The sequence below is a fragment of the Lutra lutra genome, chromosome 16, assembly GCF_902655055.1.
Source record: "Lutra lutra chromosome 16, mLutLut1.2, whole genome shotgun sequence".
Lineage (NCBI taxonomy): Eukaryota > Metazoa > Chordata > Mammalia > Carnivora > Mustelidae > Lutra > Lutra lutra.
In genome coordinates, this window is record NC_062293.1 from 32722264 (window position 1) to 32781571 (window position 59308).

At 51.9% G+C, this 59308-nt stretch overlaps 3 protein-coding genes across 14 annotated transcripts in view; 1 reads left to right on the forward strand and 2 right to left on the reverse strand.

The window, feature by feature from the left end:
* Nucleotides 1-1406: 1406 nt before the first annotated feature.
* Nucleotides 1407-26340, forward strand: LPO (lactoperoxidase). The gene is made up of 14 exons (XM_047709130.1): nt 1407-1453; nt 2087-2425; nt 6201-6278; nt 7428-7515; nt 12103-12263; nt 14430-14547; nt 14933-15062; nt 15844-16050; nt 17294-17618; nt 20062-20222; nt 22368-22620; nt 23709-23882; nt 24791-25028; nt 25221-26340. Exons 3-14 carry the CDS (start codon nt 6203-6205, stop codon nt 25426-25428), a joined length of 2139 nt encoding a protein of 712 aa, XP_047565086.1. The 5' UTR covers nt 1407-1453; nt 2087-2425; nt 6201-6202; the 3' UTR covers nt 25429-26340.
* A 1127-nt stretch (nt 26341-27467) lies between these two features.
* Nucleotides 27468-37523, reverse strand: MPO (myeloperoxidase). Of its 2 annotated transcripts, XM_047708992.1 has the most exons (14): nt 37443-37523; nt 37234-37311; nt 37017-37110; nt 36510-36685; nt 36174-36297; nt 35959-36088; nt 35652-35858; nt 34452-34770; nt 31916-32076; nt 30491-30746; nt 29964-30134; nt 29104-29341; nt 28210-28424; nt 27468-27556 (listed from the first exon to the last, which is right to left on the reverse strand). In XM_047708992.1, exons 2-13 carry the CDS (start codon nt 37307-37309, stop codon nt 28217-28219), a joined length of 2160 nt encoding a protein of 719 aa, XP_047564948.1. In that variant the 5' UTR covers nt 37310-37311; nt 37443-37523; the 3' UTR covers nt 27468-27556; nt 28210-28216. The 2 variants fall into 2 exon arrangements, with proteins under 2 accessions (XP_047564948.1, XP_047564949.1); XM_047708993.1 differs by lacking the exon at nt 37443-37523 and having other exon boundaries at nt 27468-28424; nt 37234-37327.
* A 12413-nt stretch (nt 37524-49936) lies between these two features.
* Nucleotides 49937-59308, reverse strand: part of TSPOAP1 (TSPO associated protein 1) — a 25495-nt gene continuing 16123 nt past the window's right edge. For 6 of the 11 annotated variants that reach the window (XM_047707868.1, XM_047707872.1, XM_047707866.1 and 3 more), the window contains 13 exons: nt 59146-59308; nt 58842-59060; nt 58330-58509; nt 56887-57750; nt 56166-56265; nt 55920-56074; nt 55150-55318; nt 54721-54792; nt 54281-54313; nt 53982-54085; nt 53826-53897; nt 53472-53582; nt 49937-51063 (listed from right to left, as the gene is read on the reverse strand). The exon at nt 59146-59308 is cut by the window's right edge and continues 209 nt beyond it. In XM_047707868.1, the coding sequence (XP_047563824.1) occupies nt 50884-51063; nt 53472-53582; nt 53826-53897; nt 53982-54085; nt 54281-54313; nt 54721-54792; nt 55150-55318; nt 55920-56074; nt 56166-56265; nt 56887-57750; nt 58330-58509; nt 58842-59060; nt 59146-59308 (2422 nt within the window). In that variant the 3' untranslated portion in view covers nt 49937-50883. Of the gene's footprint in view, nt 51064-52746; nt 52807-53471; nt 53583-53825; nt 53898-53981; nt 54086-54280; nt 54314-54720; nt 54793-55149; nt 55319-55919; nt 56075-56165; nt 56266-56886; nt 57751-58329; nt 58510-58841; nt 59061-59145 lie in introns of all 11 variants that reach the window. The other 5 variants (XM_047707871.1, XM_047707870.1, XM_047707874.1 and 2 more) reach the window with 5 other exon arrangements.

The window sequence follows — 59308 nt, forward strand, 5'->3', positions numbered from 1 at the left end:
GGAGCCATGCTGGGGACAAGAAGTCTATTTGTTTGGTGTTCTGGGAAACAAGAAAAGGAAATGCATTTTAGCCAGGAAAGAAAAAAATAACCCGTCCAGCTCTGACTGATAGCCAAGCCACTAGGAGATGGGTGCAAACAGACAGCTGAGGAAGGGACTAGCTAAGCTTCCAAGGAAGATGGCACCTGAAATGGTGGGGCTATGGTGGGGGGGCATGATCCTTGGGGAGTTTGAGAGCCACAATCACCTCATAGAAAGAGAGGGGCCACTATATCACTAACCATGAGTGTCGCTTTGATAAGCCAAAGGTTTTGTATGCAGCATTCAGAATTCTAATTCTGGAAGGTGGTAAAGGAGACCCAACCATGTTTGAGGTCAGTTCGACTCTATCTTCATTGGTACTCCCAGCCGCTGCTGCTCTATTACTAAAATATCTTGGAATCTCTGTGCTTATAAATGAGAATGTGTTGGCCTTTTTTAGCTTTCTACTGGACTTTCTTTTTTTTTCAGGATTTTATTTATTTATTTGACAGAGAGAGACACAGCAAGAGAGAGAGTGCAAGTAGGGGGAGTGGGAGAGGGAGAAGCAGGCTCCCTGCCCAGCAGGGAGCCCAACATGGGGCTCGATCCCAGGACCTGGGATCATGACCTGAGCTGAAGGCAGACGCTTAACGACTGAACACCCAGGTGCCCCTCTACTCGACATTCTGTCCTCCTGTCTCCATTTCTCAGGCCACTTTGCCATTCCCTAGTAGGGCGACATCTAGCTGTGCTGAACAGATTTAACTAGATTGAGATAAGTCCGTGAAAACATGTCATCACATGACAGCAAAGTTCTGAAGACACAAATTAACCACAGGACAGTTACACGTCCCTGTGACTGGCTCCAGGTATGCTTCATACGGAGAACAAAGGAAGGATCATAGAGGTCTGGAGTTGACACTGCCCCATTCTTGCCCATTACAAAAAGGGTCAGGTCTAGAAAATATCACATCTTGTTATAAGATGACCAAGAGCCAGGGACAGTCAGACCTGCCTTTTGCTGTTACCTTGACTCCAGCAGTTCACTATATTATCGCACCTAGGAAAGTGGTGTTATCCCATAGGTCTTCTAGAACAAAGTTCCATCTCGAAATCAGTCAAAACCAATGAGGTCAAGATTCATATAAAGACACATCTTTGTTAACCCATAAAGCATGAAACTCGGAAGCGAGAGCCTTAAGAAATAAGCCCCAAAGTTCAGGGAATGGTCAGACAGAGAAAAACAATGCTTGGCTGAGGAACAGAAATGTCTTTCAAAGAAAACAAGAAGAGCCTGACGTCCCTCACTCATGCTTCCTGGACAGCTGCCTTTTTCCGAGATGCCCAGCTCATTTGCCTGGGCAAATCACAAGAGAAGCAGGTTTTAACTACATCCCATCAGCCGGAGAAAAGGGATATCACTTTTTGGAAGGTAAACCCAGGGGTTTCACGTTTGGTTGTTGAATTTCTGACAGTCTCCCAGAGTATTTTCGACCCAAGATATAATTTTATAAAGAACTTATGTTTTAAACCGTCTGTCTATAAAATACATCTGGATGAAATTTCATTTTTTCTGAACCTTTCTTTTTCCTTCCTGTGTGGATCTAATGAACTTGAAGTTTCAAACTTGTAGAAGTAGGGATGGTATGTAATATTATACTTAGGCTTTAAATCAATACGTTTCCAGATTCTGGTGTTTTTTAATGGGCCACCTTAATAATTATCTGAACCAGCTATCAATTTTGTAACTAGAGAATGTGACATACCAGAGGGTAAAACGACTGATCCGGAGCCATATAATGACAGAAGCAAGGACTTAATCTACCACGCTGAGAACAAGTCCAGAGTTCTCAACCCCTCTGGTGGCCAAAACAGGGGCAGTATTTTGAAATTTAAACCAGGAAAAAAAAAAAAAAGTCAGCATTTTTTAATTGTTTTAAATCCAAAAGACAAATCTACCTGCTTCTACAAAGAATAGGGAAAAGTAAGGAAGGGATCAAAGGACAGTGAATAAGTGAATGGGAAAGAGAGCAATTCAGTTGTTCTTGAATTCTGTTCTCTTAAGAGCTGTTCGGATCCCACGGAGAGCTCAGAGTTTGGAGTTTTACCTTCCATGACTGCAGGAGGATGATGTATTTAACCTCAAAAATGGGAAGAAGAGGTTCTGCTTTACTGGGCCAGTGATACTGCATCGACCAATCACCACAGTTTCCTTGTGCATCCGCCTGGAGCCGCAGGGTGTTTCCTGCTGAACCTGAGTGTCTCCTCCTAGTCACATCAGCCCCTCAAAACCTTTCCTTCTGGGCCTTTCCCAGTAAGAAGTTCTTGGTGGAAGCTATAAAACATCAGCTTCTCCAAGCAGAACAACTCCGTGGCTGCCACCAGAGGCCAAGGCGTTTGGCAGGTAAGACTCATTAACTTTAATCTTTCCTGATTTCTACAAAGTTGATGATGAAATTTCCTAAAGCCTTCTCAGAAAGCTTGGTACTGCACTGGGACTTGTCATCCTTGGGTGTTATCTGGCACCAGATTTGGCTGCCGCCATGGCGGTTCATCCCTATTTGGTATAAGGGAGAATGTGACTAAATCCATGGTAGAGCAAGGCAGCTTTTCTGAGTCCAAAAACAGTCACAGAATCGTAAACTTTTAGGTCTGGAAGATACCAGAGACCTCTCATCCATCCTCTTTAGAAACTGAAGCCTAAGAGATAATACAGAGAGTTGGGGATGAAGAGTAATAGAATGGTGCTCTGTATGGTGTTCTTGAGACTAATGTGATATCCTGTGACATTCTAGAGGGAAAATTTTGCAGTGTTTTAAGGGTTCCCTAAGTCGGGGCTCTCAGATCTTTATCTTGTTTCCAGCATCACAGGCCTGCTATTTCTAGCATATCTGAACACCTAGTTATCCCTGAATGTCTAGTCCCAGGTGTCTTCAATGCCCTTGTATACACCTGAATCTCAATCAGACATATGAGTTGCAGTCATATTAAATGGGGTTCACTTTGGGAGAATGGAGTGGTTGGATTTTACTGTGTTTTATGTCATCGGACATCCCAAACCCTGTGGCTGAGGTGTGGGATTGTTTCTTCTAAAGAGATCTTGAGAATAACTTTCTCCTCACTGTTTCCCTCTTGATCCTGGAGCTGCTCAAGGAGTGATGGTGTGTTTGTTGGTTTTCCTATTGGCTCAACCCATCACCCTCAACAGAGCTCTTGTCACTCATGGAAAAGAATCCTGCTAATTCCTTCCCTTCTCATGCTTTCCTATAGCCCCTCTCAGTGACTTCTCAGCAAATCCGAAAGCCTGTCTCTGGAAGGCTTTGGTACTCAGTGTGTGGTCTGCAGACCGGCAACATCAGCATCACCTGGGATCCTATTGGAAGTACAGGCTCTCAGGCCCCTTCTGTGACCTTCTGAGTTAGAATTTGCATTTAACAAGGTCCCCAGGTGATTAGTAGGCACATTAAGGTGTAGGCTAAGGGAGCATCACCACCCTCACCCTCTGCACCCTCCAGGTGCTGAACTCCTTCTCTGTCCTAGGAGTTTCATTCATTCAGCATATGTACCTACACCTATTATGTACCAACAGTATGCTTGGGTGTGGAAAAAAATAAAAGTAAATAAGACATAGCCCTTGAGGAGCTCATGGTCTGATGGGGAAACAGATATGAAAACAGAGATACATGATATGAGTAGAGTACAGGAGGACAGGAAGGTGAATGACCTAACTTTGCCTGGAGAAGTCTGCTCACTTCACAGAGAAAGTGGCATTTGGCCTGACTGCTGAAGAATGAATAGTTCATTGGCCAGCCTGCCATTAGAGAGGCAGAGGCTATGACTCTGTCTCCAGATAATGCTTCATGTCATAGGGAAGGCTCCAGGCTTCCAAAGAACTAGGAAATAAGCATGCTTCTTCACTGAGCATGATGATAAGGATGTGGACAAATATCCAAACATCACAGAAGCCTCTGGTTGACCTCTTACACTCTGAAGCCCCAAGTCCTCCTGCCTCTGCCCTGCTTGGCTCTGGCTATAGACAGTGTCCCTCCAGGTGTTCAAATATCCTTCAGGATCTTCTAGCACAGCTTTTTTCCCATGCAGTGGCATGAACTTGCGTTTGCCTGGGTCTGCTTTCTGCCCTATGTCCTTCCTTCACATGTACCAGGGAAGTTGGCCAAGACATGGAAAATAATTTGACTTTGGCCTCAAGGTCCCTTCCTTGCTTCCCAGTGAGGGGAGCATAAAGGGGTTCCCAAGGAAAGGAAAAGAGAAACGAGCCCTGAGGTTGTTTTTCCCTGTTCAGATTTCTCAACTGTCATGTCTTCAGCTATGATATTTTTCTTCCTCAGTCTATCTCAGATGATGCCCTTTTTCATAGACGGACCTTCTCCTTTTTGTTTTTAATTTATTACGAGTCACTGAAAGAGTAGTGTAATGAATACTTGTGTGGCCATCAGCCGTTTTAAAAAATCAATGATATGGCTGTTGCCAGGGGCAAGGGGAAGAGGGAAAAGCAGTTGGTTTCTAGTAGGTATAGAGTTTCAGTTTTGCAAGATGACATAGTTCCAGAGATTGTTGTACAACAGCGTGAATATACTAGTCACCACTGTACTGGATGGTTGAAAATGGTTAAGATACTAAATTTTATACTATGTGTTTTTACCAGAATTTAAAAATATATATAGTACTGTTTTATTTTTTTGGTTTTTTTGTTTTTTTTTTTACTCCCAAACCATCATCTTTGTGTGCCTTAAAGGACAGATTTCTGCTGGCTCAGTGGTCCCCTCGAGTCACAAAGAGAAGGACTGTGGTTCTACTTGGGGTGGTAGAAGTGTAAGACAGGATCCCAAGCCATTTGGGAACTCCTTTTGGAAAAAAATAAAAGTGCCAAGGAGAATCTTGGCCAGAAAGGTGTTTACTCATATCTTTTTTTTTTCTAGAGTTAGCTTACAAAAAATATACTCAACAAGATAAAAGTTGTAGGGGAATCATAGAAGGACAGAGGGAAATATTGGGGGAGTGTTAGACCAAAATTACCTTGTCTAAATACACAGTTCTCTTCTGGGCTGGTCTAATTCAAGGGGGGTGTATCAGTGGGTGTCCAGGAGACCAGCAGGGTGGCCCCTCAGGCAAGTTTCCCTTAGGGAAGCCACAGTTTCCCTTAGGGAGCTTCAAGCAACTATGGAGGGGATAGCCAATCTGAGATGCTCTCCCTGGTATGTTTCTGGAGTCCAATCAGGGAATGCACACGGAGGGGAGAAACCATGCCCACCTGTGAAACCGAAGAGGCCTGCCAGTATGGTCTAAACACGGCATCATTCCATTTGCATGCCGTGGGCTCTTCCCTGGGCTGGAGCTAGAATCTCCTCGAAAGATATTTTGGTTCTATTCCACCAAACCTCATGAACACTCTGCGTAAGCCCCAGAGCCCCTCATCAGCAAACGAGGCTGCGTGAATTTTAGTCTGATGACTCAGGTTCAGGGTTAAAGCTTATAATGGAGGGGTTAATCTAAGAGCTGGAGTCTCTCCAGGCAGCCTGGGACAAGCTATGAGCTTGGGTAAGCCCTGAGCTTTGTCACGACTTCCATTCCTGTCCTCCCAATTTAATAATTGGCTCTTCAAGGAAAGGGGCAGCCCCTGTTGATTTCAGAAGGGAGGAGCTGAGTGCCTGCTTCTCAGTCACACTTCCCTGATGCAATACATCCTCGAGGGAGGGAGGGAGGGGAACTCCAAAGCCCTGCTCCAGGTTTGGTAACAGCAGGTCTCACACCTGTGACGGACAGGCGCAGGATCTCGAGTCACAGGCTGTTAGGGCAGAATCAGACATCCTGGGTCACTTGGTCTCGCTCCCTCACTTGGCAGGCCAAGGGCCCAGAGTTGTTAGGTAGCCTGCCCGATGTCACAGAGCTAGTCATAGCAAATGCAGAAGTACAACTCAGGATGTCCTGACCCCGAAGCCCGAGTTCTTTCCCTTCCAGTACTGTCTCTTCCCACGTGTGCCAGTACCTGGCATGGATCTCACAGATGGTAGATGTTGAGTTAGTCTCCCCTTCTCTGCTCCAGTGTGAGGGCATCTGCTGGTCCCTGGGCCTTCTCTGCTTTACCATCCCCTTTCTGTGACTCAGTCCCTCCTGTGAGAGCACAGCAAGCTCACATATGATCCTGGGTCTCGTTTCAGCAATGCGGGTCCTTCTCTATCTCCCAGCCCTTCTAGCCTCCCTGACCTTGCTCCAGACTGCAGAGCTGGCTGCAAATGGTAAGTGTCTCCCTGTATGGGTTTCTTGGGGCTGCTGAAACGAAGGACCACAAACTGGATGGCATAAGACAACAGAAATTTAGGGGCACCTGGGTGGCTCAGTTGGTTAAGTGGCTGACTCTTGATTTTGGCTCAGGTCACGATCTCAGGGTACTGGGATTGAGCCCTCCATCAGGATCCACGCTCAATGGGGAGTCTGCTTCAGGATTTTCTCTCCCTCTCTCTTTGCCCGTCCCCCCACCTCTGGAATAAATAAATCAATCTTAAAAAAAAAAAAAAGAAAAGACAACAGAAATTTATTTTCTTACAGTCCAGGAGGTTAGAAATCCAAAAATCAAGGTGCCAGCAGAGTCCCGTTCCTCTGAAGGATCTAGAGGAGAATCCTTCCTTCCTTCTTCTTAGTTTCTGGTGGCTCCAACAAGTCTTGGTACTCCTTGGCCTAGAGCTGCAGCAGTCCAGTCTCTGTCCCTGTCTTCCCACACCTATGTGAATCCTGTGTGCACTCTCCTCTTACCGTAATACCACCAGTCATTGGATTTAGAGCCTATCCTAATCCTGTACCTTTATGACTTCAACCGAATTCATTACATCTGCAAAGACCTTATTTCCAAATAGGGTCATATTCTGAGGTTCTGGCTGAACATGTATTTTGGGGGGACACCATTTAACTCACCAGACTTCCCTGTTCAGAGAATGCATCCTGCCTCCCGTGCACTAGATGGCAATACAAGTGAAAACAAGAAGAAATCCTTCCTCTACCCTGTGCCATCCCCTTCTGTACCTCAGGGCCCTGATCAGCCAAGCCCTTTGATGGACTCGCTTAAGCATCTATCTAACCAAGAACCAGAAAAATCCCCACAACCCAGTAGCCCGAGCCAACCTGAATGGTCACCCACCTTAGTCCCATCTCTGGGTATTCTAGTGGACTCCTGAAGAGCGACTTTGACATCTTAGCGGGGCCCAAAGAATATTCATCCCATTCTGTGTTTTTTCTCTTTAAGGATTCTTGTGAATGTTTCCTAATCTCGGTCTTCTGCATGCTCAGATTTGAGGGGTGGGGGTAATGGCTGAGAAAGAGGGAGACAGAAGCAGAGGGTATCTCAAAGGAATGGTGTCAGATACTTGGCTCTTTGCCCCTCCCTCTCCAAGCACGTACCACCACGACTGCTGCCATATCTGATGCCGTGAGTCAGGTCAAGGTCCAAGTCAACAAGGCCTTTCTGGAATCCCGAACCAGGTATGTGAGATGCACACACAGCCTACCTCCCTTTCCTGGCTTCCCACTAATGACAAGCGCCTCAGGGCCAGCCCTGACAAGCCTGAGCAAAGCCTTTTACAAGCTGTGCTACCCTCACCCCACCTCCTTGGCCTGTAGTGTGTGCCAAGTGGGAGTAATAGCCCACTAGAGTCTTAAAAATCCTCAGTCCATAAACCACCTTGAAGAGGATGTCTAATCTCACCCTGTAAGGACTTTCTTCCGGGTGGCCCAGTGTTTCCTTGGGTCATGCATTCCAGAGTCTCAGCAAGCTTGTAGGTAGCATTTCTCCGTTCGTTCAACTAACATTGACTAACTTAAGTCCGGTTCCCTGGGAGCAGAATCTGACACGTGGGTTCCTACGCAGGTGGTCTTACTAAGGCATGCTCTCAGGAAAGCTGTGAATGGAGTGAGGGGGCAAGCTGGGGAGGTCAAAGGAGGAAGTTAAGCAAGGACTGGCTCAGTAATCACACCAGACGGGTTCAGGTGTGAGCCTTCAGCAGCTGCACCGGGGGTGGCTAGGGTCACATCACCCCAACCCTATAAGAAGACCCGAGGGTGCCTGAGGACCCCACAGGGTACCAGCAGAGTGAGCCACCCTCCAACCACACGTGGGGCTGGGATCTCCGAAACAAGCTATGCGGGCTGCATCCCTGCCCTCACCAAGCCCAGCCAGCTAAAGGCGGACCAACAATAACCATTGTGTTGAGCAGAAGGCAACCTTATTCCTTCCTCTTGCTGTCCCTTTGCGCTGGAATTGGGGCTTCCTTCCTTCTTGGCCTTTGAATGAACTCTTAAGCAGTCCCACAAATGTTCTGACTTTTATTTGACCCAGAGAGAGAGAGAGAGATCACAAGTAGGCAGAGAGGCAGGCACAGAGGGGGGCAGCAGGCTCCCTGCTGAACAGAGAGCCCAATGCGGGGCTCGATCCCAGGACCCCGACATCATGACCTGAGCTGAAGGCAGAGGCTTAACCCACTGAGCCACCCAGGCACCCCGTGTTCTGCTGACTTTTAGCTGACAATACGTGCTGTCGTCACTTCTAGTCCCGAGAACAGTGTCCCTTCAGGAGTTCCTACGTCAGCATAAGGAGAACAAATCCAGAGCATCTCACCTCCCTCAGCTTGGGGCTGCATTAGGCTTAGAGTGAGAAAGGGAGCACAGTCTGTGGATCCCTCTCTTTCCTGGGCTCCTCCCTCTCCCCCAGCACAAGTTTCTGACTCCTTAGGGTTACGCTGGGGAAAGGGGAGAGACACCAGAGGTCAAGGTCTAAGTCACCTCACAGCGTAGTGCCTTGAGGAAGTCAGAGGCTCTTTCCCACCTGGGGCACTTGTCAGCTCTCTGGGAGATTCTGCTGCCAGCTCCCTGACCCAGACAAGTCTCTGGCCAGTAGCCTACAGCTCCAACCCTCAAGCCAGAAGCATCTGGCTCAGCTCTCACCTCCCTGCCCCCTCATGAGTCAGGTCCCTTTTAAGCAGGCTCTAGAAGACAAAAGGCTTTGCCCCGTGGCCAGAGGCTGTGTGGCCCAGGGCTTCCCTGTCTGGCTCATGCTCTCTCTCTCAGGTGCATAGTGATAGCCACCACCCCGTGGGGCTCTTTGGGCAGGTGCCAACCACTGGCCATGACTCTAGGACACACAGTCAGGCCCTCCTCCTGAGGTCCTTGTCACCAGAATTAAAGCACAGGGGGAAGCCCCAGGTTGGCAGCAGGGAAGTGCCTGGGACTTCAGCAGCCACTTCCAAAGGAACATTCTCTCCCTGCTTAGCTTCAACCCTTCTATCGCCCCAAGGTGGGGCTAGAGTAAAACCCACAACATCAGAGTTCCTCACTTCCTTTGCAAGTTGTGCACAGGACAACTGGCCCGGCTTTGGGACTCATCCCCACTGGTTAGTTCTTGGACTCAGGGGCCTCATGGAGACATAAAGGATCATACAGAAACCTCTCCTGACATGAACACAAACAATCCGAGTCATGATTTGTGAAAAGGACCAGGGAAATACACAGAGCAAAGGTTGCTGCTGGAGGTCAGGGACCAGGGAAGCCTGACAAGGATGAGAAGTAGCTAGCCATGTAGAGAGCCGGGCGGGGGAGAGCATCCCAGGTCTGGGAGGGACAAAGGCAAAGGTGCTAAGGCAGGAAAGAGGTTTCTGGGGCTAAGAGGGCCAGTGCTGGTGGAGGTGGTAATCTACCGGTGAGAGAGAGAGGTGGGTCCTGAGGGCCAGGGAGTCAGAAAGCAGATTAGTGGTTGCTGGGGGAGGGGGCGGTGAGGAAGTGGGAGCAGGGGAGGAACGGGAAGTGACTGCTTAATGGGTACAGCGTCTCTTTTGGGGGTGATGATGATGTTCTGCAACGTTAGGAGCACGTGTGCAGTGAGCAAATGGATTCATCCATGTCCCAGGATAAGCCGATGAAGGACTTTGCCGTGCAGAGTGACATGGTCTATTTTCCTTTCTAAAAAGTTCCCTGCTGCTGCTGTGTGGGGAATGGACAGGAGACAAGGAGAGGGATGGGAACAGGGGCAGCTGTATGGTCAGGAGACTGCTGCAGCCGTCTGGATGGGAGGGGTTGGTGGCTAGGGTGAGGGTGCAGGCCTGGAGATGGATAGAATTCTCCCCACACCCTGACTGCTCCCTCGGAGCCCAGGCCAGAGCCAAGTAGGGGGTAAGTGCCCTGGGGTTCAGCCTTCAGGCAGGAGAGCCACACACAGCTCAGGGCAGAGGAAGCGCGAAGGAGCACAGAGAACCTTGTGTGGGACCTTCCAGGCAGAACCCTACAAGGCTCAGCAGCCCACCTTGTTTCTGGGGTGGGAGGGTCCCTTTGGGTCCTGGCTCATGAGGATGGTAGCACTGATGCTAACATACATGAGGGTTTATTCTATGCCAGTTTTACGCTCCCTCCTCCCCACAACCCTATGCAGTGCTAACTCAACCGATGTCAAGTAGCTTGTTGTTGAAGGCAAAATGATCAAATAGCACGGTTCAACCTAAGTTTACTGTCATTATCCTCATTTAGGGATAAGGAAGCTGGGTACAGAGAGGTTGAGTAACTTGCCCAGAGGCACAGAGCTAGAAAGTGACAGGCATCAAAACAGAGTCAAAACAGCCAAACAGGGGCGCCTGGGTGGCTCAGTGGGTTAAGCCGCTGCCTTCAGCTCGGGTCATGATCTCAGAGTCCTGGGATCGAGCCCCGCATCGGGCTCTCTGCTTGGCAGGGAGCCTGCTTCCTCCTCTCTCTCTGCCTGCCTCTCTGCCTGCTTGTAATCTCTCTGTCAAATAAATAAATAAAATCTTTAAAAAAAAAAAAAAAAACAGCCAAACATTCAAATCTTGTTTCCTAAGCTCAAGCTCTAGGCCAGGGCTGGTCGCTAGAACTTTCTGTGATGATGCAATGTTCTATATCTGGGACATCCAGTACAGGAGCCACTAACCACACATGGCTACTGAGCACTTAAAATGTGGCTAGTGCCAGGGAGGAGCTGAATTCAACTTGATTTTGATGAAGTTCCATCTAAATAGCCACACATGGCTGGCAGTTACCATGCCCAGGGCAGCACTCTGGGCTACTGGGCCATGCTGTCTCTGCGACAGCAGCCACAAGACAGCCTCGTTTCTTTTCCTGGGTCCTATTTTATTGCGGTTGGGGGAAGCTGGTCAGGGGTAGGCCTGCTGATGAGAGCCCAGTTATCACAGTTGTCCTTGTGCCTGTCCCGCTAGCCCAGGAATTTCCTCAGTGGAGACACCATGCCCCTCACTCTTGAAATAGCTAAGAACCTGATGAGTGACAGCCCAGGTATTGGAGCTAGTGAGCCATCCCCCAAAAGCAGAGCTGTCTTTTGGAGAATGTGAGCCACTTCCAAGATTTCAGTCTCAGAGCCACAGACATCCTCTCATAGAACCCTTCCTCTCCCACCTGAGGAGACTGAAGCACAGGGAAGGGGTGGTGGATTCTCACAGAGGGACTTTTCTGACCCCACCTTGTGCTCAGTCATCTCTGTATTGTCATGAATTTCTTAGGAGCAGGGATGTGGGCTTCTCGTTTTACACATAGGAAATTAAGAATAAAAGACTGAACATCTTGCCCCAAAAATGGTCCACAAAAGGGTGCTACAGCCCACATCTAAACAAACTCCACTCGGACTCTAGGACCACATGGAACTGGGGGTGTTTCCACGGGAAGAACTACAGGCCCACAGGTTTGCTCGTTCTAGAATTCTCGGTCCGCACAGCTACATGGCAGGAGTTCCTCAGTCTGAACCCGTACATCGTGGGTTTGGGTGTTTTTAAGTTTCCCTCAATTGATTCTGACTCGGGCAGCACAGCCTCAGCCCTCTGATTCTCATTCAGGAAGCACTCAGCTCCAGCTCTCTGCCCTTTCTCAGAACCAGATACACTGTAGCTTCCTCCTCCCAGAAGAGATTTTCCAGAGGCATCCAAAGGAAAATGAGAAAAGAACTCAGGGAGTGCTTGTCTCCTGCATGCTGCCCACACCCCCACACGTCCCCTCACGCCCCTTCTACAGGGTCTGACTCGAGGGGTCCGGTCATGACTCTCCCATTGCTCTCTGCTGTAGGCTGAAGACGGCCATGAGCTCCGAGGCACCCACCACTCGACAGCTCTCCGAGTACTTCAAGCATGCCAAAGGCCGGGCACGCACAGCCATCCGCATTGGGCAGGTGTGGGAGGAGTCCTTAAAGAGACTGAGGCAGAAAGCGGCCTTGACCAATGCCACAGGTACAGAAAACCCACTAACCCTCTAATGGCAGCAAGGGGCCATCCCTCTGTAGGAGAGAACAGAAGCCACCAAAACCTGCATTCTCTCTTAGGAGCACCTCCAAGGAGGGGCCCTCCCAGCTCTCCCTTCTCAGAGTCATGGACCTGCAGAGCAAGGAGGGACAGAGAAGACAGCTATGTCAGTGTGGGGTGTGTTTGGGAGAGAAAGGAGCCCAGGCCCAGCACGGTCACATTGCCAACTCCAAATGAGGGGACATTCATGCTCTTTGTATAATGCCATCTGTAAACCTCCGTCCAGAGGAAGTTCTAAAGTCAATAAACATGGGCTCCCTGTCCCAAACCACAGTGCCACCACTACGGCCTGTAAAGGAGACATTTAAACCACCTAATCAGGGGGATTTACTGGGATTATGTCACAGGAGATGAGATTTCCCTCTTGTTTGGGGTAAGGTGTAGCTGAAACAATGAGGTAATGGATTCATCATGACCTCCTCCAACCCCTCGCCCCGCCTCCCCCCACCCCACCCCACCCCACCAAATGTCACAGTTCCTGGAGGGTCATGGAGGAAGGGGTTTGGTCCCAACCGGAGGAAGAGGCTGTAGGTTCTCCCTGAGAAAACATCAAGTGCGGGAAGATAACTGGCCTAGGACTTGGGCAAATTCCAAAGTTCCAAAAGAAGGAAACTGGGACAACGTGGGGAGAAGTAACAATCACTTTGAAACTCTGAGACTCCAAAGGAGGGGCAGGTTGAACCCCAGCCCCTGCCACCCTTCACAGATGGTCCCCTGATGAAGCCCCCACAGAACCAGGTTCCCTTGCCTCCCTTCCACCCAGGCACCGGGGTGCCTCTCAGGCTGCATTAGGTTAGCAGTTCCCTCCGATCTGCACCTTGGATGCCTGAAGCCCCCCCACCATGTTACTCCTTCCAAGACCACCGTGCTTCTCACTTGAAAATTCCCTGTCCCTTCCCAACATCTTCTTCATCTAGATTCCTGCTTGCTTGGTACTTCAGATGTCAGTGAAGCTCTAGAAGAAAAGCAGTCTTTTTTTGTTTTTGTTTTTAGGTATTGTAGTCATTTATTTATTTATTTACTTATTAACATATAATGTATTATTAGCCCCAGGGGTACAGGTCTGTGAATCGCCAGGTTTACACAATTCACAGCACTCACCATAGCACATACCTTCCCCAATGTCCATAACCCAACCCCCCTCTCCCTACCTCCCTCCCCCCAGCAACCCTCAGTTTGTTTTGTGAGATTGAGTCTCTTATGGTTTGTCTCCCTCCCGATCCCATCTTGTTTCATTTATTCCTTTCCTACCCCCCAAACCCCCCACGTTGCCTCTCAACTTCCTCAAATCAGGGAGATTGTATGATAATTGTCTTTCTCTGATTGACTTATTTTGCTCAGCATGATAACCTATAGTTCCATCCACTGTCTTCACAAATGGCAAGTTTTCATTTCCTTTGATGGCTGCAGAGTATTCCATTGTGTATATATACCACATCTTCTTTATCCATTCATCTGTTGATGGACATCTTGGTTCTTTCCATAGTCTGGCTATTGTGGACATTGCTGCTATAAACATTCCAGTGCACATGCCCTTTCAGATCACTGCATTTGTATCTTTAGGGTAAATATCCAGTAGTGCGATTGCTGGGTCATAGGGTAGCTCTATTTTCAACTTTTTGAGGAACCTCCATGCTGTTTTCCAGAGTGGCTGCACCAGCTTGCGTTCGCACCAACAGTGTAGGAGGGTTCCCCTTTAGAAGAAAAGCAGTCTTACCAAACTAATTCAGACTAACGGTGCTCTACCTCTCAGGGGCATTTTCATTCTAAAAGAAAGGTCTGTTGATTCAAATGACCTGATAAAAACAAAGAATCATTAACAATTCTGGGAACTTTCACAATTACTATCTGTTTGGCCTCGGGAAAGTCTCTTCAGCACTGTGATCTCAGTTTCTTATCTGCAAAATGGGAATTAAAATTCTACTTTAGCAAGTTGTCAGGACTGAACCAGAAACCACCCGAGAATTACTTCCCTAGAACAGAGACCTGTATTCCAAGAAATGTAAGTTGACCTCTGGTTTCAGTGTCCTGCCTTCCCCCAGTGCCCCAGAATGGACAAAGAACTCAGCAGCTTTGGCGCCCCTTCTGTTTCAGACTCCAGTCTGGACTTGACTGCACTGTCTTGGGAGGTGGGCTGTGACGCCCCTGTTCCAGTGGTGCAATGTGACGAGGACAGTCCTTACCGAACCATTACAGGAGACTGTAATAACAGGTGAGCGGGCATGGGCCGGGGTGGGGGGCGGCCCCTCCCAATGGCCATGCCCAGAGCACCCGCTCCACCCCGCCCGCCTGCCCTGCCCAACCCAGCCCGGGCCTTGGCGGCTGGGGCGTTCCGGGCAGAACCCCCTCTACCTTATCCTCCTGGGCTTGCGGCCCACCGGAAACAGTCCTGTTGGAACCCTCCCGACCTTCCCGTCTTCTAAAAGGAGACAGCTGCATCCCACCGGCAGCGCAGCCCTGCGCCCTCAGGGTGGACTAGCTTCCCAAACCCCACATGTCAGAGGCGTCTCCTCCGCGCCCCCTTTCCCGCGGGCGGAGGCTCCCGCCGCTCCCCCACAGGTCCCCACGGGCTGAGCGCAGGTCTTGGTCGCTTTCAGGAGTAACCCCAAGCTGGGCGCCGCCAACAGGGCCCTGGCGCGCTGGCTGCCGGCCGAGTACGAGGACGGGCTCTCCCAGCCCTTCGGGTGGACGCCGGGCAGGACGCGGAACGGCTTCCCCGTCCCGCTGGTGAGGGCGGGCCCGGGGTGGGCGCGAGCCCCGAGCGGGAGGGGGCGGGAGGGCACTCAGAGGGGAGGGGACGCGCCCCCAAACACACGCGGGATGCCAGAAGAAAGAGGTGGGAGGGTAGAGGGTGCGAGGCGGAGCCGCGGCGGCGGAGATGAATGTTTGGACCGGCTCCCCGGCGGTGTTCCCCAAAGTGCCACGAGAGGGCAGCAGAGCCCGGGGCCCAGCCATGCGGTGGTCGCGGCCCGGCGGCCCCACAGGCCAGATGCCCTGGGGTGTCCCAGGCAGATGGCCTCCCAGCCCCATCCTGCCTGCGCTTACCCCGCCCCCGCCCCTGGGGTGCATCAGCTGTTGTTTGCCTGGAAGTCCTATCTGTTGGCCTCATCTGAGTTGGCAGCCCCTCCCCAGAGTCCCTCTCCTATTGCCAGACACCTGGCACCTCAGTGACACTGACGGCAGGAGCCTTTGTTTTCCCCGTCCCTCGTGGAAAGGGCATTGGCCTTGCAAGCCATCAAGTCACACAGACCCATGCACAGTCCTGTCCCCACCCCTTCGTAGCTGCAGGACTGCTGGGGATTGGGCCTGGCCTTTCCAGGACTGGGTGCCGTCCCCTATAGGACAAGTGTAATGCCACCCACTTTGCAAACTTGCTGTGGGGATGGAAGGTACACAGTACACAGGTACACACTGTTGCACCCGAGGTACACAATAAACCGCAGCTGAGTTGGACCCCTCAAAGCTCTTCCTCTTCCAATCCTTCCTGCCCTTCTCTCTCCGTCCGCAGGCCCGAGACGTATCCAACCAGATTGTAGACTACCTGAATGAGGAGGGTGTTCTGGACCAAAACAGATCCTTGCTCTTCATGCAATGGGGTCAAATCGTGGACCATGACCTGGACTTTGCCCCCGACACCGAGCTGGGGAGCAGCGAGTACTCCAAAGCCCAGTGTGACAAGTACTGTATCCAGAGAGACAACTGCTTCCCCATCATGGTAGGCCCCTACGGCTGTCAATGACAAGTCTCTCACCTCCCTGACCACAGGGCAGACGTTCCCAGCTGGTCAGCCAGGGGCTCAGGATAGATCCCAAATGCTGATCTGACGGCTTCCCAAACCTCACACGTCCGTTCATTCACCCTTCCATTTATTCCATGAATAGACATTATATTACCGACTCCATGCCAGGCAGTGCACTAAGCGCTGGGGAATCAAACACTGCTCCTTTCCTCAAAGACTGAGACATGTGTGGGAAATGGGCAAGTAACCGCTAGTGGCAGAATTGGGGGAGCTCTGGGGAAGGTCGTCTCCGTGCCTGGCCTGGAAGCAGTGGCATCACTTAGGGACTTACTAGGGATATTAAAGCTCAAGCTTCCTCCCAGACGGGGAGAAACAAAGTCTACATTATACCAGGATCCCCGGGAGATGCTTTTGATACACAGTTCATTTGGTAGAACATTGCTGTAATTCACCATGGGGTCTGGGAGGGCTGCTCCCAAAAAGAGCTGCGATGGGATGGGTGAATCCGAGCCAGGGCCGGGATTCGTGGGGCTTTCCAGCAGGAAGAGAGAGGAATTTGCCATGGTGCCCCATTTTCTTCTTATTTGTGATTTTACAGTTGAAGAGTGATTTATTCACTCAAACAAATCAAGGCTATGTGCTGTGATATAAAGAACATGAGCTGCGGACTGAGGTCAATCTAGATCTGAATCCCATATATCCCTTCCGGTTTCTAAGTTCCTAGGCAAATTACTTAACATTTCTGAGCCTCAATTTTCTCACCTGTAAAATGGGACTGAATTATCTACCTTACATTTTTTTGAGGACCGAAGTGAGAAAAGGTATGCATTATGCATAGCACATGTTAGATCCAAAATAAATAAATGGTAGCTGTTGTTGGTAATAATTAGTAACAGAGCCTTTCCTGGGCCATGTCTTGCTTCCCTGTCCAGGGATCTCAAGACTCCCTCTCCTCCAAAAATGTGGAACCTTTGCTATGAAAGATTGAATGATCCCCCTCAGCCTATCTTACATGGTGGGAATGTAAAGAACTTCAGGGCATTGTGGCCCAGGAGGTACAATGTCAGTAGGAGGTTTCTGGAGCCAGTGTCCGGTCCCCGGGTCCCAGGAGGGCTCCGTCAGCATCTTTGCCAGCCGCATCCAGACCTGCCCTGGGGGGAGGTTGTCAGTTCCCAGCTGTGCCAGCTCTGCCCAGTCACCTATCCCAATCTCTCCACAGTTCCCTCCCAATGACCCCAAGCTGAAGACTCAAGGCAAATGCATGCCTTTCTTCCGAGCTGGGTTCGTCTGCCCCACTCCACCTTACCAGTCCCTGGCTCGAGATCAGATCAACGCTCTGACCTCCTTCCTGGACGCCAGCTTGGTATACGGCCCCGAACCCAGCCTGGCCAGCCGCCTTCGCAACCTCAGCAGCCCACTGGGCCTCATGGCTGTGAACCAGGAGTTCTATGACCACGGGCTGGCTTACCTGCCATTCGCCGTCAAGAAGCCAAGCCCCTGCGAGTTCATCAATACCACCGCCCGAGTGCCCTGCTTCCTGGCAGGTGAGTCTAGGCTGGGAACAGAGGGACCCAAGGACTAGGAGCAGAGAGAGACCAAAAAAAGCTTCAGGAGGCTGCTAGGCGCTTCCAAAGAGGCTTTGCCACTGCCTCTTCTCCTGTGCCTTCTGGAAAAAAATGCACACCAAGTCCCCACCGCCTCTGGCTCTGGTTCAGGCGTGGCAGAAGGGCCCAGATGAAAACAAATCTAAGAACATGTGTTCACTATGAAAAAAAAAAAATCAGTTCAGAGAAGCACAAATAAGAAAATCCACAAAACCCCACCACCCACCAATAATGATTGTTAACATTTTTAGTGCCCATCTTTCCAGAGTTTTTTTAAAAAATCATAGGTAGAGTTCTATACTGTTTTTATATAGTTGGGGTTATACAATCAGTTATGTTCTATAATCTGATATCTTCATGTAATATATCACATTACTAGTCATTCTTCTACAACTTGATTTTTACTGGCTGCCTGGTATTCCGTGACATATAATTTATTTTATCAATCCTACTTGGAAGCATTTAAATAATTCTAGATTTTCTGTGATTTATTGCTGTTTTTTAGGTCATGAACATCCTTGTTGATGAATCTTTGTACTCATTTTTAAAATTTTTTTATTTTGGGGGCGCCTGGGTGGCTCAGTGGGTTAAGCCTTTGCCTTCAGCTCAGGTCATGATCTCAGGGTCCTGGGATAGAGCCCCGCATCAGGCTCTCTGCTCAGCAGGGAGCCTGCTTCCTCCTCTCTCTCTGCCTGCCTCTCTGCCTGCTTGTGATCTCTCTCTGTCAAATAAATAAATAAAATCCTTAAAAAATTTTTTTTAAATTTTTTTATTTTTATTTTTTTGAAGATTTTATTTATTTATTAGAGAGAGACAGAGCACAAGTGGAGGAAAGGGACAAAGGGAGCAGCAGACTCCCTGCTGAGCAGGAAGCCCCATGTGGGGCTCGATCCCAGTACCCTGGGATCATGATCTGAGCTGAAGGCAGACATTTAACCGACTGAGCCACCCAGGTGCCCCTCGTTTTTAATAATTTTACTAAGATAACCTGCTAGAGGAGGAGTTTCTAGATTAAGAGGAATGCCTGTTTTTTTAAAAATATTTTATTTATTTGACAGAGAGACACAGTGAGAGAGGGAACACAAGCAGGGGGAGTGGGAGAGGGAGAAGCAGGCTTCCCACTGAGCAGGGAGCGTGATGCAGGGCTCAATCCCAGGACCCTGGGATCATGACCTGAGCCGAAGGCAGACATTTAACGACTGAGCCACCCAGGTGCCCCAGGAATGCCTATTTTTTTTTTTTAAGATTTTATTTATTTGTCAGAGAGAGAGGAGAGCGAGCGAGCACAGGCAGACAGAATGGCAGGCAGAGGCAGAGGGAGAAGCAGGCTCCCCGCCAAGCAAGGAGCCCGATGCGGGACTTGATCCCAGGACGCTGGGATCATGACCTGAGGCGAAGGCAGCTGCTTAACCAACTGAGCCACCCAGGCGTCCCGGAATGCCTATTTTAACACAAAGCCCCCACTCTATACAACCTGCGCACAACCAAAACCCCCCAATTCTGTTCATTCTGGGGGCTCATGCCCTCCTGATATGCCCTCAGACCCTCTGCCTTGTGCTTCTGGAGACCTTTCCTCTTCCAAAAATCCACTCTGCAGGACAAACCCCCTGCCCACCCAGACAGACATGGCAGAAAGCCAGTCCATAGGCCCAGATCTCTTGGGTAGACCTCTTGGATTCCATGTTCACACATATCTCACATCAATGCAGATACAAAACCGAACCCTTTGCTGTTTTCCATAAAAATACCCGCGAAGACCAGGCATTTGTGAGTTTAGTCGACTTTTCCTGAAGATTAGAGGACACAAAATGTCCCCTTGTGAAACACCTGCTCTTCTGCCAGTTAACTAAGTCCCCGCCCCCATCCCTCCCTTCTTTCCTTTCTCCCAAAGGCCCCCACCTCTAGATTCTTCTCCCGTTATTGCATGGAGAAATTCGACCCTACCCATGCTCCTGGCCTCAAACTGGCATTCCTAAAACTTCCGAAGTTGCTCCACCAAAAAGGCTCTGTTAATTTGTACTGCCCAATTTTAGAGGGCAGTTGGGATTGTAATCAGCAAGATTTTCCTTTTTAATGTCATCTGTAGTTTTTAGCACACTCTTGTGCAGTCAGCGTTATTATCCCCATTCTCCAAGAGACTGAGCCTTGGAAGTGCCCAGTAACTTGTCCAAAGTGACTAGCTAAGAATTGTGAGTGCGAAGCTGAGATTCAAACCTGTGACTCCCCGCCCTGATCCCTTTCCACTTGACTTCCCTTAGGTTAACTAGAAGGAGGGGCTTAGGAGAAGGGCCCTTGGGGGCACTATCATCTATTTCTTTGCGCAGATTACTGGGTTCTGGGGCTGCTCTGGGGAAACTAACCTTCCTGCCTTCTGGGCTTTCAGGAGATTCCCGAGCCTCCGAGCAGATCTTGCTGGCCACTTCCCACACCCTCTTTCTCCGAGAGCACAACCGGCTGGCAATTGAGCTAAAGAGACTCAACCCTCACTGGGATGGAGAGAAGGTCTACCAGGAAGCCCGGAAGATACTGGGAGCCTTCGTGCAGGTACAGAAGCCCAGGAGCCCTGCCTCCCATGCCCACCTGGCTTCCACCCCTGGCTCTGCTACCTTCTCTGTTTCCCCCACCTCTGCTTCCCCTTCTCCCTCTCTGTTTCTTCTTTCCCGCTGTCTCATGCTTCTCACCCTCCCTTTCATTTCTTTAGCATCTTTGCCCCAAAATAAATCTCTGGATTCAGAGTGTCCGAGAGTCATTTGTATGTTGGTCACTCTGGTGTCACCCCTGGGACCAAAGTCTCTGTCACGCCTGGGACTGTTGAACAGCAGCTAGGTGGGCTGTTTCAGCCGGATGCCCTTCTTCTAAATTCTCCACATCCAAGCCAGAGGTCACAGGCATCATCCAGTGCTATAGGCTATTGGCTGATTGACTAGCTAGAATTAACTGGGCACATATTTAAGCATTTTTTAAAAATAAGTACAGATTCTTAGGAAGTTGTAAACAAGCAGCACATGCACGCAGCCTCCCCCAGTGCTAATGTTTTGCATGACCGTGGTACAACATCAAAAGCAGGACATTGGGGCACCTGGGTGGCTCAGTGGGTTAAGCCTCTGCCTTCGGCTCAGGTCATGATTCCAGGGTCCTGGGATCGAGCCCTGCATCAGGCCCTCTGCTCAGCAAGGAGCCTGCTCCCCCCTCTTTCTCTGCCTGCCTCTCTGCCTACTTGGGATCTCTCTGTCAAATAAATAAATAAAAAGAAAAAAAAAACAGGACATTAACATTGACAAAAACCAAAGGTCTTATTCAGATTTCACCAGTTAGAAATGCAGTCGTGTGTGTACGTGTGTGTGTGTGTGTGTGTGTGTCTGCAACTTCATCACATGGGTAGTCTCAGGGAATCACCCCCACAATAAAGAAACTTCACTCTGCCATCACCACAAGACTCCCGCCTGCTACCCTCTGAGACCCGCACCCACCCACCCCCTTCCAGGTCCCTATCCGCAGGTGATCACCAGTCTGCCCTCTGTACAGCTACGTTGTCTCGAGAACAGTCTGTATCCTTTTGAGATCAGCTCTTTCCATTCAGCGTAATGCCTCTGAGGTCCACTGGGATTGTTGCAGGTATAAAGTCCCTTCCTTTCTGCTGCTGAGTAGTGTTCCATGGTTGACTTAACCATCTACCCACTGAAGGACATTAGAATGGTTTCCAGTTTGGGGCTATTATGAATGATGCCGCTGTGAACCGTCCAGGACAGCGGCATCCAAAACTCTAAATTTCTGAGAGAGAGAATCTGACTAACCAGTTTGGTCTGGCGCCACAGCTGGGCCAGTCCTCTATGGGCAGAGGCAAGTTTCTGTCCCTCACTACCTCGCAGAGTCTGAGAAGCAGCTGCCTGCTCCAAGGATGAAATCCCTACAATTTTTGCTGATGAACAAATTGGAAGCAACCTAAAATTAAAACAATAAGAAAAGGATCCGTGAATGCAAGAGAATTTTATGTAGGTTGAATTACATAATGGTGAGCTAGGTAGAAACATGAGAAGCTTGAAATGAAAAAGCAGAAAGTAAAAGTATGTATTCTCTAGGAGCACAAGTGTGTAAAAATATGCATCGTATAGACAAAGATTAGAAAAAAGAAAAAATAGAATTATTGCATTATGTGGTGTCATGATTTTCTCTTTTTTCTCTGTTTGTGTTAGCTCATTGCTTTGAGTAAAACAAGCCCTCAAATTGCTTCTCCACAGCGCACCATTTGTCTCAGAATTGGAGATGAGGTGAACTCACTGTGAACCATTCCTGAGGTTCATCCTTCCTTTCGCTCTGGCCCTACGGGGAAAAGTTGGATGATGTGGCATCGTTATGTTCAAGTGACACACGAGGACTGTCACTTTAGCTTCAAGGCCGTAGACCTGGAGCAGAGGTGACAAAGAGAGTACATGTCTAGTGCTAACTCAAAGGACTGATCAGTAGGGCCCATGTTTCGAGGCAGACGATGAGCGACCAGCAGAAAGAATGTCATGATCAGTTAGCAACTGTCTACCACGGTCACAGGAAGGGAAATGGGCACTTTTGCTTTCCATTTGCCCTCCTAGATTTTTGGCCACTTGTCCCTCTTGATGCAGCTTCCTCCAACCTCACTCTGCAGAGGTCTCCGCATTCTCCCACCCTTGGCTCATGATGTTTCTGCCCCTGCAGATTATCACCTTTAGGGACTACCTACCCATTGTGCTCGGTGAGGAGATGCAGAAGTGGATCCTCCCATACCAAGGCTATAACAAATCTGCCGACCCCCGAATTTCCAACGTCTTCACCTTTGCCTTCCGCTTTGGCCACTTGGAGGTCCCCTCGACTGTGTCCCGTCTGGATGAGAACTATCAGCCGTGGGGTCCAGAGGCAGAGCTCCCCCTGCACACCCTCTTCTTCAACACCTGGAGGATAGTCAAAGATGGTATGTCTGGGGCGCCTGGGTGGCTCAGTGGGTTAAATAAAGCCTCTGCCTTCGGCTCCGGTCCTAATCTCAGGGTCCTGGGATTGAGCCCTGCATCGGGCTCTCTGCTCAGCAGGGAGCCTGCTTCCCCCTCTCTCTCTGCCTGCCTCTCTGCCTTCTTGTGATCTCTCTCTCTCTCTCTCTCTCTGTTAAATAAATAAATAAAATCTTAAAAAAAAAAAAAAGACAGTATGTCCTTTTAGGGAGGCACTGTGACCCGGCGGTCTCGCGCTGCGTCCTGCTTCTAGGGAAGCCTGGCTTAGAAGTCAGATTCCAGGAACTTCCTTCCTGTGTGACCTTGGGCAAGTGAATTCACCTCAATGAGCCTCAGTTTCCTCATCTGTAAAACGGGGACCACAATGGTACCCACAGCAGTAGGATATACAAAAAATCATGTGGCATAGATGTGGAGAGCACTACAATGGTTTCTGAGACACAGGAGGTGGTCGATAAATGAGTTATAATTCTTTCTCTCCTCCTCTGGCCTCCAAGGTGTCTGACCTTTCCCTGCCACAGGCTTCCCTACAGAAAGAATTCATGGGTTTGGTAAATAAATTGCTCTTTTCTGCTGTCCTCTAGGACTCTCCACCTCCATGAAGTGCCAAAGATTGGGCCAGTTCCTCTTTATGCTGGGCCGGGCTGCGCTGAACCTGGCTTTGCTTAACTCCTGACAAGTCAGGGCCTTTCTTTGTAGCCTCCTGCTACCTTTCCCCATGCTTCAGAGTTCCCCGGGGGGAACACATGGAAGGAAAACGAACCGACTCTCTGAGCCAAAGCTCAGAAAACTCCTGAAGCTTATATTCCTGCCGTCATCCCAGGAACGTCCATTCCCCATCCCCTCCTCACCCCCAGCAGGTAGTCTAGATGCCCTCAGCCCAGCACACCCTGAAGGCTGCACCTCGCTCTTCTCTCCCGGCTGCCAGCCTGAGATGTTCAGTTGGCCTCACTTTTTACCTGATAGGAAACGTCTGGTGGAGGGAGGGGCTCCCAGTGGAAGACGGCCTCACCCTACCCCCACCCCCAGGATGGCCTCTGGGTCTCCCTTACAGGTGGAATTGACCCTCTGGTCAGGGGCCTGCTGGCCAAGAAGTCCAAGCTCCTGGATCAGAACAAAATGATGACAAGAGAGCTGCGCAACAAGCTTTTCCAGCCCACCCACAAGATCCACGGCTTTGACCTGGCCGCCATCAACATACAGCGGGGCCGAGACCATGGGATGCCTGGTGAGTGGGCCTGGGGTCCTGCCTGGCCCAGGGAACTTCTCGTTACTTTCTGAGGGTCTTAGGGACTCTCTTCTATAACCCCGGGGATCTGGCCAATTCTAAAACTTTAGCAGAGATGCCAGTTTTTATTTTTTTATTTATTTTTTTTTTTTTAAGATTTTATTTATACATTTGACAGATCACAAGTAGGCAGAGAGGCAGGCAGAGAGAGAGAGGGAAGCAGGCTTCCTGCTGAGCAGAGAGCCCGATGGGGGGCTCAATCCCTGGACCCTGAGACCATGACCTGAGACGAAGGCAGAAGCTTAAGCCACTGGGTCACCCAGGCACCCCCCCAGATGCCAGTTTTTTAAAAATTTATTTTGTTCATCTGTGAAATGGAGCCTTCCATTCTCCCTAATGCAGAGATAAGAGAACATACCTAGTACCGTCCCAGAGCTCTTCAGATGAACAAGAGGCCAACAACTGACTTGTCAAGCTGGTTTAAAAATCCCAGAAAAACATTAAGAAAGGAGAATAGAGACAAACCAATGACTTTTGGACCCTTCTTTTGTGCCTACAAAAGGCAATTTAATGTAGTAATTAAGAGCCGGACAGCCTGGGTTTCAAATCCCAGCTGTGCCATTTCTAGGGACATATTGGGCAAGTTACTTAGCATCTCTGTTCTTCAGCTGACATATTTGTACAGGGCTTGGCATAGTGCCTGGGCCCACAGCAAGCCCCGTGTAACCTGCTAGCCTTCTCAAGCCTCAAGGACCACAAGTGTAAAACAATGGAGCCCTGCCCACCCCGCCCCAGAGGCTATGAGGCCAGGCTTTCTGGGGCCGATGGACCTGGAACCGGTATGTCCCCAAGGAGAGTTGTGGGGGAGAAGCCCCTGGGATGAGACAGCCTCGGCCCCTCTGCCCTAGGGTACAACTCCTGGAGAGGCTTCTGTGACCTCCCGCAGCCCAAGACCCTGAAGGAGCTGAACGCTGTGCTGAAGAACAGGAGGCTGGCTAAGAAGTTACTGGATCTCTACGGAACCCCTGACAACATTGACATCTGGGTTGGGGGCGTTGCTGAGCCCCTGGTAGAGAGGGGCCGAGTGGGGTCTCTCCTGGCCTGCCTCCTGGGGAAGCAGTTCCAGCAAATCCGTGACGGAGACAGGCAAGTGAGATCTTGTGAGGAGGTCAGGGGAGAGCTGACCCTTTTCTGTGGGGGTCCCAAAGTCCTGTGTGAGGACTGGCCCAGACCTCCACATGTTCCCAGCCACCTCCTTCCTTCCCCTTCACCACAGGGGGGTGGCGGGAGGGGCCACCAGCGGGGCTGTGTGGACAGACCCTGTTTCTGTCTCTGCAGATTCTGGTGGGAGAACCCTGGGGTCTTCACCGAGAAGCAACGGGACTCTCTCCAGAAAATGTCCTTCTCACGCCTGGTCTGTGACAACACCCACATCACCAAGGTCCCACGCGACCCATTCCAGGCCAACAGCTACCCCCAGGGCTTTGTGGATTGCTCAGCCATTGACAAGCTGGACCTGTCACCCTGGGCCTCAGTGGAGAATTAGGAGCCCAGGCTTCCCTGCCTCCTGCACTGTGCAGTAGCGCTCCCTTTGGTCCTTGATTCCATTTCAAGCAAGTTTGGTGACCCAGTCCCTTAGAGCTCCACACCCCATCCCGGCCCTTCTTTTCAGCCGGGTTTCTCTCTACTCGCCAGATGCACACCGCGCTCTAGCCCAAGACCAGCACCTCAGCCTTCCCAGCTCTTCCACCTGAATCCCGCTGCTCCCATGTCATCCCCTCTGTCCATGAGATGTCACCCATCCTCTCCCTGCAACATGTCTCATCTGAGGCCACGGCCGTTGGGCTCTTATCTTTCCACCTCTCCTTTCAAACTAGATTGTAAGCTCCTTGAGCCAGAGACCAGTCTGCTTCCGTGTGTCCCCCGTGGCACCCAGCATGACGCTCAGCACACAGCACAGGCTCAATAAACATCTGATGGCTGACTGAAGGTAGTGGCAGTGACGCTATTCCCTTCCAGAAGGCAGACCTTGGAACCACGGCCAAATAAGTAACTGGAGGTTTACAGCGCAGACATGTCTTACCACTAAGACGCTGTGTGCATGGGTCTGGGGGGTGAGAAGTTATGGTGTGGTGAGATTTCAGTTCTCAGAGAAAAAAAGGAAGCAAGGGCTCCTGGGGAAAGAAACAATGGCCAGAGATAGAGCCAAGGGAGAGGGTTTGGGGTGCTGTCCAGGGATCAAACAGGGAGGACTTCCAAGCCTGGATTCCCCTACAGCTAAAGTTGATTTCCCTTCCAGAAACCCTTCTGGGAACTACCTCTTCTTTGAGGGCAGTCTTTGGAGCCTATAAGACCTTTGAAGGGGCATCTCCAGAATATTCCTTGCACTGCTACCCAATACATACTCATGTCTTCTTTTAAAATGACCCTCCTTGGGGTGCCTGGGTGGCTCAGTGGCTTGAGCATCTGCCTTCGGCTCAGGTCATGATCTCAGGGTCCTGGGATCGAGCCACGTGTAGGGCTCTCTGCTCAGCAGGGAGTCTCTTCCTCCTCTCTCTCTGCCTGCCCTGCCTACTTGTGATCTCTCTCTGTCAAATAAATAAATAAAATCTTTTTAAAAAACTTTTTTTAAATAAATAAATAAATAAAATGACCCTCCAGGTAAGGTCAACCTAGCTGACACCTCCGGGTCCCCTGAGCGGTGGAGTGGGGGTGGGAGGCTCTTAGCCATCCTCTGGGAAGAGTCCAGGAGCCCGAAGACCTGGGCTGTTGTCCTGGATCTCACACCTATGTCTTTGAGCTTAAGATAAGCCCTGTCACCTCTCTGGCATCAGTGAAATGTGGAGTATTTGTCCTGTTACGGGAGGTCTTAATGTGGCCTGTGGCTCCTATGGGTACACGAGCCTCAGTATCCTGCACATCTTCAGGCTTCCAGTTGGGAGGGGGTGGGGGGGAGCCCACCAGTCTCAGATAGAGGAGGTCAAGCTCCAGGTAAGATTATCTGGGAAATACCTCCTTCCCTTCCCTCAGCTCTGGCCCTGTCCTCCTGGGCCCAGCCACCCATCTGCTGTCCCTGCTCTCGGAAACTGGCTGCATGAAGCCAGCACTGAGGAGTCTGCTGTCTCGAGGGCCTCCGAGCCACCATGCCAGGCTGCAGGGATGCCTGAGCCAGAGGCACCCTGTCACCTGGGAAGGGCCTACCTTCCTATCACACCTCTGTCCTTTCTCTCTTGCAGGACAGCGTTGTATCCCCTCCATCTCCCAGCCCCTGACACAGGCCTGACACAGAGTGAGGACACAGCAGACGTTGGCTAGAGCAGTGAAGATGCATGAGGCCTTGGTGACCACAGTGTCTGTTCTCTGGGATGGTGTGGGTGGAAGGTGAGTCAGGATGGTCTGCTCAGCTTGTCCGGGCCCGGAGGCTTCTAAGAACTGCCTGCTGTGTGTGCATCAGAGGATGACTCCCAGATACCCTCTCCCCCACCCCCATTTCAGAGGCACGGACCACCCTGGTTCAAAATCAGAAGCCAGAGCAAGCCTCATGCCGAGGGCCCAGTCCCATAGCAGACAAGGACAAAGCGAAGATCCCCATCAGTGGCACTTTATTGTCACATCAGATACAAAAACATGGCACAGAAGGGCCAATGGGCCCCACTTCCTCTCCAGGGGGGCTCCTGGGAACAAGCAAGAGAACAGTGTAAGGAAGCAAAAGGGGAGCCACCGGCCGAGCCCTGCACCCCTGAGCCCACAGCTCAACCAGCACACCCAGCCTAACTGCTCGTGGTCATTTCCCCAGAGGTCACTGAGTCACCTCTGCTAGCCTGGACACTGTCAGGTATACACTACCTGGGGGCAGACATGGTGTAAACAGAGCCTCTAAGGAACCACGACAGCTTTGATTTGCAAAGAAGAAAACTCAAGGTTTTCTCAAGAAAAGTGAAGTTGAGTCATTTGTTCAAGGTCACACAGTGGGAGAGCTGCAGAGTCGGGATTTGAACCCAGCAGGCTGGCTCCGAGCCAGCCTCCACATGCTACTCTCCTCCGTATTCTTAACACTCCCATGAACAGCAAACACACGCTCATATAAACGACTCGTATACACAGCACACAAAACACTACCCACGGTCTCAGAAAACTCACACACAGGAAATACAACTTATACATACTGTGCACGTACACGCGCGCACACACACACACACACACACACACACACACACACACACTCATCTTCTGGGGCGGAAGAGGGAAGAGCTCACCTCAGGAAGGGGCCCCCATGGGACCAGCCCAGGGACTGCCCAGGCAACCCCTCACCAGCACACCCCCTTACCCAGCTTCTAGTCACTGTCCTTCCAGGAAGTCAGGTCCAGTTTGGGGAGTGTGCTACAGCTGACAAAGTCCCGAGGGAACATGTTGGACATGAAGATGTTGTTCTTGGACACGGTGGTGATGCCCGTGTTGTCACAGATGATACGGGGCAGGGAGACCCTGGTCAGCGCCTGCCGCTGCTGCCTGCTGAACACGCCCGTGTTCTCCCACCAAAACCTGCATGGGGACACCCACGGACACTGTGCCCAGCCTGCATCAGCCGGGAGCACCTCTGCTGGCTTGAGCAGCTCCCTGGATGTAAGAGCACCACCGCAGACACTGGAGGGCTCCGGGAACCCCAGCATTACAGGGGCTTTCGCACGAGTGGGGCCCTCCTCACAGTGCGGTGGAGGGGAGCACCCTCGACGCCCCACTTGCTCTGCACGGAGAGCTGGGCCCGTGCCCCCTCACGACTCCCTGTGCTCTGGCCCGGGGCCATGTCCAGGGTGGTGCAGAGAACCTTGCTATCCATTTACAGTGGGTCCACCCAGAGAGGGACACTTTTCTCTAGTTTTCCCAAGGGTGTAATATGGGCTAAGTAAGAACTGAGCATGGCAGGTGACGTGACACTAGCAGAGCCTTAGGGACTGTTCAACAGCGAGCACCCCGAAACCGGAGGAGTAAGTAAGAGCTGTGTTTTCTGTCTTCCCTCCTTCACAACAGGGGGTCCAGGCCCCTCCTGGCTGCATAGTAGGTTCAGAGTATATGAGGGATGACCTCGAGGCCCTGGAACACCCTGGAAAATCACGGATCCCTTCCCGCCCTTCCCTTCACAGGTAGAAGTGCCCCCACCCCCAGAGGTTTGAGAACAGGTCTGCAACCACATGGCCAGCCTGAGTGGCTCACCGCCCCTCACCGGTCACCGTCGCGGAGCTTCCTGAACTGGGTCCCAATGAGGCAGGCGAGGAGCGGGCCCACGCGGCCGAAGGGCTCCAGGGGCTCGGCCACGCCACCCATCCAGATGTCAATGTTGTTGGGCGAACCGTACTGCTGCATCAGCTTCTCTGCCAGCTGCAGATTCTTCAGCACCGTGCCCAGCTCGCCCACCGTGTTGGGCTCGGGGAGCCCGCAGAAGCGCCTCCAGGCATTGTACCCTGCAGGGTGGGGGAGGGGGGAGCGGCAGGTAGGGGAGGGTCCCACAAAACCCACCTCCCCAACACCCCATGACCATGACCATGATTGCGGCCACGACCCTCTACGAGGGACATGAGGGAGGACACAGAGCACCTTCTCCCAGGCTCTAAGCCCCCAGGGAACCCCGAACTGAGGGGCCAAGACCCTCTCTCTTTCCTTTGCCCCACCCCACTGTAAGGCAGATCCTAAACTGCCGTAAGTCCTACAGCCTCCAAGTATAGGTACATCTCATTGTCCCCCTCTGAAGATCTCAGACCTATGAGGGGGGAGGTGTGTCTAGAAGGTTCAGCCAAACCAGCTGTCCCATAATTTAGGCACAGGCTTTGGGGTTAGGCTAAGCTGGGTTGAAATTCAAGCTCGATCACTGACTTGGCTGGAGAAGAACATGGGCAAGCCTCAGTTTTCTCATCTGTAAAATGAAAGTGATAATAATCTCTTCCCCCTCAAAGTTCCTGTAAAACAAAGCAACATGATATGTGATGGAGCCAGGTTTCCAGCCCACCTGGGCAGCTGGGGGCATTGCAGAGGGCAGGACCCTAGAGTGGGACGTGGGGGACCTGGGGGGCTCCTGCAGCCCCTCACCTGGGAGGCCGTGGTCCCGGCTGCGCTGCATGTTCAGGGCAGGCAGGTCCAGCCCGATCCTCATGATCTGCTCAAACAACCGCTCCCGGATCTCGTCCACCACGATTTGGTTCTGGCGATTCAGCTTGGCAGGGGTGGCCATGAGGCCCCGAAGGATGGGGTCAATGCCACCTGGGACAAGAGGAATAAGCTTGGGGAAGGATCTGGCTTAGCAGCCAGAGTTCAGATTGGAGTTAGGAAAAAGTCCCAGGTGCCGTCAGGGCATGGCAGAAGAGGGCTGGGCACACGCAGCTCCTGGTGCCAAAGTGGCCTCAGTGGGCAGGTCTTGGCTGGGGAATCAAGGTCTCAGGGGATAATGCCATTCAGATTTGCAAGTTGGGGTGCACCCATCCCCTGGGCTCCTGGATTACTAAGAATCATAATACACAGGAAGGACCCAGCTCCCTACGAGCCGTCTGCTCCCCCTGGGTTTAGTATTATATACAGAAGCAGTCAAGTGAACTGAGCCTGGCCGAGGTCCCTCTCACCTTCCAGCACTACCCTCCAGGTAGCAAAGAAGACCTTGCTGAGTGGAACACGGGGGTTGGGCCCCATGGGCCGGTACTGGTTATCCAGGCGGAACATGAAAGGCTGGATGAGGGTGTGGCCATAGCGGAAGGCATTGGTGAAGACGTTGGCGATGCGGGGGTCCACCGAGTCATTGTAGCCTCGGTAGGATGGCAAGTACTTCCTCATGGCCTGAGGTCCCAGCACCAGGGGCAGGTAGTCCCGGTAAGTGATGATCTGAGGAAGAGTCTCCACTCATCCTCTGTGCAGACTGTCAGCTGCTCCCGGTTTGGTGGGGGGGGGGGGGGTCCCTCCACTGTCCAGGGTTAGGGAGTTGTCTCTCACAGCACTGGGTCTGGGTCTAAAAGGGTGGCACCGAGGGGCAGACCCAGAGCTCCACCACTCCGTGCGACCCTGGACCAGTCCTGAACCTCTGTGAGCCCCAGTTACTCAAATGTAAATTAAGGATAATTACCCTGCCCTCTGCCTTAAAGGATTAACTAACAAAGAGCTTTGTTAATCAACAGCTCCTCTGCCCTCAAGTTACTCCAATCTTTTTTTCTCCTAAATTTATAAACTCCTGAGGGCGAGGCTTGTGTCTCATTTCTCTTGAAATTACTCGGGGCCCAGCAAGCACTTGGCTCACCGTAGGGTTCAACAGGCCTTTGCGGAGAAGGGGAAGCAAAAAGGAAAAGGGCCACCCTAGATGATTTCCCCCAGGGCAAACAGGAGTCCTAGATTCTAGAGTCTGGAATCTTCTGCGAGGCTTAAGTGAATCTCACTTACATTCTTAGTGCAAAGCAAAAACTTACCCTCCACACCTGCAACTCTCTCCCCACTTTAAGAGTATAAAAAAGGTGCGCATGCGTGTGCCTGCATGCTGTGTGTGCGTGTGTGTGTGTGTGTGTGTGTGTGTGTGTGTGTCTGGGAGAGGATGGGAATGCTGAAGCATCAGAAGCTGGGAAAGAGAACCAGAAGCACTTCCCAGGGTTAACCAAGGGTGAGAAGACTGGGTGAGCTATGATAGAGCTGAGTGGGTAAAGGAGCCAGGAGTCACAAGGAGAGGAGGAAAGGAAAGCATTTACTGACCAGCTACTGTGCACCAGGCACTGCAGACCCACCCGTTTAACCCTCCCGAAACCATTCCCGATGGACAGGACAGCAGAAAGGGGAGTCAGCCTAGGAAGGAGTGGATGGAAGCCAAGTGACCTTTGTCAGGTGCTTAGCATCTGCTAGGTGTTTTCACATTTATCATTCAATCTTTACAGCATCATGGTTGCACACGCTGAGGCTCACGGGAGGTGGGGGTTAACTTGCCCCAGGTCACACAGCTAGGATATGGTGGAGGCGTGTTTGGATCCCAAGCCTGCCTGACCCCTGGCACTGCCAGTACTCAGGCCTGCTACCTGGATCATGGCTCCCACAATCTTGCGGGCTTCCTGGTAGAGCCTCTCTCCGTCCCAGCAGGGGTTTAGGCGTTTGAGCTCTGTGGCCAGCCGGTTGTGCTCCCGCAGAAAGAGCGTGTGCATGGAGGTGAGCTCGGGCATCTCGCTTGAACGCATATCGCCTTGGGGAAGCAAAAGCTGCTGTCATTCCTAAGATCCCATCAGGAAGGACTTGCTCCCCCGAAACTCCCTCCCCCAGCCAAGGTCTGAGAACCAGACTTCCTCTCCGTCCATCTTCCCACACCATGCTCAGTTTTCACCTCCTCTAGGAGGTCCTCCCTTGATGCCCAAGTCCACCAGGATAACTTCCTCCTCTGTGTAGGGGCCCTGCTGGGAGGAGATGCTCATTCAGTAGGCAACAGAGCTGATACATGACTGGCCACATTCTGGTAGCCGAGACTGGGGGCTCCTGGAGGACGAGGACCAAGGCTTGTGCCTTTTTGCATCTGACCCTCCATCCAGCTCACGAAGAGACATGTGGAATTTAACACTGTGCCGGCTACAAAGTAGGTGATCCGTGAACTGCCTGGTTGACTTATTCCCTTGATGCACGGAGGGCCAAGACGTAGCATGCTCGTTGACCCTCCCTATTTCCATGCCTGTGCATGACAGCTAATGATCACAGCACTCTCTCCTGCTCAAACTGCATGCAACCTCAACACAGGACTCTAGAAAGCCACTACCATCTGATCAGAGTTGCCATCCCCATCCTTACTACATGCTAATTTGAAGCCTGCTCAGGCTCCCAGGAGTGCGGGGGGAAGAGGGCCTAGGGCCTAGGGTGTTTACAGTCCACTGAGACTGTTCAAAAAAACAAAAACCAAGTAAGAACTCTAATCCCTCTAGCCCTCCCCACCTCTTCTCTGGAAGGCCAGAGAATTGGGGCCAGACCCTTTGAGCAGGACGCTGGGTCCAGTCTTTATCAGCTCCAGATGCTGGTGGGAAAGAAATTCTTTGAGAGCAGGTTTTACTATCCCATGAGCGGCCAGGGGTCATGACGATCCAGGCCTAGGATACGCAGCTTGATTCCAGGATGGGGGCGGCCATAGCTGGAGGAGGAGCCCTTCTTTTCCCTCACTAGCCCAGAAAAGTATGGGCTTCCGTATGGACCAGAGCTGACCTTGACTCTCCTCCCCAGTGTCGTGGCAGAGGAGAGGCCACTGGAAGCCAACAGGAGGAGAGGCTGGGAGGCCAGATGTGAACAGAAGGGCCTCAGGACCACTACCGGATTTCCGTTAAAAAATACTGGACGGGTGCCTGGCCGCTCAGTTGGTGGAACATGCGACTCTTGATTAGGGGGTTATAAGTTCGAGCCCCAGGTTGGGTGTAGAGATTACTTAAAAATAATATCTTGGGGGGCGCCTGGGTGGCTCAGTGGGTTAAGCCGCTGCCTTCGGCTCAGGTCATGATCCCGGGTCCTGGGTTCAAGCCCCGCATCGGGCTTTCTGCTCAGCGGGGAGCCTGCTTCCTCCTCTCTCTCTGCCTGCCTCTCTGCCTGCTTGTGATTTCTCTCTGTCAAATAAATAAATAAAATCTTTAAAAAAAAAAAATAACATCTTGGGGCTCCTGGGTAGCTCAGTGAGTTGAATATCCAACTCTCGATTTCGGCTCAGGTCATGATCTCTGGGTTCTGAGATCAAGCCCAATATCATGTTCCAGAGTGCTCCTCCCTCTCTCTCTGCCCCTCCCCAACCCAAATAAATAAATAAATAACTCTTTTTAAAAAATTAAATAAAATCTTAAAAAAAAAAAAACCACATTGGAAAATTGCTGGGCATGGGCACCATTACTGCTCCAACCACTTCCCTAGAGCTGCCACATGTTTAAATTTAAATTTAAATTTCACCCTCTCGTATTACAGGGACTGGAGACAGCAGGAGGTGACAGTCTGCAGCTGCGCCATCCCACAGAACTTTCCGTATTGATGAAAACGTTCTACATCTGTGCCGCCCAACGTGGGAACCACTAACCTAGGAGGCTGCTGAAATGTGGCTAGAGCGGCAGAGGAACTGAATTTTATTTAATTTAAGTTAATTTGATTAATTTAAATTTAAATGAAAATTGCCACGTTTGGCGCGTGGCTACCACCGGCAGATGATGCCGCGGTAGAGAGTGAGGACGCCGCGTTCCTCTCCGTCCCCACAGTTCACTGTTCCTGGGGAACCCAACTCTCTGCCAGAGTCCAGAGGGAAAAGGAGAGAGAGAGAAAGGGACGGACCGAAGGACAGAGGCTCCTCCTCACCCATCCCTGAGTTTCCTTCTTAGGTTTGGCTTTTTGGTTTTTTGTTAGTTTCAAGTTTGGGTTTTTTGGTTTGTTTGCCTTCCTGGCTCCACCCAACTTGTCACCAAGGCAACTGGATTAATGTGAAGTTGGTGAGGGCATGGACGGGAGTCCGTCTAAGTGCAAACCCACAGGCTGCTCACAAACAGGCCCCCTGCGGCGCCAGCGCTGCGCCCCGCCTCCACCCCCCACCCCAGGTTGCCACTCCGGGCTGACCTGCCAGGAAGCAGGGGATGTTCACCGAGCGGTTGGTGAGAAGGCAGGGGTCATCATGCAGGGTGTCGAAGGGCAGCAGGGCCCGGCCGTTGTCGCTGAAGCGGGTGTTGACAGCCATCAGCCCCAGCTCATTGGACGTGTTCCGAAGCTTGGCGGCCAGAGGCTCCTCGCTGCCGTACACCATGCTGGCGTCCACGAAAGAGGTGAGCGCGTTGATCTGATTGCGGATGGTGATGTTGCTGTCTGTGCAGGCCGGCGAGGAGCGGAAGAAGGGGATGCAGTCACGTTGGTTTTTGATGCGGGGGTCATCTGGTGGGATCTGTGACACACAGACAGGGCCGGTTGGCTCTCTGCCTGTCCACCCCCTACTCCCAAGGCCTCGATCCCACGTCCAAAGCAGACTGGAACCCAGGACCAGAGGGGGAGACCCAGACACTGAAAGGAGGGCTTTTTAGGACTTCTGGCCCCCTCGGCCTGCAGGGGGGCCTCTCGAGGCCCACAGAGGCTCACAGCCTGGGGCTGCACCTACGGTGTTCCTCCCAGCTACCAGCTTTGGGGGTGTGACCAGAACTCTGGAATGGGGAATGTGCGGGCTCCCTGGAGGAGGGCCAGCCAGTCCTCACCTAAACGTCCTTTCTCTCCCTCCTTTACTCCAGGGTCTCCGCCCCTCACTCCCCTGTTCTCTGGATGTGGTCTCGAACTCTCAGTTAGCTTCCTCTTTCTTTCTTACTTTTTTTTTTTTTAAGCCTCCTCTTTCTTTTCATTTCCTGCTCCCCCTACCCCACCTCCCCATCCTTTTCCTGTCTTTCACTCTGGCCCGTGCCTTTGTCTCCTCTCACTCTCTCCTTCTCAGCCATTCTCCTTCCTTTCTCTGCTCCTCTCCCTACTGTGCCTCAACCATCCATTCTCCTCCAGCCCTCCTGAAACCGACAGCCCAGGCTCTGTGCAATGTGTGCCAAGAGCGGGGGTGAGGAGGTGGCCCTCAGTGAGGAGGAAAGGGACTGAGAACCTGGCACCGGCACCCCGAAGTTGGAGGGAGACGGGAAGGTCCTCCGCACGGAGGCAGAGGCAAGTTGGTGGCAGGGCCAGCCCTAGTTGCTGGGGCGGGAACTCTAGGCACAGAGAGAGGTGGCCGTTTCCAGGAAGGATCCCCCCTCTCTCCACTGGGCAGGCAGCGGCGGGGCGGGAAGAAGGGAGCACCTTGAGCGGGAAGCAGGGCGGCTGCTGCAGGCAGCTGGTCTCGCAGTCGACACCAGCGACGAAGGAGACCCGGGCGCCCGGGTCCGGGCTCAGGTCGAGGTCGTGGTCGATCAGCTGGCCCCACTGCATGAACAGGAGCGAGCGCTCCTGGTCTGGGGTCAGCTGCTCGGTGGGGAAGCGCACGATGGCGTTGGAGACTGCGCGCGCCTGCGGGACACGGAGCGTCAGGGGACACCTGGGACCCCGCGTGCCTCGGGGCCAGGCCTCACCCCCCACCTCCCACCCGCCACCGCCAGCCGACGCTCACCAGGGGCACCGGGAAGCCGCCGCGCTTGACCCCGGGCGTCCAGCCGTAGGGCAGCGAGGAGCCGTCCTCGTACTCGGCCGGCAGCCAGCGCGCAAAGGCACGGTTGGAGGCCCCCAGCGTGGGGCTGCGTCTGCAGAGGGAGGACCGGGCGCTGACGTGAGGTGGCCCCGGGGGGAGTCGCCCTCCCGCCAGGGGCCACCCGCAACCGACCGCACCTGTTGTTGCAGTGACCGGTGATGGTACGGTACTTGTCGTTCTCCGGGCATGTCACCCTCACGTCCTGGTAGGCGCAGCCGCTAGACTTGGACAGCAGATTCAGCTGGGCCGGTGTCAGCATGTCTGGGGCCGGGGAAAGAGGGGTGTGGTTGGCGAGTCCCCCCATCTCCTATTCTAAGCTGGGGAGTCTTGGTTGGGGGCCCAGTCTGAGGACACAGAAAGCAGATCCCGGAGCACCTGAGACTCCCCAGAAGAAGAATGGGGGGTGGGGGTCACTGGGAGATGGCCGAGGTCACTAGCAGAGCAGGAGACCAAGGTTGCAGGGGCGGCAGTACCAGTGATGTTGAAGGGCCCCCACCGCAGAGGCCGCAGCTTCCCCTCCAGCAGGCTTAGGGCCACGTGCAGGTAGTCAGCAGCCCGCACAGCTGTCCTGGTGGCTGCCACTGGCTGCTTGAAGTAGGCCAGCAGTTCCATGGGGCTGGCCAAGCCACTGTGAAGACGCCTCTTGATGCTGCTTAGAGAAGGGAGGAGTGAGGCCATAGATAGTGGGGCGGGGGATACTCCGCAGAACCCTAGCCCCAGGCCAGCATGCAGGACAGTGCAGACAGAACCACAGACCGGAAGAAGGTTTCTCTTTATAAACAGAGTGTGGATCTGGGTGTCCAGACAGAGGCAAAGCCATGTGGAGGGATGGTTTTGAAGGTATTCTCAAACCCAAAGACACTAAGACCGACAGGCAAACAGGGGGCTCTATTCCCACCCACGAAGTCCCCATGTCAAGTTGCTTCTCTGAAAGACCTGGGGCAGCCGTGCCCAGAGCTGGGAAGTGCCCGGCACCCCACCTCTCCCGCCGCTCCTTGTAGGCCGTGTCCACTAGTCGCTTGGCTTCCTCCATGCAGGTCAGTACCACTGAGGTCTCTACCTCCTCCGGGACAGCTGCCCAAAACAGGGGTCACAAAGTCAGGAATGGGCCCCAGAGTCAGGGTGGCCTGTGCCAAGTCCTGGAGACTCAGAACCACCCCGAACACACCACCTTTTCCCTTCTTTCTGCACCATTACCTGGACTGGCACCCTCAGAGCGCCGGGGCACAGCCAGAATGGCCAGGAGCCCGGCCAGGACTGGCAGCAGCTTCATCTCTGCAACAAGACCTCAAGCCCAGTAAGTCCAGAGGGCCCAGTGCATTTGGGAGAAGAAAGCCCCACCAGCCCTCTCCCTCTGACCCCTCATTCCCACCTTCATACTCCAGTACAACCTCAGTGGGTCCTACCTACCTCCTCAGGGAAGGGGTCCACAGTGCCCCTCTTTTGCTAGCTTCAGTCTCTCAACCCCCAGGACCTCACCTCCGAAGTTCACCTGGTACTGGCCAGGAGGCTAACCTGAATCAAGGCCTTTATGTCTTCTGCACTGAGGGAGGGGGCGGGGCAGAAGAAACCCCGCCCCAGGAGACTAAATGCTCTCTCTTCCCCCCACTGTGGTTGGGGTGCCCAAATGGTGGCCCCTCATATGGGAGAGAGGGACAAGAAAGGAGAGACCAGAGCTGTGCCCAGCCTTTGAACTTAGCATCCCACCCCAGAGCTTCTTAGCTCCCATCGTGTGCCTAGACCAGTGCTATCCCTACGGGGGATAATTAATGCCCCTCCACAATTCTGGTTAAACTATCTGGGGGTCCTTTGAAAGGTACAAAAGTCAGGAACCAACAGCCTAAGAAACTATAGGACATGGAATGACCCCAGAGGAGGAAGGAAGGTGTAGGGGACACCTGGAGTAATGATCAATCAGCCTTGGGGGGCTGCCACCCACCCCCAACAGTATGCTGGCCCCTGGCAGCAACCCCATTCTTGACAAAGGCTGAAGGGACAGGAAACCTGGCAGGAGACCGTTGGGTTTCATAGGAAAGCCTGGGGGCTACAGGCTGGGGACCACGGTAACTTCCTCCCTCCCTCTTCTCCTCCCCTTTCTTCTTGGCTCCGGGTAGCAGGCTGTCTTCAGCACTCCTGCCATCTGCTCCTGGATTTCAGGAACCAGGAAAGAGCAGAGCTGGATGTGGTTAGTGGTCAGTTGGGTGACAAAGCCCAGGGCCTCTCTGGGATAAGATCAGTGCAGTTAAGAGGACAGGGGTTAACTCTTAGGATGGGTCTGAAAGGGGCACCTGGGTGGCTCAGTGGGTTAAAACCTCTGCCTTTGGCTTGGGTTATTGTCTCAGGGTCCTGGGATCGAGCCCCACATCGGGCTCTCTGCTCAGCGGGGAGCCTGCTTCCCCTTCTCTCTCTGCCTGCCTCTCTGCCTACTTGATCTCTCTGTCAAATAAATAAATAAAGTCTTAAAAAAAAAAAAAGGATGGATCTGAATGGGCCTGAAATAGAAGAGGGGGAGGTGTCTCCCCTTAAGAACGCTGGCAAGGCAGGACAGGTATCCTCTGACTAATGGCTGTGCTTGTTCACCTCCCTGGGCCCTTGTCGGGCTTGTATGATGTGTGGTCTAGCCCCATCTCCCACTCCAGCCACTTTACCTGCCCTCCCTCTTGTCTTTTATGCCCACACCACATCTTGGCTGAGGAACAAAGGACAACACACCAAGAACACCTTCCGGGTGTGCCCGAAGATCCCGTCACCAGTGGAGCCCATGAGAAAGGAGGCCATTCTTCCAGGCTTGCTCTCTCAGTGCCTTGCTCTGTGTGAACTTGGACAAGTGGCTCCTTGTGAATCAGATCTAGAATTTTATACTTTTGAAATACTTTTTTTTAATTTGACACTTAAAAAAAAAAAGATTTATTTATTTATTTATTGGCCAGAGATCACAATTAGGCAGAGAGACAGGCAGAGAGAGAGGAAGGGAAGCAGGCTCCTCTCTAAGCAGAGAGCCCAATGCAGGGCTCGATCCCAGGACCCTGAGATCATGACCTGAGCCGAAGGCCGAGGCTTTAACCCATTGAGCCACCCAGGTGCCCCTGAAATACTTTTTTAGGGGCACCTGGGTGGCTCAGTTGGTTAAGTGTCTGCCTTCAGCTCAGGTCATGATCTTGGGGTCCTGGGATCCAGCCCGGCATCGGGCTCCCTGCTCAGCAAGGGGTCTGCCTCTCCCTCTAACCCCGCCCCCTGTTTGTGCTCTCTCTCTCTCTCTCTCTCAAATAAATAAATAAATATATTTTTTAAAGATTTTATTTATTTATTTGACAGAGAGAGAGACCACAAGTAGGCAGAGAGGCAGGCAGAGAGAGAGAGAGGAAGAAGCAGGCTCCCCGCTGAGCAGAGAGCTCAATGCGGGGCTCAATCCCAGGACCCTGGGATCATGACCTGAGCTGAAGGCAGTGGCTTTAACCCACTGAGCCCCCCAGGCGCCCCTAAATAATAAAATTTTTTTAAAAAGAAAATAATTTTTTAATCCCACAGGTAATATATTTCTATTCATGAAAAGTCAGAGAACACAAGAAAAAATAAAAATAAACCAAAATTACTTCTAATCAAGTGAGGTTAAAAGCAAAATTTTTATCTTTCCAGGCTTGTCATTTTTCATACAAATAAGAAGCAGGAAGAAAATTTCTCATAACACCACTATGCATAAATAACCCCATTTAATCATTTGACACCCTATATGTAGACATAATATGTATTTTAAATGGTGATAAAAATATACTTTAAATATTGCTTTATGACCTAGTTTTAGTACTTAAAGTACTTTAGTACTTTAGCCTGGATTCTCTCTATGTCGATAAATAGACTTAGTTCATTCATGTATCTGCATAATATTTTGCATTAAGTACTAGGATTACTCACTAATCCCTTCTTGTTAGATCCTTGGGTTGTTGGGTTGTTTCCTATATTCAGTGTTATAAGCAGTACTAAGTCCAACATCTGTTGGGTAAAATCTCTTGTCACATCTTCAATTATTTCCTTAGGCCTCGAAGTAAAATTGTTGCATATTTAGGTATCAGTATTTTTAAGGCTTTAAAAAAATTGTCAACTATCCCACTTTAATGTTTCTCTTTTAATATTTAAGTTAAACATATGTGAAGTATTTATAAAATATTTGGAGAACTATATCTTTTGTAATCCATACAGCATCTACTATTTTCCTAACACCTTAATTTTACTTTATGTTTTAATTTCAATATAATTAATTCAGTGTTTTAGTAGTTTCAGAGGTACAATAGAGTGATTCAGCAATTCTATAAATTACTCAGTGCCCGTCACCATATGTGGACTTTTAATCCTCTTCACCTATCTAAGCCATCCTTCCATCCCCTCTGGTAACTATCAATTTATTCTCTGTATTTAAGAGTTTGGGGTTTTGTTCATCTCTTTTTTTCTTTGTTATTTGTTTTGTTTCTTCAAGTCCACATATGAGTGGAATCATTTGTTTTCCTCTGATTTAATCACTTGGGATTTTACCCTCTGGGCCCATCAGTGTCGTGGCAAATGGCAAGATCTTATTTTGGGGGGCTGCCTAATGTTCCATTGTGTATGTATCTTAATTCATCCATTGCATATCTTCTTTGTCCATTCATTTATTGATGGACACTAAGATTGCTTCCATAGTTTGGCTATTATAAGTAATGCTGCTGTAAAACATAGGGGTACATTAAAAAAATCGTCAAATGGCCTCATGAAGATTGCATTTCACCCTCCCTTTAGCCATGCATGGAACACCTGTTCCCCGCTGCCCTCGTCAACTCTGACAATTAGTGTCCTTTTACTCTTTTAAGGGGAAAGAGACATTTAACACAAGCCCCTTGCAGCACAGATGAGAAAGACAGAGACAGGAAAGGAAGTGCCTGTGCCAAAGGTGACAGTTCAGGATAATCTGGCTGTTAGGTCTCCTGACTTACACACCAGCGATCTTGGAAAAAAAAAAAATTCTTTATTTAAATTCAATGTAGTGAACAGATAGTGTATAATTAGTTTCAGGGGTAGAATTTAGTGGTTCCTCAGTTGCATCTTAACTGTATCACATCACGTGCTCTCCTTAATGCCCATCACCCAGTGACCCCATTCCCCACCCCCACCCCCCAGGAACCCTCTTTGTTTCCTAGAGTTTACCATCTCTTATGGTTTGCCTGCCTCCCACACCAGCACTCTTCACCCAGTGGCCTCCGCGTACTTATTTGTGACCTTTCTTTCAGGCACTTATCCAACAGGTATTTACCAGGCCCTTGCCTATGCCACCTGCCCTGTGCTGACCACTGGGCCTACCCTGCCGAGCGAAGGCCTTGTCCTCAAGGAGCGCACAGGAGAAAACAGATGACACAGTAACAGAACGTCAGAGCCTCGTGCAGGGTTCTTTGGGAGCACTGAAGAGCAGCCCTTGGACCAATCGGTACCGAGGAAGGGTTTCTTGAGGAGCTGGTGCTTGAGACTATCTTTAGGAATGTTTAGAAGTGAACCAAGTAGGGAGTGCCTGGGTGGCTCAGTTGGTTAAGCGTCTGCTTCAGTCGGTTAAGCATCTGCTTTCGGCTCGGGTTATGACCTCAGAGTCCTGGGACTGAGTCCCGTTTTGAGCTCCGTGCTTAGCGGGAAGCCTGCTTCTCCCTCTACCTCTGTCTGCCGCTCCTTCTGTTTGTTTCTCTCTCATTTCTCTCTCTCTCTGTGTCAAATAGATAAATAAAATCTTTTTTTTTTAAAGATTTTATTTATTTATTTGACAGACAGAGATCCCAAGTAGGCAGAGAGGCAGACAGAGAGGAGGAAGCAGGCTCCCCGCTGAGCAGAGAGCCCCATGCAGGGCTCCATCCCAGGACCCCGGGATCATGACCTGAGCCGAAGGCAGAGGCTTTAACCCACTGAGCCACCCAGGCGCCCCTAGATAAATAAAATCTTTAAAAAAGAAAGAGGTTGACCAAGTAGACACAGGGAGGAAGAGCATTGTGGGCCCAGAGAACAACATAGCAAAGGCCTTGACACCAGTGGTCTTCACTTAGACAGTTCCAACTGGGGGCAAGGATGAGGCCTGATGAGGTTGGTAAGGCAGGAACCTAACAGTCTCAATGGCCTGTTGAGAAGTTCTTGTCCTGACGGCTCCAGGGAGCCGTAAAGGCCATGAAGGTCACAGAGGTACATTTTAGAAAGCTGACTCAGCAGAGTGGAGGGTGCCCTGGGCTCCAGGCCCAGAGGCTAAACGCTAGGCAGGAAGCACCCCCGGGATTCAGGGGCGGGGGTGAGAGGCCAGCCCTGTTTTCTCACAGGGGGCAATGATGCAATGAATGTTTGGAAAGCTAAAGCCTCTTCAAAGAATGATGTTAAAATGCCCTTCGCTCTACCCATGTGGAGATGGGAGGATTCTCAGGAATTCTCAACCATCCCCAAACCACCTGCCTTTGGCTCAGGCCTGGGGCTGTGGGCTTGCGTTTGCAGGTGGAGGCTTGGGAGGCTTTGTGACTTTACGAGGTTTCCAACCAATCAGTGATGACACAGCCGGGTCTGCTAAAGGCTGTCCGTGGGGGATCCCTCGTGTGGGCCTTCTTTGTGTGGCCCAGGGGTCTGTGAGGCTCAGAGGGCTTCTCAGCATTCCAAGTAACCAGAAGAACATGTCTGCCTGAGGAGATATTCCAGACCAGTCTTGCCCTATTAGTTACCCCTGGTCGCCATCCTGGGGGTGGCCTCTGGAGGGCACTGCTGCCACTCCTACATCCCCAGACTATAGTCCTTTGAGGGAGCCCCCCCCTTCTCCCCACTTACCTTCCCCAAACATCCCCACCCCTAGGGTGAAGTCCAACGGCCTGTGGGATAACGGGCTCTCTGCCACTGCTTGCAAAACAGCGTGTTCTTTCTTCATGCTGTTTAGGAAAGAGTTCAGTTGGGATTGCCTCCGGATTTCCTGTGTGTCTGTGGCTGGAGGGAAGGAGGCTTTGGGAGCTTGGGGTGGCGGCAGCGGGGCCAAGCACTCCTCAGGGGCAGCAAAGGCACCTGGCCCAGAGGCCCTCTTTCCTTGCTCTTTACATTTTAAAGAACTGGTTTTGAATGACATGGGTAATGCTTGGATATATTTTGAATACAATTAAAATATCGCCAGTCCTGCAGATGGTCCGTGGATTAGGTTATGGAGCCCATGCCTGACTGCAGTCTCTTTCCTCTGTTCCTCACACAGGCACACCACTGTCATGCTTGCGTTGGCCCTTCCAGACCTTTTACTTTTTTTTTTTTTTTTAAGATTTTATTTATTTATTTGGCACACAGAGAGAGATTACAAGCAGGCAGAGGGGCAGGCAGAGAGAGAGGGGGAAGCAGGCTCCCTGCTGAGCAGAGAGCCCGATTCGGGGCTTGATCCCAGGACCCTGAGATCATGACCCGAGCCGAAGGCAGAGGCCTTAACCCACTAAGCTACCCAGATGCCCCAGACCTTTTACTTTCTATTCATTCCTATGTATGGATCTGTGGGGGAACATTCTTCTGCCTTTATTTTTCCATAAATGATATCACATCGCATATTTTGCGGGGCAATGTGCTTTTCCCGCTCAGTGACATCTTGCAGACCTATCATGTGCCATCTAGAAAACAGCCGACTTTTTTTTAACTTTTACACATATTCTTTAGTTGAGCTCTACCTCCATTACATGACCATTCCTCTCTTGATGGAAGCTGACATTTTCACATTTTTTCACTATTAAAAACAATGCAGAAGAGGCCTCTGTACACACTGCACACACACACACACACACACACACACACATACACACCCCTTATTCTCCAGCGTAAAGACTAAGAAGTGAGTCACAGGTGTTGTGCATTCAGAAATTTTAATAAATAGCTATTATCAAACTGTCCTCCAAACTTAACAAAATTCTCAAGGGCAAAATTGGACTCATACTACTGGTTCAATTTTTATTTCTTTAGTTAATAGCCAGCATCTTTTTATTTGTATTAGCTCTTTTGAACATTTCCTGTGTTTAGTGGTGTCTGTTTTTCTATCCGATTGTCATTCTTTTTATTGATTTGTAAAAGTTACCATATATTCTGAATAATACTAATCTGTCAGCTATTATGCACATTGTTAATATTTTTCCAGTCTGTCATTTCTTTTTTCTTTTTTTTTTTTTTTTAAAGATTTTATTTATTTGACACAGAGAGAGATCAGAAGTAGGCAGAGAGAGAGGAGGAAGCAGGCTCCCTGCTGAGCAGAGAGCCCGATGCGGGGCTCGATCCCAGGACTCCGAGATCATGACCTGAGCCGAAGGCAGCAGCCTAACCCACTGAGCCACCCAGGCGCCCCTGTCATTTCTTATTTATGGTTTTTATAGGGTTTTATTTATTTTTTTTTTTTTCTGTAGAGGGAGAGAGGGAGGCAAGAGGGGCTGAGGAAGAGAGAGAGTGTTAAACAGGCTCCATGCCCAATAAAGAGCCCGACACTTGGGGCTCTATCTCACAACCCTGAGATCATGACCTGAGCCAAAATCAAGAGTTGGATGCTTAACTGACTGAGCCACCCAGGTGCCCCCACTATAGGTTCTTAATTTTGCAGTGGTCAAATGTATTGGTCTTTTCCTTTATGGATTTTCCTTTTCAGACTTGTTTAAAATGATCTTTCCTTTTTAAAGATCATAAACATATTCTCCTGTATATTCTTCTAATAGCTTAATATTTTGACTTTTCACATTGAGATCACTAAAGCACGTGGAGTTTTTGTGTGTGAATATTGTAAGTGTACAGTGTAATAGTGAACTACTTCCATTCATTTCCAAATGGATAACCAACTGTCCCAGTGCCTTTAGTTGAATAATCTGTTGTTTCTCCACTGAAATGATATACTACCTTTACTCAATTACCATAAAGGTGTGTTTTTTCTAGAGTATTCTATTCTCTTGATCTACTAGTCTATCAATTCCTGTGTCAATGCCTTATCATTGCAATTACCATAACTTTTTTTTAAAGATTTTATTCATTTATTTGGCAGACAGAGATCACAAGTAGACAGAAGAGGCAGGCAGAGAGAGAGGGAGAGGCGGGCTCCCTGCTGAGCAGAGAGCCTGATGCGGGGCTTGATCCCAGGACCCTGAGATCATGACCTGAGCCAAAGGCAGAGGCTTTAACCCACTGAGCCACCCAGGCAACCTACCATAACTTTTTAGGGTACTGGGGGATACAGCAATTACCAAATTACTCTCAGAGAATTTATGTTCTTGAGTAACACAGTATATCATTTTATTTAAGTCTACTTCTATATTCTTCATTGAAATGTTGTTGTTTTACCTTCTTGTCTGGCTTGTTCCTAAGTACCTCCTTTTGGAAATAGGTATGTAAATTTTGTCATTAAGTTTCTCCACAGAACTTGTAATATCTTGTAAATATTCTCTTTCCTTAAGATAACAATTTCAGGGGGCACCTGGGTGGCTCAGTGGGTTAAAGCCTCTGCCTTTGGCTCAGGTCAAGATCTCAGGTCCTGGGATGGAGCCCCACATCGGGCTCTCTGCTCGGCGGGGAGCCTGCTTCCCGCTTTCTCTCTGCCTGCCTCTCTGCCTACTTGTGATCTCTGTTTGTCAAATAGATAAATAAAATCTTAAAAAAAAAAAGATAACAATTTCAGTATGCTCCTTTTAGTTCTCTTTACAAGTCAGATTCATGGATCTGAAAAACATTGGATATTTTTAACCCACCATTCTAGAAAGGTTCCACTCTCTAGTGAAAAAGATTTTTTTTTAATTTAAGTGAATATTCAAGTTTTTGTTTGTTTCAAATAATAGATCTGAAATGTGTTTTGGGTAATATTGTAAAGGTAAAGAAAAGTCAAATTATACAATAATACAAATGTCTGATGGTTATTTAATTAACCCCCTTTATACCTGTGGTTATTGGTGGTGGGAATGGGGTTAAGTGTCCAGGAGACAAAGTTCTACAAAAAACACTAAAATTATGAAGCACTAAACTCGAAGTAAAAGAATTCAACAGCATCTTTACCAATCAGATTAGTTAAAATGTAAAAAGTCTGATAAAGCCAGAACCAGTTAGCATGGGAAAAAAATAAGGGCAGATTGGCCCCATGTCATGGAATGGCAATTTGGCAATGTCAGTCAGAATCCAAAATGTACATTTGCTCTGACTCAGCAATTCTACATCCAAGAAGAAATGTATCCTTCAGATGCATTCTTAGGAAAGCATAAAGATACCTGCCCAAGAATGTTCATTTCAGTTTCATTAGCAACAACCAAAAGACTAGAAACAAGCCTGATGTCCATCAAAAAAAAAATTGCGGTACTAGCACATAACGGTGTTTTCTGCAGCCTTTAAAACTAATGAGGGAGGTGTATATATGTAGCCATAGAGAAAGATATGCTGCCAAAAGAAAAGAGCTGGTTCTAAAACATATACTATATGATACAATTTATGCAGACACACATACACGTCACAGGCATGTACATACACATTTAAAGACACATTGAAATCCTGGAAGCAGGCACAAAAGAAGCCTGTTAACAGTGGTTACCTTTGGGGAATGGAACTGAAGGGGGGGGCTGGCAGTTTCTTTAAAGCCAATGGTCCTTGGGGTGCCTGGGTGGCTCAGTGGGTTAAAGCCTCTGCCATCAGCTCAGGTCATGATCCCAGAGTCCTGGGATCGAGCCCCATATCGGGCTCTCTGCTCATCAGGGAGCCTGCTTCCTCCTCTCTCTCTCTCTCTCTCTCTGTCTGCCTGCCTCTCTGCCTAATTGTGATCTCTGTCAAATAAATAAAATCTTTAAAAAATAAAATAAAATAAAAAACCAGTGGTCCTCTGATGGTTTCACAAAGAAAAAATGACTCAGTTACAAAAGAGCTAATCATCTCTCCTTCTACCTTAACTTCCCAAAGTAGCAAATTTTGATTTGTTGTACATAATCAGTGGTTTTGAATTACTTTTGCTTTGGTTTCTTAGTATGAAGTCAAACACTACCGAAGATTGACACGATAGCATTCGTGTCAGGAGGCATTCGGGGGTAAGCGTTTCCCCCGTGGGAGGCTTCATGACGGGTAATTTGGCTCAATATAGAATTCAAGTTCCAATTCCTTTCTCTTCAGCACTTGGAAGATATTGCTGCATTATCTTATGCATCTAGGACTGCAGTTAATTTCTCTGTTACAAGTAGACCCAGTTCTTGAAATACATATATATATCAACCCCTATTTCAGTCAAAGCAGAATTCACATGAACTGCAGGATCCATCAGCCCCACCTGACTGTGGAGATGTCGCAGAAAGGAGACACAAAAGTGAAATTGTTGGAGAGCAAAAAATGCCAAGAGCTGATTAGGGGAGCACATGCTGAGAGGGGAGAGGGGCGGGGCCAGGAGTCTCCAGCAGAAGATGGGGCGGCGGCGGGTGGAGGGAGGGAGGGCTTTCTAGTCTGCCTCCTCCACCCTCCTAGCCCTCATCAGCTCCGTGCCCACCCTGTAGTGACGGTAAGTCAGGAGAACAGCCCCTCAAGTCCAGCAAAAGCTTGTGAAAGGGAACATTACATGGTGATGCTGGACCATAGTGATGCTGGACCCAAGCCAGGTTGGGGAGTGGAAACGACATCTCCTTTCCTCTGCCCTGAGGACTAGACTATTAATGACCTAAGGGTAAGTTCTTGCTTTGGCAGAAGAATATGGAAATTCCCTAAGGAGTAAGGTCCTTGGGTGAGGACAGGGAGGAAACAGAGTGGATGAGCCCAAATTAGAACCCCAGAGTCTCTCTGCTTTAGGCTGTGGGTCTCCCATCTTACCCCCAACCCCAACGCCTTTATCTGTGCCTTGTACCCACTCCTCAAACTCAACAAGAGGGGCACATGCTAGTGGGTAGGCTCCATCCTCTTCCCAGGTCAGGACCAAGTGGAATTTATCCCAGGAAATTATTGTTGGCTTAACACTGAGCCAACTTTACTTGGTTGGCTCAAGTAAGAGTTGAGCCAACTCTTAGTTATGGCAAATTTTATCATAACTAAGAAATTTGCCATAACTAAGAAAGAAAAACCATATGATCTCCCATCAGATGCACAAAGATTGTTTGACAAAATCCAATATCTACTACTGATTATTTTAAAACAAAACAAAACAAAAAACAAAAACCCCAGCTCTCTGCAAACTAGCAGAGAACTTCCTCAAGCTTGATAAAGGGTTTCTACCAAATAATAATAATAATAATAATAATAATAGGTCACTAACATCATTATTCATGGTGAAAGACTGAATGTTTTTCCCCTAAGACCAGGAGCAAGGCAAGTGTGTCCACTCCTGCAAATTCTATTTAGTACTGTCCTGGAGGGTCTGTCCAATGCAGTGGGGCAAGAGGGAAAAAAAAAAAAAAAGGAAAGAAATTAAAGGCATTGGGGCACCTGGGTGGCTCAGTGGGTTAAAGCCTCTGTCTTCAGCTCGGGTCATGATCCCAGGGTCCTGGAATCGAGCCCCGCATCGGGCTCTCTGCTCAGCCGGGAGCCTGCTTCCCTTCCTCTCTCTCTCTGTCTGCCTCTCTGCCTACTTGTGTTCTCGGTCAAAAAAATAAAATCTTAAAAAAAAAATAAATTAAAGGCATTGAAATTTGAAAGGACAAAGTAAAACTTTCTTTATATACGGTATGATCACATATGTAGAAAATTCTAAAGAACCTACAAAAATGCTACTATATGAGTTCGGTGAGGTTGCAGCAGACAAGGCCAAAATATAAAAATGAGTTGTGTTCCAATATACTAACAACAAAGAATCCAAAATTAAAATTGTAAATAACAATGCCGTTTATAATAGTATCAAAAATATGAAATAGGGATAAATCAGAAGATTTATGAAATAATTAGGGATAAATCGGAAGATGTGCAAGACCTACGAACAAAACATTCCTGAGAAAACTCGAAGACCTAAAGAATGGAGAGATACACTTTGTTCATAGGTCAGAAGACTCAACGTTTTTCACATGGTCCCAATTGTTTGTTGTGTCTCAGTGGTGTCCCGGCTTTCGGAGTTGAGAGTCCCTCCCAGGCAGGGTAGGTGAGGCTGCTGGTGAAGGGGAGGGCTTTAGGTGAGAGGGATGGGGCCCAAGGTGCCACACTTGGGGAGCTCCTCACCTGGGCAGTGATGCTTCTTGCTGTCAACGCCCAGAGCACCACGTGGTCTCTGACCCACACCACTCCTCCCACCCTTCTAGCTAAGGGCAGACACCCTCACCTTTGCCCCTGCGCCCCTGGGGAGGAAGAACGTGCAACAGCCCATCAAACCTAGTTGCTCCCCACCTGGAATGTGGACTCCTCAAGCTGTCAGCAGCACCAGCGTGGGATGGGGGGTTCTGGGCTGGGTCTGCATCTCCTCTAGGCATGGAGCGATGTGCAGGTCTCCCACACACACCCTGCTTTGCAGATCTCCCACACATATCCTGTCCTCTCTGGACTCCTGCTGTTCTGGTCTATTAAAAGTGCCCCCCTCCAACTTTCAGGCAGAACTCTATGGTTGGCTTGCTTATCGGGTTGGTTTTTCTTCCATCTATCGTGGCTATGCATTTGGCACAGGAAAGTCAGCATGATGGGGTTTGATCAGTGGACTGCCCTGGGACCTGAGCCTTCTCTTGGGTTTCACCGTCCCCTGGCTGGATCTCTGCCTCCTGCCAGGACCCTGCCCCAACTCCAAACACCTGGCCCTGCCACCAGGGACTCGGGAGGCTGCCAAACCTGTCTTCTTCAGAAAAGAAACCCAAGCACGTCTTGGTCATCTTGGTGTTGGTTGGTTTTGCCCCAGTCGTCCTCAGAAGTAACTTCCAGGTTCTAAGGTCAAGTCCAAAGCTCAGCATGACCCACCTCTCCAGGTGTCCTTTGCCCCAGGTAGAGCCCAGCATGGGTTTTGTGAAAATAGACTTTATTATAATAAAATGTATTTTTAAACAAATGCCCCCACCATTCCACACCCCTGGAGACGGAGGCAGGGGGTGGGGGTTCAGTAGAATGATCTCCCACCACAGTGAAGGAAACATGCAGAGACACTCATCCGGCCGCAGGGTTAGAGGGGTTGGTGAGGGTCAGGGTGGACAGCTGTCTACCCCACTCTGAACAGGGGATGTATGAAAACACCTGCATAAATCTGTCCTCTTCCCTAGCCTCCAGACTCTGACAGGGACCAGAGGAAAATGATGCAAAAGAGAAATTGAATCCGATGAGCAAAATAAGGCAAACCCAATTCCTGCTTTCCGCCCCGCTGGCCCCCAGGTCTTTGAGGGGTGGGGCACACAGGGGCCAGGAGGTCAGGTGGCAGGGAGGAGGGGTGGAGCACTATGGAGTGGGGGAAGGCCCGCTTTGGCATGGCCTTTCTTCTTCCTGGGCCTGTGCGGTAGAAGCGACGTGGACGAGGCTGGACCGAGGCACTGAGTATGTACATATATACAGGGTTCTGCCCCGCCGGCCCCCTGGGAGGAGGGGCTCTGGGGAATCCAGTGCAAACTTGCCTTCAGGGGGAGGAAGACTTAACGGGATAGCCAGAGCCATCAAGAGGAGGGAGGACCAAAGAAGGGACTAGCAGAATGTGGTGGGAAACTAGGCTGAGGTGGGCGGACTGGGAGTCACAGGTCCTGGTTGTGACTGAGGTGCTCGGCCACCTTGACCAAGTTTCTTCCTCATTCGGCGGCTCAGTTTCCCCTCATGCATCCTTGAGAACCAGTTCTGACCTTCACCAAGTCTCTGATTGCCGTCCAAGTGCCACAGTGTCAACTCAGAAGAATGGGCTTCCAGGGCCTTCCCTGCCCAGTGATCTGGGGGCCCCAGGTGCTGCTTCTGCCTGCAGGCTGGGCCACAGCATCACTCCTTCTTCCCAGAGCCCAGTTTCCTCAGGAGCTGCTTTCCCTTGGAGAGGAGACCCCACACCTTCTCGCTTGTGCCCTGTGCACCCCCCAGTTGAACCATGGGGAAGCTACCAGGGCCAGGGGCCCAGGGCCAGCCTCTGGGCACCGGGGGCCCTTGAGTTGAGTGGGCCCAGTCCTGGAAAACGAGAGAAAAGGGGCAAAGTCAGGGCCTGACTCCCTGTCCCAACCGAGTGCTTACAGCCCTCTGCATCACAGATTATGGTCAAGAACCACAGCCCCCACCACCCCACCCCTGCCCCGCAACAGAGCTCAGAGAGGCGAATGCGTGCGATGCTGCTGAGGGAGTGCTGAGCTGGGAGTCAGAAGGGACAAGGTCCAGATCTGCTTCCAGAGCCTGGGCAAGGCCTTCCCCTTCTCTGGGTCATCTCTATAGGGTACTGGGCTGACAGAGCTCCGGAGTCCTTGGACCTGCCCCTTGGGATGGGTGTCCCCAGTTCCCCCACATCAGCCCCTCGCAGCAAAGGGAGCAAGGACCAGGACCACTTAGGCACAGCTACCCGCCCCGTGGAAGGCAGTTCTTGTGCTGCCTCGCAGACGTCAGAGGTGGACCCCTGACCCCGTCAGGGAGTGGAGGCAGTGCCCACTCCCTGAGGAGGAGATGAGGACTGTTCTTTAAATGGCCTCCGAGAGGGCTGCAGGGGGCCTGGGCCAGAGGCCATCACTCAGGGCCCCTCACGAGCTCCGGAGGCTGCCATGCCGCCTCTGTTAGCATTTCTCCCTTATGAAGCTCCTCCGAACTCCATTGGCAACCATGATGGGCTCCCCTTGGTCCAGGCCCACCCGGACCGTGCCATTAGGGGCCTAAAGGATGGGGTGAGTAAATAGGACGGCCACCAGGATGCCTCCCTATCTCTGCTCCCCATTCCCACATCCCTACTGTGACCTCCTGCATCTTGGCCAGCCCATGTGTTCCCCACCCCTGCCCCCCACTCCCCTTCCTCAAACTGCACCCCCTACTTGCCAGAGCCAGCCACTGGAGCCCAGGCCAGAGGCAGGGGAGCTGGTTGCCCAGCCTGGGGCCACTCCACCCAGGGCTCTGATGATGTGGCAGGGCCTGCCCACAAAGAGGTCTCTTGGCACCTAGAAGTCTAAGCGTCTACTGCTAACCAGCCAGGGCTGGTAGCCAACCAGGGAGCCCCGGGTTCTTCCCACTCCTTCCCAGGGCTCCTTCCGTAACATCCCAGGAGGGAGGGGTTGCTGGGGAAACCAGTGAACTGGGTCTCTGAACCCCAGAGATGAATGGTTTGGGGTTATCTATGGATTTTGTTTAAGCACCCCCCGCCCTGCCTTTTATTCCCTCCAACAGAGAAAATTGAGAATTAGAAGTAAAATCATGCATCTGATCCCCCAACAGGATATGATGCAGAGGACAAGGGCAGAGAGACTATTATTACTGGTGACATTGCTGTATCATGCTTCGGTCACCAATAATAATCACAATATTATAACACCATAGTCATATGGTGTCATAATATACTGAGGAGTCACGATATGGCTCTGACACAATCTTCTATAGCTGCAGGAGCTATAGAACACGAGCGGTCCACTAACACGGGGCAGGGAATGCTAAAATGCCATGTATTCCTGTAACAGCTGGCACTGCCGGGAGTAAAGGCAAGGGGAGGGGACGATGATCCTACACCCAGATCTGGCTCGAGGCAAGATCTCCCTCGCGTGTCCCCTGGGAGAGAGAAGAGCCAGGTTGGCTCCAGAAAGCAAGACAAAGGAGCGCTATCTGATGATGGTGATGTAAGGGACAGGGACTCACAGGAACAGAGGGGGCCAGCCCCCCACTTACACGTTGCTCTCTCTATATATCTATCTCCATCTAGCACTGGACTCGTCTCCTCCTCGTTCTCTGAAGAACAGGGAACAAAGAGAGGAGATGGGTTACGGACTGACTCACATGCTCCCTGCCCAGGCACTGATCACCCAGCTCTCACAAACTGGAACTCTGCACAGCCTCTGCCTTTGGAAATCCTGGAAATGGGAGTGCAAGGTTTCCGGCTGGGGCCCGGCCTCCTCCCCAACTCCCTGCCTTGTGAGACTGGAACGTAACTGTATTCCACCCACTGCAAGGAGAAGGAGGCTCTAGGAACAAGGACCCGGGATGCTGGGCCCTGCTGGGCAATTGTCTTTAAAAGGCACCTGGGAGGGAGACAGACCTGACAGGGCGGGAAGTTCCCTGAAACCCCGGCTATGACTAGCTAGAGGTGTGGGGGCAGGGGGTCCTTTTCCTCAAGGTCCCCTCACCTACATCAGCAAGGGGGTGTGGGCAGCTGGGTCAGATGGGCCAGGGGTCAGGGTCACAGCCATCATTCCTCTGCAGAGAGGGGCACATACTGGGAGGGAGCTGGCCCTGGCTGGGCTCTCCATGGCGGTTTCAGCCTGGGCACAGTGCTCATCTGCTCCCCTCCCACGACACTGTCCTGGTCCCCAGGACATGGCCTTTCTCCTTACACCCCACCACTCTGGCAGGGTACAGCCCCAACTGCTGAGCTGGGAGCCCAGTTCCTCACTGACCTGGCTCTCAGCCTGGGGTGTCCCAGACTCCCTGTCAGAGCTGCTTGCCTCAGGCCCAGGGCCCTCCAGGAAGTTGGATGGAACCAGGCCCCTCTGTCCATTGAGTTCCCCCTGGGGAGGAGATGCTGGTGAGACTTGAGCCCAGGAAAGAGGCCTCAGCCCCACCCCCTTGGCCCCGGAGCCCCTGGGGAAACAACATGAGATCGATATCATTGTCACTGGGCAGTGACTCAGCCCATTCCTCCGGGCTTCCTTCAGGAACCCTAGTTCATCCCCTTCCCTAGCTCTGGGAAGCCCTCCCTGAAAGGGCGGGTGAGGGGTATATGGCACACCCCTCCATCCCAATGTTCTCACATAGTAGAAACCATCATCGTCCATGTCCCCGAACACAGTAATGATGTCCCCAGCCCGGAAGGGCAGCTCTGCCTGTGGAGAGCCCAAGAGGAGGTGTGAGCCCTGGGCAGGCGCTGCCACCACCCCCTTGGCTGGGCTCCCTCTGTGGGTCCTCACCTCCACGTCCATGTTGGGAGAGCTCTCCCGGGGGTTGTAGTCAAATGCAGCCACCATGGCTCGGGGGGATTTCAGGCTGGCAGAGGAGACGTGCTGGATGTGGCCTGCAGAGGGAAAGGGGGAGAGGCCTAGGGACTCTCTCTGGACTGCCCCCTACACCATACTGCCCCCCCATACTGGAGGCCTGCTGACCCCCTATTCACCACCTCTCCACTAGCTGCAGCCCCTGGCAGGAGCCCAGAAGCACCACCCAGCCCCACATCTTTCCCAGTGTCCCCAGCACAGGACCAGCCCCTCACCTGCACAGGGTTGGGCCCCGCTGTCCGCCTCAGCTGTGGGGAGAACATGCGAGTGAGCCCTGCCCTTTGCTGCCCTCCTCATCCCAGGCTGGGGATGGACCGGGGCAGGCAGTGTGCCCAGTGTCACACAAAATGTTCCGAGAGCGGAGCCAAGCCCTTTGGGTTTGGTAGTGAACTAAGACCCAGGAAAGGTAAGTGACTTGCTCCAGGCCAAGTAGAATTTGCAGTCAGGTGCGATCTGGAGCAGAGGTCCCAGCAGACCGCTCCCTGCTCCCATTAAAAGGGAGACCCCCAGTGGAGGGAATGGATGTGGCTGAAGGTCTGCCCTAATTCCTTTTACCTGCTCAAAACCCCGCCTGTGTCTCCCCAGAGAGCCCAGCAGTGCCCCCCACCCCCCACTCATCCCCACAGGCCCTGAGGGAGAAGGGGGTCTCACCCACCTTTCTTGGAGCGGCGAGGCTTGGGGGGAGGCCCAGCTGTGCGGGCCGTAGCGTAGACAAAGGGACCATTCCCTGATCCAGAAAGGCAAGTATATGTAAGAAAGAAACTGAGGCAGGGGAGGGGGAATAGGATAGCGACTCTGGAGTCTCCTCTTTGATCTGTGCCTGGGTTCTTGTGCTCAAGTCTCTGAAGGGCATTCCTCTCCCATTCCCAAGCTCCAGCATCTGAACTACGTGGCCCAGCCCCTCTGCAGCAGACCCCTGCTCCATGCGGCAAGCGCACTGCTGGTGCCACACTGGCCTCAGTCTCTGCTGGATTCTGCATGGATGAGGCTCTCAGCCACCCTGGACATACAAATTGCTCAGGAGGGGCTGGGTTGGAGGTGGGGGGTGTAGGAGAGGTAGGTACGGGACGGCAGCAGGTCATACCTGAGCCTTCAGAGAGAACATCCGGGGACAAATAACCACGCTGGAACAGCTGCTGTCTCTCCACGGGGCTGTCCACAGCCACCTCGGCCACCATGTTGCAGGGGACGTAGCCCACGCGGCCGTCACCCTCACCGCGGTAGAAGCCATCGGCATCCTTGTCCCCAAACACCTGAAGGAGAGACCAGTTGTCTCAGGAGGCCAGGGCAGCTTTCTCCCTGGGGCCCAGGCCCTGAGCCCTGCAGCACCCCACTCAGGATTGCAGAAGAACGCTCTCCCTTGTGCGGGCTGTGAACCGGGAAACGGGGAAAGAACTAAGAATAAGGATCAGAGGGATGAGAGAAGATGGCCCTTTTCACAGGCTCGTCACTCACTGCACATCCGTTCCCCCAGCCCACCCCTGACGAGGTCTCTGTAACCTCAGAGCAATAGCAAAAAGCTTTCCACAAATATCTGGAGACCGAGCAGAAACTGTACCGCTAACAGCAGCGGTTATGAGCCTGTGCTGTGTGCCGGGCAGCCAATGTCCTCTGGGTGTACTGAACCTGAACCTGACCCTCGACCGCCTCTGTGAGGCAGACGTCACCATTATCCCCATTTTACCAATGAGGAAACCGAGGCCCAGAGCGGCTGGTTCATCTACCCAAGGTTGCACAGCTACAAGCAGCAGAGTCATCAGTTGGCTCTGGAAGCTGTGTTCTCACCCACACAGGCTAGGACACCTCCAGGACAGGAGAGGAGAGAGGACCGGGGGCCCACAGTAAGTCAGTCACCTTCAGGATCTGGCCCTCCCTGAAGGGGAGCTCCTCTTCCCCAGCATCGGGGTTGGGTGACATTGACACAGGGTCATAGTCAAACAGAGCCACGAAGACCCTGACAGGCAGGTCCCGGTAAACCAGCGCTTCCTCTGGGGGGCTCCTCAAAGGGGCTGTGGGGACAGAAATGACCATAAGCTCTGGCCAAAGGTTTGGGTTAGGAGAGGTCCTCTCAGCCCAGCCCAGCTCCCATCAGGTGCTCACCCAACTCAGTGGTGCGTGCCCTGGGGGCCTGGACGCCTCTCTGTGGGGGGCCCCTCCCCCCAGAGCCATCCTGCCCTCTGGGCTCCCCAGTCTCTGTTGCCTGCAAAGAAAGGGCAACAGACAGCAGAAGTGAGCCACCAGCCCAGTGACGGGCAGTGCAGCAGGGGCAGGCCCCCGAGGACGCTCCCCAGCTCTGCCCCGTAGCACAAGCAGCACAGCCGAGCGGGGGCACAACATTCCTCTCCTGGAGCCTTGGCCAGTCTTGCGGAGACTTCGGACACCCCGGTGGTGGGAGGAAGGCGGGAGGGGAGACCCTGGCTCCAGCCAGCCCAGCAGATGAGTGCAGTTAGAGGGGACTAAGGTCAGCTCTGAGAGCTGGTGGAGGAGCGTGAGAGAGGCGAGCCCCTTCTCAGGGTCAGTGTCCGGAAGACATAAGTAACTAAGCAGAGAAAAGGGCCGCCCTGCCCACGGGCGGTGGGGGGCTGGCTGGTGGCAATTGGTGACTAGCGGTCCCAGAATATTGTGCGTCCCAGTTCCGGTCAGCAGAAGCAGCAAAGCAGTGGAATGTGGGTGGGAGGAGGAAGGGGAGGGAGCCCAGAGGCCCAGCCCCACCTCTGCGGATGGAGGCGGCAGCGTGGAATGGGAGCGGCTGGTGGGCAGCAAGCAGAGCCACCAGGCGGCGGCAGGCAGGGGGCTGCCCGGGTGGGGAGTGGGCACGGACCCGGGAGGGCGGCTCCTTAGCTCTGCCAGTCGCACTGCGGCCTCTCCGCTCTGGCTCCCCCTTCTCCCAGACCGAAAGGCGTGGGTAGGGGTTGGGGCCCGAATTAGCCTTCAGAGGCCCCCTGGACCTTCCTGTGGGGGCTGTGCCCCAGGCCTCCCCATCTCCGAGGGAGCAGGAGCTGGCGATGCTGACGGCCCCGCTGCCTGCCTCCTGCTCGTCCTCAGAATCATATTCGATGCTGATTTCCAAGCACTTGGGGGAGAGGAAGCTGGCCAGGCTAGATTCTGGGGCCCGGCCACGGGAGCACCTCCGGGAAGGGGGCGGCCGGCCTCTCCCACCAGCATCTGGCACACCCTTGGTCCCCTCGCCCACAGGGGGGCTGCCCCTCTCCCGTGTGGGGCCCGGTCGTCCAGAGGCCTGAGGCCCATTGCTGAGAAGTCGGCTGCAGTGTTCACGGAGATCTGGGGACCGCCTGCGGTTTGGGGGCTTCTCGGGGGAGCCGCTTCCTCGCCTCCGGCTGGTTCCACCCACTAGTCCAGGCACGTTTTCCAGGCGGTCCCCAGCCCTGAAGGGCTCTGGTGACAAGGGACACAGGCCGGGTCCTCGAGGCTGACTGCTGTCACAGCTCAGCCCCAGTGCTGCTGGCTCAGGTGGGCCCGGGTTTCGGGAAGAACAGCCTGTCCCTGGCCTTTCCTCGTCTTCCTCGTCGTCCTCCTCCTCGTCTTCCTCGTCCTCCTCTTCCTCCTCCTCGGGGATGCTAAAAAGCTTCTTGCTGCAGAACTGCTGGAGGGGCAGCTCCAGGATCTGCTCCAAGATCTCCTCGTCGCTGTCAGTCTCACAGAAGGGCTCAGGCTGGGACTGGGGCTGGGGTGGGGGAAGGGCAGCAGGGAAGAGAGGTTCGTGGGAAGAGGAGAGAGCTGTGACCTTTGTCCTCCAATGAGGGCAGGGGTTGCAGGGAACCCCATAGCTCTCCCTCAGCTTCCATCAAGGGGAAAGACCAGAGAGGGGGCTGGCCCGAAGCCCCACAGCACAGCCAGAGCATAGCCAGAGGAGGAACTGGGGAACACGCCCAAGGAACAGGCTGCCTGGATGCTGGGGCCCGGAGGGACAGAGCGACGGGGAGCAGGCTGCTCCTGTAACAGCAGAGAGGCCTCCCCAGCCCTCCCTGGAAGCTCCCAGCAGGGATCTCAGATGGCTGGGGCTCTGCGTGTGGTGGGCTGGAGCCTGAGAAGGGGCAGAAGAGAACTCCTCATCCTCTTTCTTCCTAGGAAGGCAGAGGCCAGTCCTGAGCAACTTCCTATCAACTGCGTGGGACAGGGCCGAGGCCACACACCTAGAACGTTGCTGGCACTCAGTGGTGGCTGGAGCAGCTGCTGGCACGGGGGGGTGAGAGGCCCCAGAACCCGAGGTCTAGGGCCCACCAGCCCCTCCTCCCCCCATTACCTTGGCCCCATTCTCCCTGATGCTGTGGCCAACAACCTGCTTCTGGAAAGAACAAGTCGCAGAACCCAGCTCCTCTTCCTCCTCCTCCTCTTCTTCTTGAATGTCTGAGAGATCTGAGTTGCGACCATGGTCCACAAGGGAGTTCACCAGACGGCCCCCGAGCTCTGCTGTGTCCTCCCTCTGCGAGAGATGAGACAAAGAAGGGGAGAGGGAAGGGTGTGAGGAGGCACAGGGGGCTCTGGAAGGGTTGGCCCCAGCCAGAATGACAGGGGTCCCTTGGCAGAGGGAGAGAGGGTCATGTCCCAAATGGGAGGTGTGCACAGGGTGGGGCAGGGAGGTGTGGGGAGAAGAAGGATAGTAGCCAAAAGGAAGAGACATCTGGGAAAACACAGCAAACTTGGAGCGTAGACCAGAGCAGAAAATAAATGGAGAGGACCCCCAGATTTGGGCTGGCAGAGGCAGGGAGGCAGGCTCCAATTCTGAGATGGCCCAGAGTGTCCCCAACCCCGTACCTCAGCCCTGGGCCTTGGCCCAGATCCTGTGTCTCCTCCAAGGCAGGCCTCAGCACAGGTCACCTGCTGGGCCAATGCTCCCTGGCCGGAGTAGGGTGCCTGGAGAGCGTCTTCCTTGGCCAGTGACAAAGCTGCAGGGTCAGGAGCTCTCACGTCCCTGGTTGGCTCGCTGGCCCTCCCATCCTCTGAGGCACCCAACACAGCTGCCGCAGCCTCCTCCTGGAATGGCAGGCACTGAGAAAGGGCCCAAGCCCTAGGCCTTTCTCCCAACCTCCTCTTGCTCCCACCTCCCGCAGCATGGTACCTGAGAGCAAGATACTATGGGCTCCTCCTCATGGGATCCTTTTGGTGTCTCTCTGGCAGGGGGTTCCCCAGGGGGCTCGCGAGTTCCACACGAGTCAGGGCGCCGGCGGGGTGAGCTGGGGTCTCCAGGCCCGGGGGAGGCTGGAGCAAGGGGTAATCTGGCC

What these genes read in the sequence shown, in the direction of transcription:
- LPO (XM_047709130.1), top strand. Translation starts at nt 6,203, where the DNA reads ATGCGGGTCCTTCTCTATCTCCCAGCCCTTCTAGCCTCCCTGACCTTG. An exon ending in ACGGCTTCCCCGTCCCGCTG is followed by an intron (nt 15,063 to 15,843) that starts GTGAGGGCGGGC and finishes CTCCGTCCGCAG; the next exon opens with GCCCGAGACGTATCCAACCA. An exon ending in AGTGCCCTGCTTCCTGGCAG is followed by an intron (nt 17,619 to 20,061) that starts GTGAGTCTAGGC and finishes CTGGGCTTTCAG; the next exon opens with GAGATTCCCGAGCCTCCGAG.
- MPO (XM_047708992.1), bottom strand. Translation starts at nt 37,309, where the DNA reads ATGAAGCTGCTGCCAGTCCTGGCCGGGCTCCTGGCCATTCTGGCTGTG. An exon ending in TACAAGGAGCGGCGGGAGAG is followed by an intron (nt 36,686 to 37,016) that starts GTGGGGTGCCGG and finishes TTCTCTAAGCAG; the next exon opens with CATCAAGAGGCGTCTTCACA. An exon ending in CTGGAGGGTAGTGCTGGAAG is followed by an intron (nt 30,135 to 30,490) that starts GTGAGAGGGACC and finishes CTCTTGTCCCAG; the next exon opens with GTGGCATTGACCCCATCCTT.